This window comes from Primulina huaijiensis, chromosome 12 (genome assembly GCF_012295235.1).
Source record: "Primulina huaijiensis isolate GDHJ02 chromosome 12, ASM1229523v2, whole genome shotgun sequence".
Taxonomy (NCBI): Eukaryota; Viridiplantae; Streptophyta; class Magnoliopsida; order Lamiales; family Gesneriaceae; genus Primulina; species Primulina huaijiensis.
The window spans coordinates 19,195,394-19,267,482 of record NC_133317.1 but is presented as its reverse complement, the minus strand read 5'-3'; the positions used below and the strand labels follow the sequence as shown (position 1 = coordinate 19,267,482).

Sequence of the window (72,089 nt, the reverse complement as noted above, 5' to 3'; positions counted from 1 at the left end):
GAGGATGTTTATGATGATATTGGAGGACTTGATGGTTGAATTTGCTGGACTGGTGGTGCACCAACCCGAGAACCTATGCATTTCTAGTTTTTCCTCATAGTTATGATTTTACAGTACATTAAAGATTTTATGCTTTTATGTTTATGAGTGGTTTTTGTGAGGATTTAAGATGTTTATAAAATTTTTGAAAATGCTAGTTTTAAGTTTCGGGTTTGACTATTTACAATTTTATATCTTGCACTGCGTTTTGGATTTTCAAATAATTAGTTGGTGAGTTTATTTTAAATGGTGCAAAGTATATTTATTTATGTATAAGTAATTTCGGCCGAAGCCTTAGGGTTTTGAAAAAAAATTCTAGTATATTTTAATGAAAAATGAGTAGTAGACTTTTCGGTTGGTATCAGAGTAACGTTCTTGTAAGGGGTTGTGCCACCGCTAGTTCCAGCAAGCCTAGTCGTCAAGCCTCAAGTCAGTAAGTTTAAATGTTTCAAATGATCTTATTGATGGGACTTGCATGTTTACATGGTTTATATGCTTAAGTTTCATGTTTAAAAGCTTTTTGAAGTTAATTGATATTTATGCTTAAGTTGCTCGATAAAAGATTTTTATATGCTGCATGGTTAGAAGCTTAGATTTAAATGCATGTTAGTTACGTTTAGAATTTGGAAAAAGTTTAGATATAATGCCTCATAGACGTGCACTTAGTACCGATAGACAAGCCGAAACACACGAGGATCGTCAAGAAAATGAACCCCCACCTCCCAATGGGGATGCTGCTACATGTGTTTTGGAGGGTATGACACGTTTCTTTGAGCAGCAGGCTCTGAGGCCACTACACGATATGTATGATCAGTTCCGAAGTCTAGGTCAGATGGAGTTTTCAGGTATCACCGACCCATTTGCTGCTGAAGGTTGGATTAGATCCCTTGAGGTGCCTTTCTGTTATCTGAATATAAGGGATGCTGATCGAGTTAGGTGTGCTACTTATATGCTGCGAGATGATGCTTCTCTTTTGTGGGAAGGAGCTGAACATGGTGTCAATCTAGTCACCCTCACTTGGGTGCAATTCAAGAATATCTTCTATGATAAGTATTTTACTGTTGACGTCCGAGGACGCATGAAGAGGGAATTTATGAGTCTCCGTCAGGGAGACATGTCTGTGGCCGAGCTCGTTAGGAAGTTTGATAGGGATGTCACTTTGTGCCCCTCATTGCTAGAGACGCAGCTGAGAAACTGAGGCACTTCTTGGATGGCCTTCGACGATACGATCGGCGGATTATGCAGCTGCCACTGCTTGTGCTTTCCAAGCTGAGCAAGCCCTGAAGGATATTGATTTTGAGATGCAGCGCAAGAGACAGCAGCACCAACAGAACTCTCAGCCAGTCAAGAAGCAATTTATGGGACCTCTTAAAGCTCAAGGGAAGCAAAAGCCCCAAGGACAGTGGAAGAAATTGGGGCAACAGAAGCCACCACAGTCTGGAGCCCCAAAACTGAAGAGAGTTCACTATGCAAAGAATGCAATCGCCCACACTTTGGCAAGAGCATGTGGGGAAAATACAAGTTGTAAGGTCTAGAAATTCAAGCGACGTAACGACTGTATGCAAATCTAAGGTATTATTAAAAATTCTTAATTAAATGTTTTTAATGCATTAAATGCATGTTCATGACATGATTAGGTATTTTACTGCATGATTTACTAGAATTGCATAACTTATGGCTTTTGGTAGTATTCGATACTCGAACGAGGAACAAAGACCATGAACAGTTTAAGGAAAAATTTTTTATTGAATAATTATTTTTAATTATTTAATGTATGATGTATTTAATAGGTGATTTTTGAAAATAATGATTTTATGATATTTTTACATGTTTAGCCATATTTTAAACCGGTAGCCGATTTTTAGCAAAGTGGAGGACTTTTTGAGGACTCGAGTAATATTTTTGAAAATGTACCAAAACGAAATATTTTGCGTGCATTTTATTGGGACTAATGGGCTTGTTTTAGTAGAATTTTTAGCCAATACATCTACCTTTTAATATTTTAAAGCCTAGGCCCATTACCCCATCATTATTCCATTATATTTTTCCCCAAACCCTAGCCTCCCCCACTCACTCTCGGCCGCACCCTCACACACACACACCAGCAGAATTTTGCTTTGTTTTCAAGGAGAATTCAGTAGGTTTATCATCTCATCCCTCCGGTGTTCGTCTCTCGCTTCGTTGGCTTTATTTTTTCGAGCGTTTAGACGCGGAGGCACGTCCTATACCTCTGTTTTCTCATCTTTCACATCTTATTACATATTTTGATCGATCTTGCATACCATGTTATAGATATACTGATATGAAATGATTTCACATGTTTTTTACCTCAAAATATTGGATTTTCTTCACTTTCTTCTCATGTTTTTGACATGATGAAAGGGGCTGCCAGGTTTTGATGGTTAGGGGATGATACATAGAAGGTTTAGAGAGGGTTTAGGGTGGAAATATCAGAGTTGGATCGAGGCATGTAAGGGTGCGTTTGGATCTTCATGTCTTGGGCTAGGTTTTGGCTTAATCATTTAAAATAAAGGAGGGGAAATGCGGTGAAAAGGCTGTTCCAAGCCTTGGATTAGACCTTGGTGGGTATGAGACGTGGCCCAGGGTGGATCGAGCACAGATGGTCGTGGTCAAGGGGCCGATCAAGGGAGCTAGGATGGTAAGGGGTCGGCTTTGGCTTGTCTCGGGTGAACCATGCACGTTCACGTGCATGGGGCTGTGGACCATCATTAAGTATATCCAAGAGGGTCCATTCACGTCCTAGGGTGGTTTGGTTCGGGTCTAGTCTGGGCTGGTTCGCCATAGGGTCGAGTTTTTTAGCTTTTGAACGTGTAGTTAGGGTTTTGGGTTTTTGTTGCAGAAATTCCAACAGCTTTCAAGGGGTTTTCGAGGGTCTTGTATGGTCTGGACATGGTTGTTTTAGGCCTAGTTATGTGTCATTAAGTCATGGTTTAAGTTTGAGAAAGTTTGGTTGCGTTTCGGTTTGATTCGGGTTAAAACCGAGACTCCAATCCAAGTTTTAAAACGAATGGTAGAATTTAATGCACGGGCTCGAGTTACGTCTAAGGAATGATCATAAGTATGTTGTGTTTTAATAATTTTGGATGGATTCGGGTCTACGTTTTAAGGTCCAGGGGTAAAATGGTCAAATTAGGGTTTCATGGGCAAAATGGTCATTTTGCTCCTGAATTGAGTTAGCAGTCCTGGCGGTGTCCTGACAATTGAGAATTCATGTTTAAAATATTTATCCTATTCGAATATGGAATGTTTATGAAAAAAATGCGGAAAATATGTTGCGTGCTTGGTTTCAAGAAAATGTATGTCTATGCATGAATTTTTATAAGGGATGAATATGATGACATGTTTGAAGGATGTGACTTGGTTGTGACTAATACAAACACGAACACGGAACATGTAAGGCCAATGATCAGTTGATGGCTGTGAGTGTCGCTGATGTCCCCGCCGCCTGGTACCATAGTTATATGTAGATAGATCCATCGACCTACAGCTGATACGAAAGTCACAACTAATGATCTGAATTCAATAAATGATAATGTATACATTTACGATGGCATGATACGAATATGTTTATGCTTATGTTCATACTTTTGAATATCATGAAAGTTTTTTTAATTACAGTACCTTTCGATTTTGCATGATATGTATACGAAATTTGTTATAGCGATTCAGGAGTGTTGAGTCTTTAGACTCACTAGGTGTGATTGATGCAGGTAGGGGTGAGCATTTGGTCGGTTCGGTTACCGACCAAACCGAATTAGCCATAACCAAATCGACCGAATTAATTTTAATAACCGATGAAAATCGAACCGAATTAAAATCGGTTAAGATTAGTTTTTTAAAAAAAATTTGTGATATAAATTTAATTATATATATAATTTTTCTTGAACACTACAATCTACACAAATGGATAATAGAGAAGTGAAAACGAGAAATTCGGTTAGAGTAGTGAGAACGAGACCATAGATTAGAATTATGGTTGGTTTTAAAATTAAAAATTAAAATATATATAAAAATTGATAAATAATAAAAATTTATTAAATAATAGTATTTATTATATAGGTTAATTCGGTTAACCGATTTCAAAATTTTGAAAACCGTAACCGAACCGAATTAACCGATATAACCGAATTTTTTTAATTTGAAAATCGAATTTCCAAAATAACCGAACCTAATTTCCGAATTAGCTCGGTTCGGTCGGTTAATTCGGTTTAACCGAAATCTTGCTCACCCCTAGATGCAGGTGATCATGTTGATGATGAGACTCGAGGTGTAGAAGATTGAGTGGACTGAGCTGGGGTTGCACGGCAAACCCGAGTACCTTGTATTTTTCCGCACATTATATGATTTTATGAAAGTTATGGTTAAACAATATTGCAAAATGTTCATGATTCTTATGCTTTGAGGATTGTTAGATTTTTAGTAATATGTTGATGTTTTATTTTAAACAGTAAACGTTTCCATTAGTCACATTTTCAAGATTTGAACTGCAGTAAATTTTATACAGGAGCTGGTTTTATTTTAGTGTATGTTTCGAATCGTAAGTATTTACGTGTATGTATTTTCAGTCAACAATAGTAATTGTTTAAAAAAATCAGTAGTTTAGTAGTAGATGTTTCAGTTGGTATCAGAGCAAGGTTTCTTGTAGAGGGTTGTGCGACCGCCAGCTTCAGAAGCTCAGTCGTCAAGCCTCAAGTCTGTAAGTTTACATGCTTTAAATATTTTTAATGTTATCACATGTATGTTTACATGATTTACGCATTTCAGTACATGTTGATATGATTATACGTTTTGAAGTTCAAAGATTTAAAAGCTAGAATGAATTGCATATTGGTTACGTTTAGAATTTGGACTGTGTTCAGATATTATGGCTCCCAGATGAGCTCCTAGCACGCACATGCAGGATGGTAATCCTGGATATGGCAGAGGCTTTCCACCACGACCACCAAGAGACCCTGCTACCCGAGTTTTGGAGCGTATAGCTCGGCTGATGGAACACGTGCAGCAGGCTCCTAAGCCTCAGCAGGACATATATAAGCATTTCAGGAGGCTAAATTTGAAAGAGCTCAATGGCACCACCGACCCATTTGTGTGCGAGGGTTAGATTACGTCCCTTGAGTTGAACTTTGATATCTTGACATGGGGGATGCTGCCAGGGTTATATGTGCCACCTACATGCTGCGGGATGATTCATCTTTGTGGTGGGAAGGAGCATCACACAGGGTTAATCTAGCTACTCTCACCTGGGATCAATTTAAAGTCCTCTTTTATGGCAAGTACTTCACCCCAGACGTCAGAGGGCGATTGACCAAAGAGTTCATGAGTCTCCGACAGAGGGACACGTCTATTGCAGAATTCATTCGGAAGTTTGACAGAGGATGTCACTTTGTACTCATTATTGCTAGGGACGCTGCAGAGAAACTAAGGTACTTCATGGACGGCCTCAGACATACCATTCGCTGAGATGTTATGCTGATAAGGCCGACGAATTATGATGTTGCCACTGCTTGTTCCTTTCAGGCGGAGCAGACTTTGAGAGACATAGATGTGGAGAAGCAGAGGAAGAGGCACCAGGCTCATCAGATTTCGCAGCCCTACAAGAAGCAGTTCACAGGCCTCCTAGAAATTAGGGGCAACAGAAGCCCCAAGGTCAGTTTAAGAAGCCGGGGTATCAGAAGCCCCCTCAGAACCCAGTGCCCCAAAGTAGGAGGAGAGACAGTCATGCAAGCAATGCAACCGTTTCTATTACGGTAAATGCATGTGGGGACGTTTAAGTGCTTCATCTACAAGGAAGAGGGTCACAAGGCTGCTGATTGTCCGAAGAACAAGGCACCCACTACTGGCAGGGCTTATGTTATGCATGCCGAAGAAGAAAAAGCAGAGCCAGATACGACATTGATCAGTGGTAACCTATTTTCTTAACATTTTTATATTTCTTGAATTGCATGAAATTTTGAGTTGGTTGGTAGAATTACTTTAGGAATCAAGAACTTAGAAGAAAAATTAGGTTGCATGCTTTAATTAAATGGATTTAAGGGACGGTATTGAATTTTAGAAAATTTGGACATAAAAAGCCAACTTTATTTTGTTTAAGGGTCGAATTAAATTAATTTAAGAGTCTTGAGGGTGGAGTTGCGATTTACCAAAATTTTTAAGGACTAAATTTAACTTGACTGAAATTCCTAGGGTAAAATCTGCAAATTTCGAAAATTGAGGGCCCGAGTTGAGGAAATTCGAAATCATTAAGGGGCTTTATGCAATATTTCAAAATTTTGGGGTGAGAATTGGATTAATTCGAGAAATTCAAGGACCGAAATGAAAATTTTCAAATTATGTGGGTCAAATTGTGTAATTGAGACTTTTAAGGATTTATTGGAATAATTTTCGAGAATTATGGGTCATTATTGTTAGAATTTCTTGAATTTATTAGGCTTGAACGATTTTGATGGTATTTTTGTCATATGAAGGATATTTATTTCAGGTGTAGCTACCTATGCACTGCTAGATTCAGGAGCTACACATTCATTTTTATCTGAGACGTTTTAAAGCGACTGAGAATTTTACTAGAGGACATGGATTTGGGCTTTAGAGTATCGATTTTTTCTGGTGATCAGATGTTTACTTCAAAGATAGTGAAGAGTTTGGAACTTTGTTTACAGAAGAATGTTGTGTAGGCAGATCGGACTGTACTACCGATGCCTGAGTTTGACATCATTCTTGGCATGGATTGGCTAGCTTCGAATGGAGCTTCGAGAGACGTCCGCCAGAGGTCATTGTCTGTTCGACCATCTAGCGGGAAGTCTTTTGTCTTTGAGGCAGCAAGGAACAAGAAGATGCCGCACATTATCTCCTGTATATGTGCGATGAAACTTTTGAAGAGAGGCTGCCAAGTATTTCGAGCAAGAATTGTGTCAGTATCAGAGGAAGTCGGTCAGAGACTAGAGGATGTCAAGGTTGTCAGAGACTTTCCTAGTGTCTTCCAGAGGACGTTTCTGGCATTCCACCAGACCGAGAAAGATATTTACTTCATGTGTAGCTACCTATGTACTGCTAGATTCAAGAGCTATACATTCATTTATATCAGAGACGTTTGTAAAGCGACTGGGAATTATACCAGAGGACATGGAATTGGGCTTTAGAGTATTGATTTGTGAGACCCGGGGCCAAAGACGGCGGGGGGTGATCACCGGTGCAATGAGATTGCACGGACAATGAGCGGCTCCTAACAGGCTTCTAGGCGAAGGGGACATGAATGAACAAATCTTACACCGGAAGGAGAGGGATTCCAAAAACTGTTTAGGTACGGGACTGTGCAGTTGAGGAGGCTATTAAAAGATTTGATAGGTACTACTCATATTAAGAAGGTGTATCTTATTTTCGGTAGCTCATCATATAAGAACTCTAAGGTTAAGCGTTTTTGACTTGGGGCAATTATGGGTAGATTGACCCCTGGGAAGTTTCTAGGGTGCGTGTGAGTGAGGACATAAGCACGCTGAAAAGACTCTTTTTGGTACAGTTGGGACAGTTGTCAAATCTTGGGCGTTAAAATTGGTATCAAAGCCGACCTCTCCTAGTACGAAGTGGTTCGGGGACGAACCAAGCGTAAGCTGGTGGGCATGTAAGGCTCAGGCTGAAGAGGACAGGATGTGATCGCCGGTGTCATGAGGTTGCATGGACAATTAGCGGCTCCTAACAGGTTTCTTTGCGAAGGGAGCATGAATAAACCGATTTTACACCGGAAGAAGAGGGATTCCAAAAACTATTCAGGTATGGAACTGTTCATTTGAGGAGGGTTTAAAAGATTTGATAGGTACTATTCATATCAAGAAGGTGTATCATCTTTTCGGTAGCTCATTATGTAAGAACTCCAATGTTAAGCATTGTAATGACCTGAATCCTTATTTTGAATGAAGTATTAATCAAGAGATAATTAAAGAGTTGTTAATTAAGTATTATTAACGAATTGATAATTCGAGAATAATCTGTTGGATCCACCGAATTTTAAATTGATAACCCGATCTACTTCAGATTTCTTTATCTCGAGAAATCCAACTAGACGAACGAGATTCTGACACGTGGCAGGTAAGATTGATTCGGATTTTCTGAAATAGTCTGGATGCAACCTATAAATGGAAGCTGAATTCTTTTGTTTCTTACACCGCATCTTTCAGATAGAGTTCTAGCCTTATACCTTATGTTTTCTAGCTAGCTTCTAGGGTACTTTGGTGTTGGAAAGTTCCGGAGCTAGTGTCGACTCGAGGGGGAATCGGTGAACTGAGATCGAGACATCATCAGCAGGCTGACGACGGACGAAGGTATAATCCTAAAGCCTTTAGGAAGAACTTTGTACCATGTTTGATAATTCAGGATCTGATTTGATAGTGATTTCATATTGTTGATATTGTCTAGGTTCAAAGATTTCTGTCAGATTGTTTTAGTGAGGTACGTGATGTACTGACTGAGATATCCAAGCGTAGTATACACACTTATATGATGCATATTTATCTGTTGCATGATACATGTTTACAGCTTTGGCATATTATGCATGACATATCATGTTGAGCCTGATATATTTTGAGATATACCTCATTTGTTGGGGTCACTCAGCCCTATTCTGTATTGTGGACGATGGGGCATCGACAGCTACAGTGTCCGACGGGACCCGCGGGCTCTGATGACATTGTAGGTCCACGTCTTGTTGATGAGTGTAAGAGCCAAAACATGTCTAGGGCAGATCAGAGACTACACACTCAGGCGCCTCTAGACTGAGCATGAGATTCTTGACTTGATCCTTGATATCCGAGCATATTGCATTTCGCATGCATCATATCAGTTTGTATACTCGTATATTCTCGTATTGGGCGATTGTCGCGCACGTCCTTTTTTCATCTTGGGCACCCCATTCCACGGGACATGTCTTAGGTTGGACGGTTTGGACGACCAGGGCAGTGGCTAGAGCAGTTGCGTTTTCGGTGGTGATCCAGTTGAGGTTTTATGTGGTTTATCGTTTTCTCGTTCAAAATTATGTTTTCAATATGGTTGTATTAAAGTTTAGGACTGCTATTAGTTGTTCTGTTTTCGTTTGGGTTGTAAGATGATTAAGTTATTTGATTTCTGCTGTTTAATTGTTGTTATTAAGTTTTAATGTTGCATGTTTATTAGTCTTTTTAGTAGGGGCTCGGGTAAGGGCGCTATATTCGGTGGTATTAGAGCATGCAAAGATTTTGAGACATTAGTAATTCTGTTTTGAATAGTTTGAGGTTGATTTTGGTTTCCTCTTAGATGTCAGGAGATGGAAGCAGTCACGGAAGTGTGGGACATGGCCGTTATGGAGACGATGTGGCTGGCCGAGAACATCGTCATAGATATCGTGATGGAAGGCGTCACCGAGATCATGATGAAAGGAGACGTAGGAACCATGTCAACAATATGGATTTCATGAAGATTGGATCTCCACCGTTGACCGAAGATGAAAGAGTTGAAACAACAGTTACAAGATCTTCTTGACAAGGGGTACATTAAACCCAGTGTGTCTCCTTGGGGAGCACCAGTGTTGTTCGTTAAAAAGAAAGATGGGTCTATGCGACTTTGCTTAGATTATCGACAATTGAACCGAGTAACAATCAAGAATAAATATCTGTTAACACAGATCGATGATTTGTTTGATCAACTACAAGGGACTTCAGTGTACTCGAAGATTGATTTACGGTCTGGGTATCATGAACTTCGAGTTCATCAACGTGATATCCCTAAGACTGCATTTCGAACAAGGTACGGGTATTACGAGTTTCTAGTGATGCTAGTGATGCCGTTTGGTTTGACGAATGCTCCAGCAGTATTTATGGATTTGATGAACCGAGTATTCCAAGAGTATCTTGACAAGTTTGTCATTGTCTTTATTGATGACATACTAGTATACTCCCGTAGCCTTAAAGATCATGCACAACATTTAAAGATTGTGTTACTAACCTTAAGTAATCAGCAACTTTGTGCTAAGTTGAATAAGTGCGAGTTTTGGGTCGACAGAATTGTTTTCTTGGGACATGTTATATCCAAAGATGGGATATCAGAGGATCCTAGCAAGATCGAAGCAGTGTTGAGTTGGGCACGACCAGAATCAGCTCAAGAGATAAGAAGTTTTCTAGGTTTGGCAGGTTATTACCGGAGATTCATCCCAGGATTTTCTCAGATTGCCAAACCATTGACACATCTGACTGTAAGAATGTGCAGTTCAAATGGACACATGATTGTGAAAATAGTTTCAATGAATTGCGTCACCGTTTGACCACTGCACCAGTTTTAGCTCTGCCATCTGGATCAGAAGGTTACATTGTGTACACTGATGCATCACTTCAAGGACTTGGGTGTATTTTAACCCAGAAAGGTCATGTGATTGCATATGCATCCAGACAGTTGAAGAAGCATGAAGAGAATTATCTCGTTCATGATCTGGAATTAACAGCGATTCTGTTTGCTTTGAAGATCTGGCAATATTATCTTTACGGAGATAGATTTGAGATTTTTACAGATCACAAGAGTTTGAAGTATATCTTCACTCAAGCAGAGTTGAATATGCGCCAAAGAAGATGGATGGATTTGTTAAAGGATTATGATTATGAAATCAAGTATCATCCAGGATCAGCGAATCTTATAGCTGATGCTCTTATTCGCAAGGTGAGATTATTTGCACTTCAGAAAAGTTTCATATCAAGTGTAATCCAAGATTGTTGTTCTCTGGGATTTCACTTCCGTCATAAGAAAGGAATGGAACTGTAACGATCATGGGCCATTAGGCCGAACCAACATGAGCCTCGGCCCATACCCATGCACCACTACTGGTCATGGGTCGTTAGGATTGTCCAGCATGAGCCTCGACCCATGCCCATGCACCTCCATTCATAGAATATCCCACTCCTGGAAAGTGGTTCCTTTCGCCTTCCCCAACACTTGAACCCAGGACCTCCAGGTATAAGTACGTAGATTCTTAAAGTGTTGGTACCAGTTGCGCTAGTAGCTCAACTGGTACAAACACTTTAAGAATCTAGGTACTTATACCTGGATGTCCTGGGTTCAAGTGTTGGGGAAGAAGAAAGGAACCACTTTCCAGGAGTGGGATATTCTATGAATGGCGGTGCATGGGAGCCCATGCTGGACCATCCTAACGACCCATGACAAGTAGTGGTGCATGGGTATGGGTCGAGGCCCATGTTGGTTCGTCCTAATGGCCCATGATCGTTAGAGGAACACATTCGAGTAACGAGCATTTTAGCTGAACTGACGTTGTATGCCAAAATCAGATAAGCTCAATTTTCTGACCCGAAAGTGGAAAAGTTAGCGAGGTTAGCTAATGGAGACAACACATCTGGCGTTGCGTTCCAAACAGATGGAACCTTGTGTCTGTCGGGAAGAATCATAATTTCAGAAGATTCTAAATTTAGATACGAGATTTTATCTCAAGCCCATAGGAGTAAGTTGAGTATCCACCTGGAAGCATGAAAATGTTTAAGGATTTGAAGACCAGGTTTTGGTGGAAAAGTATGAAGAAAAGTTTTGACCAGTTTGTAGCCAAGTATTTGGTTTGTCAGCAAGTGAAAGCTGAACATCGACGACTAGGAGGATTACTTCAGAATCTTCCTATCTCTGAGTGGAAGTGGGAACATCTGACGATGGAGTTTGTCACCCACTTGCCGTTGTCTTCTAAGAATTGTGATGCCATTTGGGTTGTTGTGGACCGACTGACGAAGTCAGCACATTTCATTCCGTATAGTCGGGAATATAGTTTCGATCGCATGGAAAGACTATACATCCAAGAGATTCTGAAATATCATGGTGTGCCAACAAGTATAGTCAGTGATAGAGATCCACGCTTTACCTCAAGGTTTTGGGGAAGTTTTCAAAAAGCATTGGGAGCGACATTGAGTCTGAGTACTGCCTAGCATCCAAAGACCAATGGTCAGTCTAAGAGGATTATTCAGACACTCAAGGACATGTTGCGTGCTTGTGTTTCGGATTTTGGACCAGCATGGCATGATCATCTGCCGCTAGTGGAGTTTGCATATAACAATAGCTACCACAACAGCATTGGTATGGCTCCGTTCGTAGCATTATATGGTAGACGTCGTCGTACTACATTGTTTTGGGAAGAAGTAGGAGAACGACAAGTGCAAGGACCTGAATTAGTGCAACAAGCAATTGACGTAGTGGAATTGATCAAGAAGAGAATTAAAACTGCACAAGATCGTCAATCGAGTTACGCAAATACCAAGCGTAGACCTCTACAGTTTCAGTCAGGAGAAAAGTTTTCCTTAAAGTTTCACCATTCCGCAGGGTGATGAGATTTGGACTCAAGGGAAAATTAGCCCCAAGATTCATCGGGTCTTATCTTTGAATGTGTTAAAAATTTGGCATATCGATTGGCTTTGCCACCGTATCTGTCCAGCATTCATAATGTCTTTCATGTATCGTTGCTACGGCGGTATGTAGCAGATGAATCGCATGTTCTTGGTCCGACAGATGTTCAACTTGAAGAAGACTTGACTTATGTCGAACAGCTGCTTTAAATTCTGGTAGGAAAGAGAAAAATCTCAGAAACAAGACCATTACACTTGTTCTAATGCAATGGCAACGCCGAGGTACTGCAGAGGCGACTTGGGAGTTAGAGAGTCGTATGCGCTCAGACTATCCACATTTGTTTTGAGATGTATCTTTGTAATCATGAGTTGTATTTTATTCAGTTGTATTGTACTTCAGTTCAGATTTCGAGGATGAAATCTTTGTAAGAAGGGGAGGATGTAATAACCTGAATCCTTATTTTGAATGAAGTATTAATTAAGAGATAATTAAAGAGTTGTTAATTAAGTATTTTTAACGAATTAATAATTCGAGATTAATCTATTGGATCAACCGAATTTTAAATGGAAAACTCGATCTACTTAAAATTTCTTTATCTCGAGAAATCCAACTAGACGAATGAGATTCTGACACGTGGCAGATAAGATTGATTCGGATTTTCTGGAATAGTCCGGATGCAACCTATAAATGGAAGCTGAATTCTTTTTTTTCCTAAACTGCATCCTTCAGATAGAGTTCTAGTCTTATACCTTAGGTTTTCTAGCTAGTTTCTAAGGTACTTTGGTGTTGGGAAGTTTCGGAGATAGTGTCGACTTGAGAGGGGGTCCGTGAACTGAGATCGAGACATCATCAGCAGGCTGACGACGGACACAAGTATAATCCTAAAGCCTTTAGGAAGAACTTTGTACCATGTTTGGTAATTCAGGATCTGATTTGATAGTGATTTCATATTGTTGGTATTGTCTAGGTTCAAAGCTTTCTGTCAGATTGTTTTAGTGAGGTACGTGATGTACTGACTGAGATATCTAAGCATAATATACACACTTATATGCTGCATAGTTATCTGTTGCATGGTACATGTTTTACTGCTTTGGCATATTATGCATGACAAATCATGTTGAGCCTGATATCTTTTGAGATATACCTCGTTTTTTGGGGCATCTCAGTCCTATTCTGTATTGTGGACGATGGGGCATCGAGAGCTATAGTATCCGACGGGACTCGTGGGCTCTAATGACCTGGACATTGTAGGTCAACGTTTTGATGATGAGTGTGGGCGCCAAAACATGCCTAGGGCAGATTAGATACTACACACTCAGACGCCTCTAGATTGAGCATGAGATTCTTAACTTGATCCTTGATATCCAAGCATATTGCATTTCGCATGAATTATATCAGTTTGTATACTCGTACATTCTCGTATTGGACGATTGTCGCTCACGTTCTTGTTTTCATCTTGTGCACCCCATTCCACGGGGCAGGTCTTAGGTTGGACGGTTCGGACTACCAGGGCAATGGCTAGAGCTGTTTATTTTGTTTTCGCTGTTTAATTGTTGTTATTAAGTTTTAATGTTGCATGCTTATTAGTCTGTTTAGTAGTGGCTTGGGTAAGGGCGCTACAAGCGTGCTTGACTTGGGGCAATTATGAGATGGATGACCCCCTGGGAAGTTTCCTATGGTGCGTATGAGTAAGGACATAAACACGATAGAAAGACTCGTCTTGATACAGTGGGGATAGTCATCGAATCTGGGGCGTTACACGATTCTTTCTAGTGATCAGATGTTTACTTCAAAGATAGTGAAGAGTTAGAAGCTTTGTTTACAGAAGAATGTTGTGCAGGTAGATCTGATTGTACTATCGATGTCGATGCCTGAGTTTGACATCATTCTTGGCATGGATTGGCTAGCTTGGAATGGAGCTTCGATAGATTTCCGGCAGAGATCAGTGTTTGTTCGACCACCCAGCGGGAAGTCTTTTGTTTTTGAGGCAGTAAGGAACAAGCATATGACGCACATTATCTCATGTATCTGTGCAAGGAAAATTTTGAAGAGAAGCTGCCAACCATTTCTGGCAAGCATTGTGTCATTATCAGAGGAAGTCGATCAAAGACTAGATGATGTCGAGGTTGTCAGAGACTTTTCTAGCGTCTTTCCTGAGAACGTTTCTGGCATTCCACCAGACTGCGAAGGATATTTATTTCAGGTATAGCTACCTATGCACTGCTAGATTCAGGAGCTATACATTCATTTATATCTGAGACGTTTGTAAAGCGATTGAGAATTATACCAGAGGACATGGATTTGGGGGCCTCTAGAGTATCGATTTGTGAGGCCCGAGGCCGAAGAGGGCGGGGGTGATCTAAGTTCATTTGTGATGAAATCTTTTCCTACCTTAAGGTCAGGCTTAAGCTTATTCTCATCAGTTCCTTCACTCTCTTTTCTTTCAATGGCATTTGCAAAACCTCGATCCACTCAATTCGTCAAGTCTCCGCTACTTTACCCGACATAGGCCACTTGAAAAAAAAAGTAAATTACTCGATTCTTCTTCAAATATTTTATTAGCTTAATTTACACAGTCTTATTGGAATATTGACTTGAGCTGTTAACACAACTAGAATTTTTCATTATTTGTCATAATTTTATAATAGTTCATTCACCCATCTCTAAGTTGTTATCTTCAATCCTAACAAGTGATATCAAAGCGGTTTATTATGATATCTGAATATCTGATATATTAGATGACCTATTTTAACAAAATCCCCATGTTTTCAAAAGAAGAATATGATGACTTAAAATTCGAATGAAGGCACATCTATAAACTCAAGATAATGACATATGATATTTCATCACAAATGGACTGATGAAGATCACAAAAGCAAACAAAATTTTCACTGTAATAGAAGGTGCTCCTCAATTGTAGGAAAATCTATAATAGAATGGACTGCCAATGACAAAAAGAAAGCGAATCTAGACAGTGATGAAAAAGATATCTTTTATAAAACAGTAGATAAAAATATGTTTAGTAAAATTAAAATATATTCAATTGCTAAAGAAATACGAGAAAAACTAACCAAAGTTTGTGAAGATAATGACTAAATTAAGGAGAACAAGCTGATGGTGGCCATTCAAACTTCGATAGCATCAAGATGAAGGTCGGATAAACTATGAACGAGTTTGATGAGAGGTTCAACAACATAGTGATCGAGCTGGAAGCTCTTTGGAAAGACTATAACTGATACGATTCTTCAGACACAAAAATCAAATGCGCTCTAAAACGGAGTCACGCCCTCGATTTGAGAAAATAAAGAATGTTGGGTTGTCCCGATATTTTTGAAACAGGAAACAGTTTGTGATATTCACCCTTAAGCTACGAAAACTTAGTAACAAATAATCACGATGTAAAACGATCAAAATTCAAACGAACCTTCAAAAAACTTGTAATTGACAATCCACGTGAAAACAACCGATAAATGTCACAAAGAATAAATCTTTGATAAGTTTTGTAAAGCCCTAAAATATATTATCCGATAATTTGACATAATTAGAATAATTATTGAGTTGTAAATTAAAAAAATTATTTATGCCAAATAAATTTAAAAATTGTGTTAAAAATATGTATTTTAGATTATCGGAGTAATACAATATAACACTACACAAAATGTTATTTCATTAATGATGCTTAGGTAAATTTTTCTAACTAGTTCAATATAATAGGATGTATTTTGGGACAGAATGATTTGAATCCATGGATTTCGATTATATGAAATATTTCAAATAACTTCATTATTGAGTAAACTTGAAATTAGTCTTAATTAAAATAAATATTATATACACATGAAAGATGTGCATTTAAATTTTATGATATTTCTTATCTGAAACTACCAAAATATATTTGAAATTCATATATCAACCACAAAGCGAATTGTTTTAAATACAAAAGTCCTACTTTTTTTCTTAGCTGAATATAAGGCTCGAGAATCATCTCAAATTTGGATTTTTAGTATCAGATGTGGTAACATCGACCTATGCAAATACATTTATATTTTAATTTTTAATTTTAATCTACATTTAAAAGTGTCTTTAAACTTTTTACATTAATAAATTTTCAAAATTTGGTTGAAAAATTAATAAATATAGAAATTATAGTTTATGCAAGTGTTTACCAACATGCCTATACATTATTCAATTTAATCGATAATTTTTATATTCGATGAAAATTAAAAATAAATTTTTAATTAAGTTATGGAATATTTTATAAAACTATTTGGGTAAAAAATATAAAACAGAGCATTTGTCAAAAAAGAATCCAGAGGAAAGAGAAAATGTCTTCTCCAATGGACACCGATGCGCAACTCAGTAACGGCAACTCCGGCGGCGACGCCGCTGTCTGCGTCACTGCTCCGTCGAAGATGGGGAAACTGGCCGAGTCTCTGAAACTGGAACATCATTTCCTCCGTGTACCTTTCGAGCACTACAAGAAGACAATCCGTGCCAACCACCGCGCCGTCGAGAAAGAGGTCTCAGCCGTCATTTCCGCCGTCTCGGTGGCCGCAGACTCAGATATCTCGCGAGACGACGCTGTTCTCCAACTCAATTCTATTGTCTCCCGATTGCACGGCCTTAAAAGAAAGGTACTTTTTCGTTTCACATTGTATTTTACTTTCTTTCCGCACAGAGGTTATTTTCTAGTTCACATTTTATTTCTTTCCGTTTTCTGTTGCGGAGGTATCCTAGAAAATATGCGAGTAATTTAAAAACTCGTCTTCTGTCTAAGAACGTTTGCATTGTTAGTGTTTTTAAGTGAAAAGAATTTCAAAGTTTGAGGTTCTTACATTTATTTTTTGTTTGGATGTCAAGTTAAATTATCAGGAAAATTCTAGCTGTTCAAAAAAATCTAATTTTGGATAAAATCTGACTACACGTTCAACGGTAGTTTAATCTCTCTAACACTTGAGTTCAGATGTCAATCTAACTTCTAGGTTATAGCTTGAATTAGTAGTGGCCTTGGCATTCGATTTATGAGACATACACATACATTTAGTGTTTAGTCATGAAGGTATTTACCGTTTGCTCTCGGTTATCTTGTGTTGGAGTTGAATTTTCAGAGCTTCTGAAATCTGACGTTTGATGTATCAGTTGGAAGAGGAAAGTCGAACTGAGCACTTGCAAGCTCAGAGATGCAGAACTAGACTGGATCATTTAGAATCTGTAGAGGTGGACAATTTGTCAGAATGGAACAACATCCGCTTGAAGCGGATACTTGTCGACTACATGTGGCGAATGTCATACTTTGACACAGCTGTAAAGCTAGCAGAGAGCGGCAATATTCGGGTGACCGTTATGATGAACCTCATATTGCATGTTGCTGTAATCCAAATTATAGCTGGCATATAGATAACCTTTGGTATCTATGAGCAGGATCTTGTTGATATAGATCTGTTTCATGAAGCAAAAAAAGTCATTGATGCTCTTCAAAAGAAGGACGTGGCTCCTGCTCTGGCCTGGTGTGCTGATAACAAGTCCAGACTGAAGAAGTCAAAGGCAAATCACCTTTTCTTCCCACCTTTGCTTCTCTGCTTGATTCTAATACTACCACAGACTTGCACCATTCTTTCCACCTGCTACAATTGCTTCTACCACCTGCCAAAACTATAGCATTATGAATGATGTTAGAGTTTCCTAGATTATTTCTTTTAACCAGATTCTTGCTTATTTCTTCTGCAGAGCAAATTTGAGTTTCAACTGAGACTGCAAGAATTCATTGAGTTTGTTAGAGCTGAACACAATATGCCAGCTATATCATATGCTCGGAAGTATCTGGCTCCTTGGGGTGCTACCCATATGAAAGAATTGCAGCGAGTCATGGCAACACTTGCTTTTAGAAGTAATACTGAATGTGCTACGTACAAGGTGAAACCTATTTACCTGTCCTGTTAAAATTCATATTGCTCTATATATGGTCTGGGATGCCTTGGTAGTATTCTGAAATCCAGTTTCTATACAATTTATTTTTCCATCAATCATTGTCATAAATCCTTGTGCTCTATTGTGGATTCGGTTTTCTGGTTTAAGTTGAGATTTTTCAGTTGTCATGGTCAAATAAGTCAGCCAATAGGAGTTGATCGAGTTTCTGGGGTCACTATTGATTGGTGCTTTATTTACTGTTGAAAATCCGATAGTCCTTATTTAAGGAGGTGTATTGTGGATTGCTCATCCACTGTTCTTGTAAACTCTAATATTGCTATTATAATAAATTCATAGTTTCCTATCAAAGAAAAAAAAAGATATGACTGCTTAATTTTGTCATAAAATAAACATCCTCGTATCCTAAGTGGGTTAGATACATCCAAGTTTTCCTAACCCACGTCTCTATGGAACATCTTTAACTTTGTACCTATCAGCCTTCGAGTAAAACATCATTTTTTTGTCATTTGTGGTCATTGTAACTTTGATATAGTCATCAACTTTTAACTATGATGTGTAATTTCTGGATGATTTTTTTGACATTTAATGTTATCTTAACGACCTTGTGCTCTTAAAGAGGTGGCTAATAAACCGCATAAGAGTTGGAGATAGTGTCCATGAGTCTGCTCTCCACGAGTCCGTGTGTCCAAATCACACCTAGAATGCTTCCCCACCCATAGAGAAAATAAACCTAAGCTCCTCAATAATATCTTAGCTGCAACTTTTTCTCTGAAGAGGTAGCTGAGAAACTACCTCTACTGCAGCCATGGAGGAGTTATTTTCCAAAGTTCAGTTCTGGGTGTATTCTGGCATCTCCCCAGATGGCTCTCCTCCTCCTCCCAGCATACACTCGCACACACTGAAAGAGAATCACCATAATGCACTAAGAAAAGAAATTGAAATAACTTAATTTGATAAACTTGAGAAAATACAATTAGCCTTTTTCCTGTAAAGAGAGGAAAAAGTAACGTGTTGGGAACTGTGAAAGAAATTCTAAACATTTTACTCTACGTGAATAATTTAATTTTCTCCCCATTATATAACTGACCATTAAATTCCTCTGTGTTTGTATTGTTTGCTGTGAGTTTTTTCCATTTCATTGCAGCAGATACTGTACTAATAACAAAAATAACACATTAAACTTCATGATTGCTTTCTTCCAGGTTTTATTTGAAGCAAAGCAATGGGACTACCTGGTTGAACAATTTAAGCAAGAGTTTTGCAGATTATATGGCATGACAGTAGAGCCATTGTTGAATATATATCTGCAAGCGGGATTATCTGCGCTGAAAACACCGTATCCATGTTTTATGCTTAGCCATGGACTTTCAGATTTTTTTAAGATGGATATATTACTAAAATCTCAGCATGATAGTTTTTTTTACTTGAGTTTTGTTACAGCCTCTTTCTGTTCTTTGTTTTATCTTTGACGTGGGTAGATTTTGCTATGAAGATGATTGTACAAAAGAGGATCCTCTGTCACAGGAGGGCTTCCGCAAATTAGCAGAGTCTCTGCCATATTCAAAACAGCATCACTCAAAACTTGTTTGCTACATAAGTAAAGAACTGATGGATACTGAAAATCCCCCTCTTGTCCTGCCAAATGGCTATGTTTACAGCACAAAGGTTTGTGGTTGGTATCAAGTCTTCTTAAAGCGCTGAAATTTTTTTATTGTACCTTCTAATATTTAGTTTTGATGCACAGGCTCTTGAAGATATGGCGAAGCAAAATAATGGTAGAATCACATGTCCAAGGACAGGTTTGGTTTGCAACTATACGGATGTGGTGAAAGCATATGTATCATAGGTTCGGATTTGAAGTTGATGAATTTGCTTGTCGATTCTAATATGTATCTAATCTGGCTGTGACCTGGGAACAGAGATATGCATTGTACATATACAAAAATCGATGGTTGGGATTAGTACATGCCCTGTGTTAAGTTTGCTAAACCAAATCAAGCATTTACATTTGTAAACAGTGGATATTCTTGAGAAATTAAAGATGAAGTTGAATCCTACGTCGCCATCCTGGATGGCTTAGATTGAAGTACCAGAATTGCATGCACACCAAATTTTAGTTCACTTCATGGTGTCTGGATAAGAGTGGTCATTTTGCAATTGCATGGCTCGACTATTTGGATGCATTTGTCATTAGTTACTTAAGCTTTGAGTCTCGATCATTTGGCACTGATTCAATGCAGTGTCTGCTTCTATCAGCGTCAGTAAGAGGAGGGATTCGTGAAATCTCATATTATATCTATTGAAAGTTTCATTACATTGTAAACGTATGTACCTTTTGTATAAGGTGTGGAGTAGATCACAACTCAGTCAAACGATTCAGTATGAATTATATTTTAAATCATTAGTAATAATGATGGTAAATTACATCACTACCAACTTTAAAAATAAAAAAAAATACGAAAAACCTCGTAAAATTAATACCATGTAAAACGTTGTGTTTTGAAAAATAACGCAGAAAACCCCTTGAAAACGCAATTTAGAAAGAAAGTAAATGAAAGTGCAGCTTCCGAGTAAACGAGATACATAGAGAGGGTTTCATGGGAACTTCCGCATAGCATAAGATGGTCCACAAAAATAATGCAAAAAACAAGTGAAGTTACAGCAGAGACAATGACCTACACTTTTTAACCCATAACAGAGTAGTTACAATTTTACAATACCACTGAAGAATGCAAATAACCAAAATGCAGACGAAACATACGCCTGCATCTAACTCTCCAATTAAATTGATTCTTTGGTGAAGTTAATTGCAAGATCCCAAAAATGTGCGACGCCATGATCTGAAAAGTATTTGCGCCCAGCTGTTTCAGTTCTGCATTCTTGAACGAAAAATCTGTTAAAGCTTGGTTTGGCAACACTTCCCTGCCACACAAGCAGGCATTTGTTAAGGGGCTTGTCCTCGTCATCATTCTCATCATCGTCTTCTTTCTTAACAGAAGCAGTCCAGTCGATTCTCTTAAGCATAAGCTTTCCATATCTCGTGATTGATTTGGTACCACCTTCGACAACGACGACACTTATACCTTCTGAAATTACTGCACATCCGGTAAGCCTGTTTTCTTGGGCATTAACATCAACCTTAAAACGAGCCTGGGGGTGAGAAAGGTCATTGATCTTGTAAACAGAGACAATTGTATCAAGTGAATTCAAATCATCAAAAAGCTTTCTCTCTTTCTTTTCACGACGCTCTTTTGGAGTGAGCTTTCGAGCAACATTCCTGTCAATGTGAGCTTGCTCACGCTCAGCCGCAGCACTTTGTATTTCCATTTCAAGCTTTGTAGGATCTTGGGTTGCTTCCGAACCAAGCACTTTCATGAGGTTGCTCATTTTGACTTTAGGTTTTGGTGGCTCCAGTACACCCAGTCTAATCATTTCCTGCCTATCTTTCTCCCGACCCAATCGGCGCTGTGTGCGAAGTTTCTTCTGCTCCTTCTTGGTTAACTTCAAAGGTTGAGGTGGAGGAGGAGAAGCCTCAGCAGGAGGCTCGATAGGTCGTGGGTGTTGAACATATATAGTTATGTTTTCCATTTTCGTTTTATCTCCATCTATGTTACCCTCAAGCACATCACCATAAGCACCAGATTGTAGAAAAGGCATATCCCTACAGGTCAGAGAAAATCAGTCAGGTGAATACTCTTAGAATTATCACTGCCAAATTTAGTATCTGATGACAGGATAAATAATTTACGGACAACCCCCCCCTTTACCCACCCTCTTCTCCTCCTCTCTGTCTCTCTCTCTCTCTCTGGGTAAGGCGTAAACTGTAAAGAGAGTGACTGCTAAAAATTAAAAATTCCCTCCCCCAAGTAGTGGACCAAATATTTTGTGACAAAGAACTCCATTTTCAGAGGTATTTAAGCATGCCTGACTATACCAGGTATAAATATTAATACAGGCGCAAAAAATTCGAAGTGTAACCCTTTACCTTAAAAGGTATACAAAGAGAAATTTTCAAAAATATACTTCTAGTGATCACTCAAAATATCAAAAGGTCCAGCACAGTCTCTCCTTTGAGGCAGAGATGACTACTTCAGTTGCCCGTCACCACAAATTTATGAAAAAACACCATGAGGTTACACATGGTGGGTTCGGATTAGAAAAACAACTTGAAATGTAACTAGAGAAACAAAATACTTGACGTAGTCAAAATTGACTTACCACCACTCCACTTCAGGAATTAGTTCCTTTGGTTTTTCTCTGGTAATAACTCTCTCTCCCACTTCTATGAGATTCGGATTAATATCTGGCACTGATTTTGCTTTTGCAAGCTGCGCTTGTTTTGTCTTGAGCTCCTTAGCTTTAGCTTCTCCAAATTGAGACTGTCAAAGCCAAATTTTGGAAGAATTTGAGTATGATCCAGTAATTTTTCCTAAAGTTAAAAATTTAAACATTCTCACAGAATGGCACAAATAAATTACCTTTAGTTTGATGACTTCTGCGTCTTTTGACCACTTTCCTTCCTCAACGAACTGGAAAGTCATCCTTTTTGACCTCAGTAACTTATTTTTGTCAATCCCCATCATCGAATCAAAATGAGGATTTATATCTGGATCAATATCAAGTTCAGGTTTCAGAATTTGGAAGGCCTCCTTTTTTTGCTTATTGATGTTTACCTAGGACGTAATATGGAAACTATAAAAATACGATTATACAAATTATATGAATGATAATAATGTCATCCACCTTCATTTTTCCTTTCTTCAACTCATTCAACAATCAACAATAATTCAGATTTTTTTCTTATCCAAACGTAAGAAAATCACAATATTACAGACTAATTATTATAATCATTACGGCAGCAATTCATGATACCTTGAGGGTGCTCAAGCTATTCACTTTTGAAATATTCACCACATTGCCATGCTCATCAATTTCCCTACCCAATGCATCCAAACGAAGAACAGGTGCTCTAGAGGGCTTTGACTGAATTGTAACCTCCGGGGGCATCTGCCCAGGAAACATATTTATGAGGGGAGCAAACTCTGGGTCTTGTCGAAATCCCATTTTGGCAGCTAGCTCCTGTGCACGTTTTACAGCTTCATATTTTTGTGTAGTGAGCCCAAGGAGATGAGGCAAACCACTACCGACTGGAATTACAGGAGGTGGAGCAACAGGCACACTTGATAAGCCTGGCAAGATTCCGACAGGATCTGTTTCTGGGGGAGTTGCAAGAGGAAATGTCGAGGACAATTTACCTTTAGTGGATGGAGAAACTTTAATGATCTTTTTTTCGTCCATATGTGCACTACCCTCTCCTCCTTCACGAGCATCTCTGTTCAACTATACAAGGTGATATAAAGAAAAAAAGTAAATTTGAGAAAGGGCAAAACAAAAGACCAACCTTAAATACATATCCCATTGATGAGGCATCTGTTATAGAAGAAGAAAAAAAACATCTAGGAATTGGCATTTCTGAAGCAAAAAACTAAGCTTACTGATGGTATCTTCTTCATCCTTTCAGCGAGGTCCTTCTGCATTTGTAAAGCTCTCTTAGCTTTTGCTAAAGCATCAAGAGACAATCCTGCACTCTTTCCAGCATCCAAAGCTGTCCCATCTGTACTAGATTTCCCAGGAACCTCATGAGATCTGCTAATATTAACTCCCTTATTTTCATTTGTCATAGAAGATACCTTTGTAGCAGGAGGACGACCTTGAGCCACAACAGCTCCAGGAAAAATGCTGGATGTCGTAAAAGTTGATCCAATCGCACCCTGCAAGTAGAATCACGTCAATATTCCAAATCAATAAAATGGATTACAATATTAACTCAGGTTTTGAAAGCTACTCAACAAGTAAAAATTCAATCTTACAGCACGTGGCGGCACTTACAACTAAAAAATAACAGTAGATTCATACAAATACACTGCCTACATGATCCCAAGACAACGATGAAAAGGAGAATTGAATGAAGGTGGTGACACTACAGACAACCGACAATTAATATCATCCCAGTTTCATAAAGAACTGAGTATATCAGAGCACAAAAAAATAAAAATCCAACTGGAAAAATCTGAACATAAAATATAGTGTTCTGAGAAGCATCGGTCAGAAATATCTGAACTCATGGGTGATGTCAAAGAGGAGCTGGCAGGGTTGTTGCACGACTCAATCTTAAATTTTCTTATAAATTTTAAATTTTAAGTAATTAATTGTATTAAAAATTCAAAAGAAAAGATTTAGCCCCCTAGTTATATTTTGAGTTCTCCCCTCACCTACTCGCCTCTATGCAAGATTCCTAGCCCACTACCATCTGAACTACATCACAATTGCGCATTACATAAAGGTCTTCTACTTGACAAAAGTAGGTGAAGATTGTTCATACCAACAACCAAAGATAAACGCAGCACTACAAGCATATCACATCATCGGCCCTTAGATCTTGCAGATGCTTTAAGTGCCTCATGCAGTTAAAAAAATCAAAAACAAAAATTGTAAGCGCTGAAGAACAACAATTTCCGAAATTTAATGGGAGACAATTGTGTCCAAAACTAGATGATTACTTCTGCCACTTGCAAAATTTCATACCAAGTATTCAACAATAGGTCGTCTTCTCAATTTCCTTAGTCAAGGTAAATATTGCACACTATGTACCCAGTCTTCAATAAAACCGGATTCAGCTTTATCAACAGTTCACATTCCAATTAAAATACTAAAAACAATAATTACAGAAAAATGGGAGGAATAGTTAGTTACTCACGTTAGCAATCAGACCGGTTTCAGCATCATGCAGTTCCAAGGAATTTCCTCGTTTGGCCTGCACATAATCCTCCTTGACCCTAATATCCTCAAACCTAGGCCTCTTCCTTCCATTTTCTTCCGCAGCCTTAGTTCTCTTGTCACTCTCTTTCCTCTTCTTTCTCTCCACCGAGTCTTCTCTCCCACGCTCATACGATTTATCGCGGCGGGAATCTCGATCAACGGTTCCCTCTCGACGGTCGTGAACATCCCGGTTCTTAGAACGGTGGTGGTTGTGGTGTTCTTTGTGTCGTCTGCGACTCGAATTATCCTCCTCCATGGCCTAGCCAAGGGTTTCGATTAGATTTTCATTTTAGCCTTTATTTCGGGGAAATTCGTCCATAAAAATAAATACTTAAATTAATCAAATTAAAAATTTCGCCCCAAATTCAAGTCGGATATAAAACTTCACCCCGAATTATATCTCAAGATTTCGCCTCGAACTCCACTCAAATATGTAAAACTCGACACAAATTTGAAAAACTCGACTTATGCTCGACCCAAATGTGAAAAAATCAACATAAACTTGACCCAAAATGTGAAAAAACCCGACTCATATATAATATATATAATTATTTACGTAAATACTCAATCAAACGTGGCATAGTATAATGTTAAGGTGTTGTGTTGTACAATAACACATTATTCGAATATAGATTGAGTCAAAATGTAATATTATTTTTTTATTTTATTTTATCAAAACGTGAAGATCATTTATTCTTTTAAGTCAGTCTCTTTGACCAAATTAAAAAGTCGTACTTCCTCCTGTTAAAATAAATTAGTAAGGTCTCGTATATATTTTAATGACTCATTTATTTTAGTTTTTAATTAATTAATTAATTTAATTTAAATTTTACAATTTCATAATATAATATAATACAGATGTTTTAATGCTATTTTTTAGCTAAGCCCTTCGACCAGTCGACCTTTATAGAACACGTGTTCTTGTACTATATTTTACTATTAATTATCGGTTTGAGACTTGGTTAATAGAATTGGTTTGAGATATAAATCGAAACTAAAATTATTAGTAAAATCGGAAATTTGAGAGCAAAATTAATTTTGAGTTATGTTAAATCCCAATTTCTAGAAAAAAAAAAATACCCAAGTTGAAAGTTGAAATGGTAAAGAAGTATAACTAAAATAAAAGTATCATCTTAAGTTAAAATATAGTCTTATTACTTTTACATCGTATATATCTATAGTTTAAATAATTATAATCAACATCTATTTGTTTAAATATAATATTTCAAAAAATAATATAGACAGAAAATGTACACGAATCAGACAACTGACAAAAATGAACTCTCATTCGTAGCACCGCAAAAGTGCACAAGAATACCAAATAAGAGCGAAGAGTTGTTTACATAGTACATCACGTACCGAGTTGCGCTTTGAAATTCATCCAACTGTGAAACTCATCCAGAATTGGTGATAGATAATTCATCTGATCCAAAAGAATTCGGAATCAAATGATTAATTTATTTATTCATTCAGCTTTTTGTTTCTCAAATGGAACAAAAAAAAACTGATGAAGCTCTTGCTGATCCTAACTGGATAAATGTTACGCAAGAAGAGCTAAATCAGTTTACCCATAACAATGTCTGGAATTTAGTTTCAAGAACAGTTTCTAAAACCATTATAGGTACAAAGTGGGTATACAGGAACAAGCTGAACGAAGATGGTTCAGTTGTGCGCAATAAAGTGAGGCTTGTAGAACAATGATATAGGCAAGAAGAAGGAATTGATTACGATGAGACATATGCATCAGCTGCAAGACTGGAAGCAATTAGAATGTTCCTTGCTTATGCCTCATTCAAAGACTTCAAAGTCTACCAAATTGATGTCAAGAGTGCATTCATGAGTGGTCATACACGAAGCTTTCTCTCTTACGCAGATTCTCAAGACAACTCAGAAATGGAAAGTCAAGTTACCGCATACATTCTTAATATTGACTTTAGCTCAGTCCTCTCTGCCAAGGACGAAGCTGTCAAGAATGTCTTTCTCAAGCTAGAAGCAGCTGGATTGAAGAAATTTCTGGGGTTATCAACTCAAGAAATTTATCCCAAGGAGATTCGGGATCTTTATGCCAATAGCTTCATCTCTGCTGACGGTAAAATCACAACAACCGTCAACAGTAAGTTGTTGATTATTGAAGAAGACTCTTTCAGCAATCTCTTCCAACTACCTTCTGATGGCTTAGCTCACTTTTCTGAAGTAAAGACTTCCGATGTTGAGGAGATGCAGACGCTTCTATCTGCTGATTGAAAGAAAATCAAAGTTTCCGATCCAAAGAAAGAACTGAATCCAGAGATTCAGTTATTGGCTGATATTGTGGCCAAGGGTGTACTCGCCAAGACATGTTCGTTTGCTACCCTCACCCTTGAAAAGTTTCAAGTTATGGCTGCTATCATGGCTGGACGGAGACTAAAGTGGTCGGCTATCATTTTCAATATCCTCGAGAGCATGCTTCAGTCCTCCAAATAGTCCAAAGGTTTTGTTGTGCGACTCAGCTACCTTCTGAAGAACAAAGATTTGGTGGATAACTCTTCTGAGAAGTCATCCAAATACAAAGTCTTCACTGTCAAGAATGTTCAGCCACCAAAGACAAAACTGGACATCTCCTCTAAGCTGTTTTTGAAAATAAAAAAAGAGATTGGGATGCAGGCAGCTCCCAAAACTTTAAAGAAGACAAAAGATTTGGCTAAGTCAACGAAAACAATCAAAAGAAAATTCATTGTAGGTGAAATTGAAACTGAATCGGAGAAAACCCATTCTTCGAAAATTTTGAAAAAGCCAGAAAACCAAACCAGCAGCTGCTTTGGAAACCATCTCAGCTGAAAGACTGAGGCAAACTAGAGCTGAACAGCCTATCAATGCAATATCAATTAGGGCAGTTCCAGTTGCATCATCAACTGAAAGTCAGTTATCGCCTCCAACTGCTCCATCAAAGAAGATTATCACCGAATCTGGTGATAAAACAAAAACAAGTTGGAGTGAAAACACAACTGATCACTATCATCGGCCCAACTACACTTCTTTTTGCCAGACCCAAGAGAGTGATGATACGTGAAAAGGTGGATTAAACAATTTCAGGACTGAGTGTTTCTCATGTCCTCAGTGACCCGAAAGTTAAGAACAATATGATTGAAGATCCCAGACCGACCGACCCAATTCAAACTCACATTTACTTAATATGGGAAGAGGTAAATGAGTTTTCTGAATTGAAGTTGAAAACATACAATGAATGGGTCAGATTAAGGACCGAAGTGTTTGTCAAGCGATTACAAAAGACATCAATTTTGAATAAATTCATCGCCTTGGAAACTATAGTCCTAAAGGTAGCCAAAGCTGCCGCGATTGCTCAAGCACTGAAGAAGAGGACCTATTTCTTTGATCTGATGTGTGCCAAAATGCTAGCACAACTCACCGCTCAGCTACGCAAGAACTATGATACTACCAGTCCAACTGCCTTCAATGACAAAGAAGATTATGACCAGTTGGACATCGATCTCGTATCATTGCAGATGAAGATCAAAGATTGGGAAATTGGTCAATAGTTGACTATTCCAACAAATTCCTAAAGTTCATCCTCAGAAGAGCAGGCTGAATCATCAACTCATCAGCCAGATCCATCCTAGGAAGCAGTTGCTGAACAAACTGAGCAAGTAATTGTTCCTTCTTCAAAGGATGCTCAACCGTCATCTTCTGCTCTTCAATCTCCTTTGGTAGGTCTTCAACTCTATACCGATGCTGAGTTGTCACTGGCAAATGTCGATGAAGTGAGACAATCAGTTGCCGCTGATATCCAGCTGAATGTTTTAACTGAAGAATCAGTTGAAGACTCGAGAAAAACTGAAAAACCAGCCTCAGAGGCTATTTTACAAGAAATTGAAGAACCAGTTCAGTCGCCTGCCACGACTGAACAAGTAGTTCAAGCTGAAACTGAAATGGCTTAGTTGTACTCAGAACCAACTGAAGAAGTGCCAACTGAAAAGCCAACTGAAGTATTAGCTAATAAACCAACTGAAGAGCCCGCCAGCTCAATTGCTGTTCAGATTTCCACTCTTCCTCAAGAACCTTAACAGGAAGTAGTTGAAGAAATTATTCCAGAAATGGGTACATTTTTGACTGAATCAAAAAATATGGTAATCTTTAATGGAGAAGATAATGAGCAAGAACCAGAATCATTTGAAGATCGGTCTCCTCAGATACCAATGGCTATTGATACCATGATAGAAGACATTCAGTCCAACCTTCTCCATTTGATTTCATCTATTTCTGATATCAAGTGAACCCAATTACTACACACATTGAAGATTGATTCTATGAAGGAGAATACAATGAAAAACCTACACTAAGTTACAAAGGATATCACTTCCTTATTTCTCTAACTAGATCAATTAAAGAAAGACCGAGTGACGGTTCAAGCATATTTCCAGACTCAAGACATGTTCAAAAATCGCAATGAATTTTTGGAAACAGTAGTGACAAAGAGAATGGATCTGATGCAAGAACAAATAATGAATGCAATATCTAATGTCACCTCGGATGTACGTGCGTTATCCAGCAAGTTTGATGGGTTTGACAAAAAAAGGGGAAGAAGAAGAACAACAACAGAAGCTATCTAAGAAGAGACCTAGTCAACCGACTGATCAAAGACCAGCTGATAAAAGAGCAAAGAAATGAAGAAGTCCATATCAGTTAGAAGACGGTCTTTATATTCAGTTGAGAGTTTTTGGGAAATTTTCAGTCAGTCAGTAGAAGATTCTTTTATTCAGAAATTCTTTTATTTCTCCGTTCTTTGTACGAATCTGTACATTGAAAAAGTTATCAATAAAAGATTATTTTATCTATAAGAGTTCAGGTTGATCAGTTCATAAATTCTATGTTTTGTCAGACACCTAAAATGTGGAAATTGTTGGAAACTTAATTTCGGAGTTTGACAAATTGAGCATGAAAAGATTGAACAATTGATCAAGAAGACTGAAAGCAACTGAACTAAAGATTCGTAAATTGATAGTTGCTGAACTCAAGATTAATGCGTGTATAATCAAAGGCAATTGAATTAAGCAAAGCTAACTGAACTGTGTAATCAACTGGATGATCAGTTGAGACTGATCAGTTACACAACAATCAGTTAATCTTATCGGCTATGTCAACTGATAAATCAGCTTGACACATTATCAGTTAAGGAACGTAGCTATCAACCGAAAATTGTACAATAGCAGACTGCAACGTGTAATGGGAACGTCGCATTTCAGAAAAGCTACAATGTACGATTGTCAGAAGAATGTTGATGTGGCTATACGACGGATATAAAGATTCAAAATGCATTCATTGTTACCGTTGGAAGCAAACCCTATAAATAGCCGAGAAGATCAACTGAAGCAGGGTAATCAAGTTACGAAGTTGCCCAAGTTATCAAGCAATACAGTCAAGAACTCTGCGTATATTCTTTCAAGTTTAAAAGCTCTCAAAAGCTCACGCTTAGTATACACATTCATAGCTTTCAGGTTATACTTTGAGCTTAAAGCACAAACAATCATTGTTGTATTATTCGATCTTGTAGAGATCAGTTGTGCTAAGAAGTTACACATCAGTTGAGTACTAATAAGCCTTTTTGTTATCGAAATCAATCAGCCGAGGAGCTTTCAGCATCATACAGAGTGATTTTTCCAATAAAGCAGGATTCTGCCTTATAAAAGCATTAAGAAGGCGACGGTGCTTCTCAGCAAACTTTGCAAATGTGACAGATCCATCTAGTCTTCTGCAAGGATCCACACATTTGGCAGATGATGGAACTGAGCTCCCAGGAGACTCTTTCACTTCTCTTGCTGTCACACTGAAATTATCTTGGTGCACAATTGTATTTTTCGACTGTATTTTCTCCCATAGAACAAAAAAACCCTCAATAAACGGCAAGAGTCTCTGACTTCCAGGGGGGATGCAGGTGAAACTTGCATCTGCTCGCCAATGTTAATACTGGAAACTGGAGAATGGGAATTCTGACTTAGCTCTGACTCCACAGCACTGATGCACTCACTTAGCTCTTCCCATAATGATTCCAGTGCGACATTTAACTTTGACATGGTGGTATGCTCTTCCTGCACCTCATCATCCACTCTGTCCTCGTTCAAGTCACTGCCAACTTAAGTAACTGCACTGAGTATCTTAAGCACACGAAGGACTGAAGCCCCAGCCATAGATCCAGAGCTCAATCCCAGCATGTGTGTATCTCTAAGTGTTATAAGTTCATTAACAGATAATCTGCTCAACCTATGGGCTGACTCAGAAAGCTCCGAAACAAAAAATTTGCGATGAGCAACATCAACAAAGGCCAACTTCTTTAGCACCTCGCCAGCCATTGAGTAAACTTTGTCTGAAAGCCTAATGATAAATGTTACAGATTAACATGGTGGCATTACTTTTCTATCAGTCATTCTAAGATGAACAAAATTAGGTCAGAATGCCAGAATGATTTGTAGACATATAGGTCAGAATCTCGAGTACCCGTCGCATTACAATTGGAGGAACACCTTGGAAAAAAAAGGTTATTTTTGTAAGACGAAAATCCAAATCACAAAATATTGGACATCGTCAACAATAAAGATTTACTCATACCATCACGCAATTGAGATCGACCATTAATATCAGACTGACATCCATAAATCATGTGTGCATTTTTTGCAGTCACTCCACCAGCTATACCTACAGACTTAGGATTGATCATATCGAGCAGAAGACAAACCAGAATAGCTCTTGTCTCACTGTGGGTGCATAAGTTTAACAAAAGTCTCTGCAACAGACCTTTCCCAAGAGGCTAAAGGTGACACACAACAATATGTCAGTATCACACATGATCAAAACAACAAAGAGAATACTAAAAAAGCAGCAAATGTCTGTATTCTGGAATCAACGAAATAAGGTATTTTTTAAGTTCAGAGATTCTAAACTACATGTGCCAGTCGTAATAGGCGGATTAATGCTTTCAAGCCTTTAGAGTTCAAAAGTGGTTCTCCATCAAGCTCTTTCAAATTTAAGTTACCTACTGGAGAAGATCCCCCACCAATAGTGACTCCGACACTCCTGTCCATCACTGTCCGCCAATCAAAGCCCAATCCCAATCTATTTCCTCGACTATTGAGCCCCTGGCTATTTCCAAACAAACTGCGAGCATGATAACGATTTAAAGCTCGGTCTCTGAGCATTTGTGCTTCAGCAAGTAATGGAGATGGCAATGCAGATAAAACAGCCTCTGAAGATGTCAAAAGAACCTGATGGATGGAAGAAAAATTAGCAAATTAGGTCAAAGCCAATAGGTCTATGATTTGAAACAACAAACCTCTTCACGTAGATCAGCAGAAAAGGTGGCAATAATTGATGCATTTTCCATATCAACGGGCTGACTATCCGATTGTTGTGCAATTCTTTGGACTCTTTGTTGGGCAAGCACTTCAGCTTGAATATCAAGTGGAAGAGCAGCCAAAAACTCAGGATCTATATCTTCAACAGTAGGAGGTATATAAGTAGGAGTTGGAGCCTGAGCAGGCTGAGCTCGTTGTGAAGCAAGAACCTCTGCACGGAGATCTTTTGGAAGCGCATCCAAAAATGTTGGATCTATACCATTTGAATTTGAAGCCTCGTTATTCAACCTACTTTCATCTGCTTGACCTGAATCCCGAACAATCAAACCACTTTGTTGTAATGATGGCTCCTCTAGATTGATCTCGGACCGTGGTAATTTTTGAATACCCATTTCAACATCATCAATTTCTAGACTTGATGAAGCATGATGATTGCCAAAAACTTGCAAACATGATCCAGAAATCGATGGAGTATGAGAAATGGACTGATTATCTGGAACAAAATACGTATCAGAACCCTCATCTTGAGATGGAATGCCATCCCTTGAAGTCATATCAAAGAGCACTCCATTTTGAGCAATCAAACCTGATGATGTCTCCAATGACTCGCTGCCAAACGCATTTCCTCCCCCCATTTCAATTACATCACTAACAATCAAACTTGGAACATTTTCCTTTGCTTGTTGGCACCCACCAGCTTGTTCAGCGAGGACCTCTGTGATGCCCATCTCAAGCAATCGAGGTTCAACTACTTGATTAACTTGACCATCATTATTGTGACTCCGATCATCATTCTGCAGAGCATCAACAATATCCTCCTGTTGATTGTCAGCAATGATGGAATCTCCCCCCTGTTTATCTCGAACTGCTAGTTTTGTGAAACTTTATCACCATTATCAGCAATAACGTCATTGCTCAATAGAGAAATGAATTTCTCTTCCAGTGCCTGCGCAATTGCAGTGGCTTGTCCACCAGCTTGGGGTTGGCCATCATCAGTCCACCGGCCGTCACTTGGCCCCCTTCAACCCGACACATGGAAGGACTCTAAGCCAGTAGAAAAATCAGCTAGTGGGGGAGGTACAGACCCACCAAGTCGGTCACCAAATATGTTAGGAGAATTTTCATGAGGAAGAATGGAAACATCAAACATATAGAAATGGGCCACATCAAGGTTTTCAGTGCCTTCTGAATCCTGGGAGGTATTTCCACTAGATGCCCATACTGACACTGAATCCCCAGAATGTGATGGCCTCAAAAGGAGAGGATGTTGAAAACCATTCCCTTCTGTAACTGACCTTTCATAGGAAGTTCTATTAGCTTGACGCCGCCGCTCAAAACCAAAAGATCGACGCATTCCAAATAAGTCATCAAAAGTCACACCTTCAAAGGTTTCAGCTACATCGATTAACCCTCCTCCAGTTCCTGTTTGTCCAAGTACTTGCAAATGATCTAAGCCATCAAGGGCTTCCCTCGACCTCACCTCAATCACACGATTTTCATGGAAATCATCTTCTTCATCAACCATATCATCAATATATTCATCTCTGATGCCAGTATCATCACGATCCTCCACATCTGTATCAGCCAGGGTCATCAGACCAGTGCCGTCTTCTGCTATATCTTCATCATCATCATCATCTTCTCCGTCGTCATCATCATCATCCTTACCATCATCACCCATGACATCCTCTTCATCATTCATATCGTGATCTACTCTATTCTCCACAAGGAAAGTCATTTCAATCTGTGTTGTATTGGGTGAGGCACGAGTTTCTTCCATTTCCTCATGCATGTAATCCAACTCAAGTTCCATAGGTGGACTAGCATTTGGAATCTCTTCAGTTCCCATCTCTTGCTCCATGGACAAATTCAAATTTGTAGTTTGATTACCATCATTGTGCGGGATAATTTGGGGATATGCTTCTAAACCAGTATTACTAATGGCCCTATGTTGCTCATTCCCATCCTCGGTGGTTTGCAATTCTTGAGAAGCTGGAATTCCATCATGTTGAGCATCAGACCTTCCACTTGGGCCGATAATTTTTTTCTTATTTAGAACATCAGATTTAAGAACTTGTTCGCTTGCATTAGCAGCCCTTGTCAAGCTTTCCAAAGACTTGAGTATGAGATTCACAACTTTCGACGCATCAGGGTGGTCCAAATCAATAGCTTGAAAAATATCTGATAAGCAATGCACAATACCATCATCTATCATACTTTTCGCAATGTCAGGTGAACACCCAGATCCAGTTAAGTTTCTTGAAGAAGAATTCTTTGATAAAATGGAATACACCAAATCAACAAAAGCAAGGATTTTCTTGTCAGGTAACAGACTGCTACAAAAAGGATTATTCTCAACTTGTGAAAATGATGATAGTGATTTGAAAAGTTCGTTGAACACCCTTCTCCTTCCTTCACTAGAGCGGCCAGCCAAAACAACAAAAAACCATGAAGCTTTTTCAGAAAGTTTGTCTCTCCATTCATCTGAGCCAAAAGATTTATCTATTGAAATGGGAAGAAGACAATGCAGAATATGATGAATTACGCCCCCTTGTCCAAGATAGCCTATATGACCAGACATGCGCAGTTGAGAAATTTCCAAATCTCGTTTCAATATAACTCCTTCAGCATGAACATACATCAGTAAAATGTCGCTCAATAATTTGAGCACCAAAGTCATCTTAGCTATGGATGCCAATTGGTCTGCCAAACCGTCTGATCAAAATTTTAGCGTCTCATCAACCTTTAATCTACCCTTCTTTTTGGTGGTAGTTTCGTCTACCTCCATAGTGTTCAGATGACCTGCGCAACCATCCTCCTCCTTCATAGGTTATGCCAACACAAATTCAAGGAGAAAATCAATCACTTGAGTAAGATTTGCTGAAACTAGAGTACTTACTAAACCCATCATGAGCCTTATTTTCAACAATACGACATTCATTAGTAGATGCTCCAGCTTCAACACCAGATGCTTTTGGCTTTTCTTTCTCTTTATCTTTTGATAACATGATAATGGAACTCCCTCCCAATGACTCCAACTGACAAACGGAAAGTGCCGCTCTCATGAAGACCTCTGGATTTCTAGATATAACCGGTGCCATCGATGTCAAAAATGTTCTCACAGATATGCCCCCAACATGCCGATTTCCACCAATATTTTGGCTTATCTCCAATTCAATGGCTGTTTGCAATGCCTGAGGATCTTCAAGAAGATGTCTGATGATAGCAGAAGCTAAGGTAACATATCTGGGAAAAAAACTACCTCTTGGAATGCCAAAAAGGGCAATCATGCCACCACTTTTGAGAAATTGCAAAGCCAGAACATATGATTTTGTTGGCCGAGCACATAACTGAAGAGCAGCCTGCATTACCATTGGTGGTACATGTCTCTTTATCAGGTCACAAGCAATTACTAGTGCCTTAGAACTCTCCTCCATCATCAAATAACCAGTTGGATTTCCAAGCATATCTTCAAACTCAGATCCATCCAAAGCAGAGTCATTCTTATCTTTAACAATTGGAATTGATTTATTTTTTGTCTCAGAAGATTTATTTTCTGTTGAGTCAGATGATGGACCATTTTGTGCTCCATCAATACCATCACCACATAATTTAGGCCTGGTCTGCGACAGATTATCCAAGATGAGAAGTAACGCACTAATACATTTAGGAACAAGAAGCCCATTTGAAGCCTCATTCTTGCCCATAAAATTCATCAAGATATCAATTACAATTAAGACAATCCCATTCTGCACAGCGATTTCCCGAGCACTTTCATCTTCTGAAATAATCAATGCTAAAGTATGTGAGATCATACCCAGTGGACTGCTATCCTTGGAGAACTCAAGTGGGTATAGCTTTAGTTGTTGAACAAGATAAGAAATAGCTTTCATACGGTCTTCCCCGGTGTTTCGGTTGCAAACAGTAACAAGAAAATCTGTCAGCCGGAAAGCCAATGTATCACTTCCTTGGAACAATTTCATAGTTGTTCAAGGATGTCATCAGCTGGAGGTGCTTTTGCTTGTCCCTCTTCTATTAGAACATGCACAGATTTATCAGCACTATCAATCTTAGGTATTTCTGATGAACTACCAAGAGATAAAGCTAGTGCACGAGCCAACTCATCATCATACTGCACAGGATCTTCCGCATGATTAAACAACCATTCCATTGCCATCTCAACACTATTTGTTTCCACCCTTCTCAGTGCTTCCTCTGCTCGCGCTCTTGAGAAGCCCATCTCAATTATGGTCACAATGATTGCTTCATCAGGAGGAGGAATAAAACATTGGCTCACAGCTCCAGAAAACCCACAACGACTCCGTTTTACATCACTAACACCATTGCACACGTGAATCATAAGTGAAATGATTGAAGTGATGAAACATGGACCAAATTTAGGAAACAATGGATGACACCAAATGGGACGTATCACATCTAAAACTTGGGACTACAACATGCAAATGACTGCTTCTGGGTCCTTTGGAACAGGAAACAACCCCAATGACAAACCAACATCAACAGGTTGCACAAGTATCTGAGAAGCAGAAGTTGAAGATAACAGCAAACCAGAATTAAAAAAATACTCAAGTTCATGACAATGACTCCGTAACGTATCAAGCAGACAAGAGCTTTGAGATGGTTTCCCCCCTCACCAATCTTAACAATATCAGGACCGGAAGCCGAAACAACATAAGAAAGAGTCCAAAGCAACTGACTTGTTGCTTCAAAAGTTGTAAGAAGCTCCTTGAATGTCCCATGGACATAGAAATTATTAATCATAGCATTGTAACAAGTGTGCCGCCGACTATCAAATGTAAGAGCCGCAATGTCAGCCACAACTTTCCCCAGATAGCGACACTTGACTGAAAGTGATATATCATGTCCATTAGAGTTGGAGTAACCCGAGAAACCCAAGGCCTCGAGAAATTTTTTTGCCAAAGCAGTTCCAACACTATTAGCAGCAGAGACCAGGGATGCAGTTTTAGTCCTCCGACGATTTGGGAAAGTAAAACCTTTCACTAGAGCTGTGAATAATGAGCGCATTGTTGAAGCAAGCTTATTGAGGTTTTCAAAAATTAGTATTTCAGGATTTTTTTGCTTCATTTCACAATAAGAAATCTCTGCATTACTTGGTCCAGCTTCATAATCCATTTGGAAAGCTTCCAAACACCTGCCAATCCTGCTACCTCGAAGACGAGCCAAACTATGCCAACTGCGACGATCGGAACCTTCACTTGAACGGACCGTTGGTATAAACTCACGCTCAACTCTCCAATGTGAGTTAGGTGCATTTCTGACAACAGTAGGATTAATGTACCTGATAGATGGAATATTAGCATCATCATCACTCTCCCTTCCAACGACAGTAGACAGTTCCCTATCTGCACTTGTAGGGTCTGGTTCAACATTCCGCTTCTCCTCTACTTTCAACTCACAACACAAAGATACTTGCCAAAGAATTTCACGATAAGCCTTGCCAAGATCCTTAAACACATCAGCATCAGCAAAACCCAATTCAGAGATAATGGTAGTAGTACCTTTTAGCAAAGAATTGCAAAGGTACATGATGCCTTCCAAACTGGAGAGACACCTCAAGATCTTTACTCTTTCAGAAAATTCAATCTGAGCAAGTTGGGATCCCCCCATTGAAGTTAAAAGCTCATTTTTTAACTTCAAATGGTCTCTCATAAATAGACACAGTGCACGAGCAAGTGAGGTAGAACGCTGAGGAGAAAAGTTTTTAAACGCAACCGTGATGCTTTGGCCAAGAGAAGCTGAAAGGGGTATGAGAGGTAAAGTAAACAATTGCAAGACACACTCGATCCCTTTCTTTTCAACAAAAATTCGGCATGTATCAGAATTCTGAAGAACTGATTCGAGAAAATGAGAAGCATTAGAAATACAATCAGGCAAAAATGATTCCATATTCATCGATGAAGCATCCAGAATTAATTCCGATGATCCACTTTCGGGTTTATGTGAATCTCTAACATCTACAAAGGGCAAATATCTATTCTCAGATTCAATGTCCATGGGAACAGGTTCAGAACAGCTTAAAGAATGTGTAGACTGAGAAGCTGCTTCAAGCCCAGATCCAATTTTTGCAATATTGTTCAGTATTTCAATCAGCATATCAACTCATTCGCCACGCAATGAGGAAGCATGGCGCATTAGTTCATCCAAACCACTAGATAACGAGCCAAGAGTATCAGCAGCAAGGGCTCGTAGGTATGTTTTGGATGTAAAAACTTTTACAAAGCACCTCAAAGCATTACATTCTTTCTCAGCCTGAAGACCATTTTTGTTCAAACAAAGAGCATCAAGACATTGTGGTATACAAGTAATCGCCTCAACAGAACAAAGAACACAATCCATAATAGCATCTATAAAAGCGGAAGGAAGACCTGCTCCATCTAAGACAGAGATACAAGTAGGATCTTTGTGAATTAAATCACTCATGAGAGTAGCTGCCAATGAAAATACACCACCACCAAAGTCTTTTGCTCTTTTAAATATTATGCATATACAACGTGGCAACAGGCTCTCTTCGGAGCCATACACGTGAGTTTTTGTCCCAGGTGCATAAGTACCAAGAGATATAGCACGCAATAAGGCTTTCATCAACAACCGACGGTGATATGAAACCAAAGCTTCAGAAAAAAGAGGTAGCGAACTATCAAGATCAGCAAAAGTATATGTCATAATTTGTGAACCACCACGGCCAGCACAGTCAAGGTCAACAGAAATGTTATGTTGCTTTGAACCATTTTCAATATAAGATACTTCTACCATCAGGCGAGTCTTTGTGTCATCCAAACCTCCCAAATCTCGAAAAAGAGCAGCAGCAGGGTTGTTGTAATCCATAAATGCTTCTAGAACATGCACAGCTGTGCTAACCAAATGCAAGTGCTGAGGATTCACATCTTTTTCAGTACAGGTAAAAGAGTCAGCATAAATCCCGCTTCACGCATGGCTGAGCAACCTGATGAAGATGATACTAACATCATAATAAGAGATAACAGACACTCCGCAAAAACAATAGAACACTTTGATGGATTGTTCACAACAGAATCAACAGCTTTCAGCATAAGGCTAGATAGAATACCACGGTGCCCTCCCTCCCCAATGTGACAACAGACAATATTGTCGGCTGACGAGACCTATCTTGACAAAGGGCAACCATAGAAAGAATGCATAAAATCCGAATTTTTCCAGGTATTGCATCTTCATAGCTCAACAAGGTAACCAATTTGTTGATGAACTCTGGCTCAGTGTTCAAGTAAGAAATCAGGTCATCAGTATCACTGCAGGCTTGAACAAGAACTATAAAATCATAGAGGCGGATGCATGTGAAATGATGGCGTTTAACTACTGAGATAAAGGCCCTAGCAAAACGCAATCTTGTCAGAAGAGAAAACCTCAAATCATGCGGAACTTTATACTGTACGACTAACTTATTAAGAAGTTCAAGGTCGGACTCCTTCATAGTGTCAACTTCATATATGTGTATGACTTGTAAACCTCTGGTCGTTTGCTTAGAAGAAGTGGATTCATTAGCAGTTTTGCTCACAGCATAAAACTGAAAATGCAGAGAGCAACCCAACTCAAAAGCAATTGGGTCCAATCCATTTTGTAAAGCACATGAAATCAATCCAAAATCATCTTCCCTCCCCCCTCCCCCCCCAATCCTTGGGCAAAAGCAAATAATCTTGAGCATATAGAAGCATCTATTAAATTGTATTTTACATTAGATTTCTTCAAAAAAACAGCCAAAGTTTGTAGAGAAGCCTCCACAACATCCGAATCAGTGGAAGAAAGCAAAGACGATAAGTGATGCTGCACAGCCATTAAAAAAATTTGATCAAGATGACATAATTGAAACACATAAAGCAAGCAATGAAGTGCGAGTCTATGGCAAAAATGACAATACATATAAACTAGGGCAACAACAGCGAAATTAAAATATGTAAGAACTTTATCTAGAGGCAGAATTATATTTATAGTGTTTGGTTTTCTTGAATGCAAGAAGCTTAAAAGATTGCGATCTCAGATATTAAAGAACACTGGCAATAGATATGTATCCCCACCATCTAAAATCAATCCCCCCCTCCTTCTTTGATCTATCGAACAACTACCTCCCTCCTCTCTCACTCATCCTACCTTGCAAATCAACCACCTTCCAACTTTCCCACCATCAAAGGCAAAATCAACAAAAACTGACCACCTAGACGACTATTAGTTTTTTCCCTCATTAATTACCAACAATATGCACTTAGTATGATTTTTTAACATCGTAAAAGCGATTGAGTGGATACAAAACATCATGGGCATATTAGATTTTAAAAAATGAACTGATTAGACTTTGGTTTCTGGTTGAGAAATCCCTAGTCTGGAGTAAGCGTTACCCATTACAAAAGTTAATAGCAACTTCTATCAAGTGCAATGACAAACATATGGGCTAACACCGAGGAGTTTTTAGCTTTATCCTATTTAGATAACCGCATAAATCATTAAATTAAGCTTCTCAGAAATAACTATCCATGTGGCCGAATGAGGGTAAAGAAAGTAACCTCATAAGAGCTGTAAAAATGTTTATTGGTGCAATTTTCTAATATTATCCTTATGACACGAAGAATGTGTAGAACAGCTTCCCTTGGGAAACGTAGATCAGATTTTAAAGAGTTGTCCCCAAGCTGCAAATCCTTCCTTGGCTTGATGTATTTCTCAAAATAGGTATCGAAATGATTAAACAAGTCAACCCAGTGATGAAAATCTCCCTGGAATTACAAGTATCATTATTATCAAAGCAGGAGGAATGAATTTGCATAGTTTGCCGGATTTAAATATGCACCTTGTCAAACACCCAAAAGAAACTTTTCAGAGAATCTTCTATATTCTCTGGCGGTGTAGCGGTAACATTGTTGATAAAGGTTTTAATCTTACAAGGCTGCATAAAAAAAAACAGGCAAGAATATCAATTATCCCAAAAATAGTAAAAAATATAAAAACAAATCGAGAAAGGGACAAAGAAAAACACAAAAGAAAGTAGAAGATCACTAACCAAATAATTTTTGAAAAAAAATCATATGGATTAGAGAAGAATTTAGAGCTCAAAGATAAGCAGCTAAAAAAAACAGAAATATAGGTGTTATTTTCTCTAACGACGATTCTCTGGCGCACTGTGTAAACTATTCATAACAGATTAACCCTTGTGAGTAGCAATCCATTATTACATTATTATCACAGGAAACAGGTATGTTGATGTAATCAAAAGAAAGTTTTGCGACACGCAAAAGATTGACCTTTTAGATGAATTTACATTAAAACAAGACATTCCCCGCTAACTAGAACTTCTCAAGCAATGCATTACCATGTTATCGAAACAAGTTCAGCAAGAAAAATCAACCATTAAGGAAACTTCGCCCGGAAGAAATTCAATCAAGCAGACACATCAAAGATGAGCAAGAAAATAATTCCACCGAGCACTTCAAGTGCCCTCCTTCGCTTCAACTTCATCTCTTGCTATCAATCAAACGTGCCCATTACCCACTTCAAGGGTTAATCGACCACAAACTAATGAATCAATCGATTCAATAACAAATCAGGACACAGAACACGAAAGAACACGGGAATTGATGCTTTTGAAGAGGGTGGAAAAATATTATGGGATTGAAAAAATTAGAGAAAATCCGAATCAAATACAGAAAACTACTCTGTGTGTGAATCAATTACAGGGTTTTCGGAACAAGGGTTTTTGTATGCGATTTTGATCGCATAGGATTTTCGTGAGGTGGTGGAAAGAAAAGGGAATTTTTCCCATAAAAATAAATAAAATAATAATAATGGAAATGCATTTGACATCAATTGCTAATTTTATTGTAATTATTTATTGAGGGATTTTTTTAAAAAAAAAATATGAGCAAAAACTTGTGTGAGACAGTCTCACGGATCGTATTTTATAAGACGGATCTCTTATTTGGGTTATCAATGAAAAAGTATTACTTTTTATGCTAAGAGTATTACTTTTTATTGTGAATATCGATAGGATTGACCATCTTACAGATAAAGATTCGTGAGACCGTCTCACAAGAGACATACTCAAAAATATGATAATCAAATTTGGTCTTAAATATCAAATCAAGGGTTAATTTCCAAATATATTCTTACTTTCCTATTTCTTTTTCTTCCAAATTTTCAATTTTAACACTCATTACAATCCGATTTAACCCTAACACAGCTAACTAAATGAAATGTCTGTCCTTTTTATTGCTTTAAAAGTGCTAAAAATTTTTTTTTTCCGTCCATCCCATGAAAATATTCTTTTATAAAATATTTTACGCTTTAAAATGAAACATCAACCAACTAGGATTTTTAGAAATCAATGAAATAGTCATAAAAATGAAATTGTCAATTTGTTTTACCAAACCTAAAAACAATAGTTTGAAAGGTAAAGCACATACTAAACCTCTCAAATATAAATAAATTGTCTTAAAAATCTTTAACCATAAATCATGAGTCAAAAGTCATAATGCGGAATAAAAGAAACGCTGGTCTTCGGGTTGTGTGCGCCTTCAGTCCAGTCAGATCATCCGTCAAGACCTCCCTCAAACTCACCTGCATCCATCACACCTAGTGAGTCTAAAGACTCAACACACCATAATCTTGATAACAAATAATAAGTATAAAACCACATGCAAGAGTGAAAATACTTGTAAGTAAAAATACATTTCACGATATGCAAAAATAACCATGATCTTTTTCCTTATCATGACAAAAATCTTTTTAACATGATCATAAACATTTTTCCTTTTCCATTTCCTTTTCCTTTGTTGAATTCAGATCGATAATTGTGACTTTCCTGATCATGATTGTGAAGGTCGATGGATCCATCTACATATAACCACAGTACTGGGCGGCGGGGGACACCAGCAACACTCTCACTGGTCAACTGGGCCCTGGCCTATCATGATTCGAATAGAAATACGATCGTCGGGGCTCCCTCTGGGGCCTTTTCCCCTCACGATATTCCCATTCTTCCGTTACCACATAACCGTTACCACATATTCGCAATGATGGAAACACGATCGTCGGGCTCCCACTGGGACCATAACCCTCACGACGTCGCCAACATTAACGAATTAGTCACAATCACTTCACATCCTTCAACATTTTTCATTCACATCACTTTAGAAAAATCCTGAATAATATTTACATTTTCCATTTTGAAACCAAGCATGCAACATGTATTTTAAATGTCTTCCTTAAATCATAAAAATCAAATAGACATTTAAAAATCATCATTTAATCATGAACATTTCATAATCAATTAAAAATAATCATAATATCATAAAAATAGCATTTAGGGCACTGCCATGACCTTTACTAATTTCTCGGTGCAAAAAGACCGTTTTACCCCTGGACTCGACTTTTTAAGTTTTCGACTTTTTTCTTGATTTCATGACTCTAACATGCCCCAAATAATTATTTAAGCCTACAAGAATTTTCTCATATTTTTATTTAGCTTAATTCGATGACTTTTAAATTTATCTTTAAATATAACGTTTTAATGCGTTTTAATCCCGAATTAAACCAAACTTTCATATAAAATTCCCAAATTAAAAACTTAGACTTATAATAATTATTTAAGCTTAAACCTAATTTTTCATAATTTTATAAAGCCTAAAACTAGGCTTTTCAATTAACTCGTTAATTGACGTTTCGTGCGGCGATTAAATTCCGAATAAATCCAAAACTCAATATTTTGATCCCAAATTTTAAATATAACATTTTTAGTATTTATTCTACCCTTCCAAGTCATGAGCCACACCCGTGGACCCTTAGATTCAATTTTTGCTCTTAAATTCGAAGTATTGACACCCTAGTGAACCCATCGAGCCATCTCTCAATTTACTCGAGCCACGCCCGAGCTACCTCGAGCCAAAACCTAGCCAACCCATCTAGGGACCCTATTGTGCAAGCCCAAGCCCATAAACCAGCCTTGGCCGGACCCAAAACCTTCTAAAACGTGACCCAACATTCTGCATACATGTGTGTGTGTCACCTTGCACTTCTAGGACTCCTAACTCAACTAGGACCCTTCCAGCTAGTTAACCATCGAGCCCACCTCACCCTAGACATCCATGGACCATGCCCAGACTCGACCCAACCAGCCCCGAGCCCCTGAACCCACGCAGCAGCCAGGCGCACAACACCAGTNACTCACCCCCATGAATCGATTATTTCTTCCACCGAACACACATGCTACCATAATAAACAATTGGTTTCCAGCTTTGTGTTCTATTAAATTTGCAACGTTTTGGTGGGTTTTAGGAATCTTGAAATCATGCAAAAACATCCCTCAAACATATCCTAATCATGGCAGCCCCTTTAGATCATATTAAACATGATTTTGGATGCAATTACAAGCTTTAAAATTAACATATGCCACAAAAACAAATTTGTATTATGATGCACTTGTTTTTCATGCAAAAACACAATTAAATAAATACTATGGTGTGAAAGATGAGAAAAAGAAGAATTATGGCGTGCCTTCGCGTGTTATACGCTCGAATAATCGTTGACGTCGAAGAACGGATCGAAACCTTAGCTTTTGTTCTCTTGAAACCCTTCGAAAATCCTCTTCCAATATGTGTGTATGTGTGTCGTGAGTATATGGGGTGGGGGAAAGAGTTTTTGTTTTGCAAAAGAGGGTGGCGTGAGTTTTTGTGTGTATGGAATAGGGTTTGTGTGATTTATTTAATGTAAACTCTAATTAAATCATTAATTAATCTCTAGGCCTATCAAGCCAATTAATTTAAGCACATTATAAGTAATAATTAGAACTTAATAAAATCATAAAAATGGTCTTGGTAAAATAAGTTCGTGAATTAAATGGCCGGGTTGCTTAAAAGCTCGTATTTTAGTTGAAAATCCAACACCGATAAAAATTACGTCCCGGAGTATAAAATCACCTCAAAACCCTATTATATTCAAAAGTTCTAAAAAGCATCACCCATATTTTAAATAATCAAAAATAATCATTTAATAAAAATATTTTACATTTTAGCCATCGGTCCCCGTTCCTCGATCGTCACTTGAATATTCCTAAAAATACCAATTTAATGCATGATGACAATAAAATCTCAAATAGAATATAAACAATTATGTCATATAATTAATTAGCAACTAAAATGAATTAATTACTCATTTTTCATAATTTCCTAGATTTGCATGTCGTTGGAGCACGTCGTCTTAAATTTGGACCTTACAATTCCTCCCCCCTTAAATGAAATTTCGTCCTCGAAATTAGAACTTACCGAATAGATCTGGATAGCGGCTCTTCAAGTCTCTCTCGGTTTCCCAAGTAGCTTCCTCTTCCGAATGATTCAGCCACTTGACCTTGACCATTGGAATGACTCTGTTCCGCAATCGCCTTTCTTGCCTTGCTAAGATCTGGACTGGTCTTTCTTCATACGTCATATTTGAAGTTAGTTGGAGAGGCTCATAATTAAGTACATGCGACGGATTCGACATGTATTTCCGCAGCATTGAAATATGGAACACATTGTGAACTCCTGAAAGCGCTGGTGGCAAAGCCACTCTATACGCTAGTGTCCCAATCCTTTCCAAAATCTCAAACGGACCTATAAATCTTGGACTAAGCTTGCCTTTCTTGCCAAAGCGCATAACACCCTTCATAGGTGCTATTTTCACAAATACATGGTCGCCCACTGCAAACTCCAAGTCCCTTCGTCGTTCGACTGCATAACTCTTTTGTCGGCTTTGCGCCGTCTTCATTCTATCGCGGATTTTGACTATAAGCTCGGTAGTCTCTTCAATCACATCTGGACCGATCTCTCTTCTTTCAGCCACTTCGTCCCAATGTATAGGAGATCTACATTTTCTTCCATAAAGTGCCTCAAAAGGAGCCATCCCGATTGATGATTGATAGCTATTATTGTAGGTGAACTCCACTAGAGGTAATTTTGGTTCCCAACTGCCTTGGAAATCAATAACACATGCTCGAAGTAGATCTTCCAAAATCTGTATAACTCTTTCTGACTGTCCATCGGTCTGAGGATGAAATGCTGTACTGAATAATAACTTGGTCCCCATCGCTGCATGTAGACTTTTCCAGAAAGATGACGTGAATCTCGGATCTCTATCAGAAACAATGGATACAGGAATCCCATGCAAACGAACTATCTCTCGAATATACAACTCGGCGTACTGAATCATGGTGAAGGTCGTCTTGATAGGTAGAAAGTGCGCTGATTTAGTAAGACGATCAACTATCACCCATATAGCATTAAATCCCTTAATTGTCTTTGGCAAACCCACGACGAAGTCCATGGTGACATTTTCCCATTTCCACTCGGGAATAGGGAGTGGCTTCAATTTCCCTGCTGGTCTTTGATGCTCGGCTTTAACTTGTTGGCAAGTCAAACACTCGGATACAAACTTCAGAATGTCCCTCTTCATGCCTGGCCACCAATATAACGACTGCAGATCTCTATACATTTTTGTGCTGCCCGGGTGAATGGAATATGGTGAGTCATGGGCTTCCTTCATAATAAGATTTCTCAAGGAGTCGTCACTAGGAACCCATACACTGTCTCGATAACGGACCAAGACGTCCAATACTGAATATAAATTCTGGCCCTTGGCTTCGTCTCTAGCTCTCCACTTTTGCAACTGCTCATCAGTAGACTGCCCGTCGCGAATTCTGTCTCTCAAAGTAGGCTGTACTGTTAATGTGGCAAGATTAGGGGCCTCGCCCCTAGCATACACTGTAAGCTCAAACCGCTGTATCTCGGACTGCAACGGTCTTTGGAGTGATAAATGTGTGATAACTGCTGCTTTTCTACTCAATGCGTCTGCCACTACATTAGCTTTCCCCGGATGGTAGCTAATGTCACAATCATAGTCCTTTACCAATTAGAGCCATCTGCGCTGTCTCATATTCAACTCCTTTTGGGTGAAGAAGTATTTCAAACTCTTATGATCGGTGAATATCTTACATTTCTCCCCATAAAGGTAGTGTCTCCAAATTTTTAGTGCAAAGACTACTGCTGCAAGCTCAAGATCGTGCGTAGGGTAGTTTTTCTCGTGAATCTTCAACTGTCTCGACGCATAGGCTATAACTCGGTCATTTTGCATCAGAACTGCGCCCACACCAAGTTTAGAAGCGTCGGTATAAAGAACATACTCCCCTTGCCCCGATGTCATAGATAGCACTGGTGCTGAAATCAAGGCTTGCTTTAACTTCTCAAAACTGTCTTGACACTCGGGTCCCCAAATGAATTTCGCATTCTTCTTAGTCAAAGATGTCAATGGTACTCCAATGGATGAGAATCCCTTGATGAATTTGCGATAATAGCCTGCAAGTCCCAAGAAACTGCGAATCTCGGTGACACTCTTCGGTACTGGCCATTCTTTCACTGCCTCGACTTTGCTTGGATCAACTTCAACGCCATTACTAGAAATGATGTGGCCTAAGAATGCCACTCTATCGAGCCAAAACTCGCACTTGCTGAATTTTGCATATAGCTTCCTGTCTTGTAGTACTTGCAATGCTGTCCTCAAATGACGACTATGCTCCTCTTTGGTCTTCGAATAAATCAATATGTCATCGATGAAGACTATAATAAACTGATCCAGATACGGCTGAAATACGAGATTCATGAGATCCATGAAGATCGCTGGTGCATTAGTCAGACCGAATGGCATGACCATAAACTCATAGTGCCCATATCTAGTACGGAATGTTGTCTTGTGCACATCAGACTCTTTCACTTTTAATTGATGATATCCAGATCGCAAATCAATCTTTGAAAATACCGCGGCTCCTTGCAACTGATCAAATAAATCTTCAATTCTTGGCAGTGGATATTTGTTTTTGATAGTGACCTTGTTAAGTTCCCGATAATCGATGCAAAGACGTATACTACCATCTTTCTTCTTCACAAATAATACCGGTGCGCCCCATGGGGAATAACTAGGGCGACTGAAACCCTTGTCTCGCAATTCTTGGATTTGATCTTTCAATTCTTTCATTTCAGCGGGTGCTAGTCGATAAGGTGCTTTAGATATAGGAATGGTGCCCGGCATAATATCAATAGAGAATTCCACTTCACGATCAGGTGGAATACCAGAAACGTCCTCGGGAAAGGCGCTAGGAAAATCTCTCACAATGTCAACATCTTCTAATTTCTGACTGATAGATTCCTGTGCAGTAGTGACACAGGCTAAATAAGCTTGGCATCCACGTTTAATAAGCTTCCTCGCACATAGACAAGAGATAATGTGCGGCATTTGCTTGTTTCTCGCCGCCTCGAAGACAAAAGATTTACCACTAAGTGGCCTAATAGATACCGATCGCTAACGAAAATCAATCGAAGCTCCATTCGCTGATAACCAATCCATCCCAAGTATAATATCAAATTCGGGCATAGGAAGGACAATAAGATCTGCCCGGACAACATCCTTGAATAAACGAAGCTCCAGATTCTTGACAATCTTGGACGTGAGCATTTGATCACTGGAAGGAATAGAAACTTTGAAACCCAAACCCATATCTTGAGGAGTAATATTCAGTCTTTCGGTGAAGGTTTCGGATATGAAAGAATGTGTAGCTCCTGAATCTAGCAATGCATAGGTAGCTACTCCTTGAATAATAATCCTCCCTGCGGTGAAAGTTGTCTTTTAAATCTTTTCGTGTTGAAGCTTAAAGATTTATTATCATTAATTTCCCAAAGGTATAAGAAGATTACGCGTTGAACTCAAGAATTTATGGAAAAATTGCATTTTAGCCCTTCAATTTTTGAACTTTGCATTTTAGTCCCCAAATTTTTTTTTTTGAATCATTGCAATGTAGTCCTTATATTATTGCAAAAATTCTGATTTAGTCCTTTATGTTTCGAGAATTGCCTTTTGATCCTTAAGATTTCAGAAATTACACTTAGGTTCCTTAATATTCAAAAATTGTAAGTTAGACCTCAAAGTCTCGAATTTGCATAGTTAACCCCTAAATTCGAAATCCCCCTTAATTATGATTTTCTTTAATTTTGGCCCTAAACTTTTTATTTGGAATTGATTCATCCTTCACATAAAATAAGGCATAATATTCAAATCATTTTCCATGGTTTCTAAAATCATAACTTAAGTCTAACTAAGGTAGATCATGCAATCTAATTTTTTTCTAGGTTAAATCTTGTTCCAAAATAAATTTAATAACCAATTTAACATTTCATGCAATAGTAAACAATATAAAAATGTTAAATGACTAGGTTACCCGTGATGAGTGTAGTGTCTTCCTCTTCCTCAGCTTCCTCGGCATTCATAACATAAGCTCGTGCCGTGGTAGCCGCTTTCCTCTTTGGGCAATCTATAGCTTTGTGACCAGTCTCCTTGAAGTAGAAACATTTAAATGATCCCAACTCGCACTTGCCAAGATGTAGACGGTTGCACTCTTTGCATGGTTGCCTTTCAGCAGGCTTTGGTGCACCAGGATTTTGTGGCTTTGGTGGCGGTGGCTTCTTGACTGGACCTTGGGGCTTTGGAGGCCCTTGCGGTCTAGGAGGACCCGTGTATGGCTTCTTGTTAGACTGATTATTACTTTGGTGTAGTTGCCTCTTGCGCTGTAGCTCAAAGTCAATGTCCTTTAAGGATTGCTCAGCCTGATATGCATAGGTAACTGCTGTAGCATAATCCACAGGACGCATCATCATCACCTTATCTCGAATGGTAGGTCGAAGTCCATCCATGAAATGTCTCAGCTTTTCTTCTGCATCCCTGGCAATAAAGGGTACAAAGTGACAACCCCTATCAAACTTCTTTACAAAATCAGCAACAGATATGTCTCCCTGACGGAGCGTCATAAATTCCCTCTTTATTCGTCCTCTGGCATCAGCAGTAAAGTATTTCTCATAAAATTTTGTCTTGAATTGAGCCCAAGTGAGTGTAGCAAGGTCTACACCATGTTCGGCTCCCTCCCACCATAAGGAAGCGTCATCCCTGAATAGATAAGTAGTACACCTCACACGATCCGCATATTTCATATCCAGGTAACGAAAATGTACCTCAAGTGAACGGATCCGGCTCTCAGCAGCAAAAGGGTCGGTGGTGCCAGAAAATTCCTTCGGCCCTAGCCTCCGGAACTGATCATAAATGTCGTGTTGTGGCCTAGGTGGCTGCTGTAGGTATTGCTGCTGCATCTGTTGCAGCTGCTGCTGTAACTGTTGCTGCTGTAATTGCTACTGCTGTAACTGTTGCTCGAAGAGACGAGCCATCCCCTCTAATGCACGAGTAGCAGGATCCCCTGGTGGTGGTGGTGGTGGTGGTACGTTTCCTTGTTAATTCACGCTGTTCTCTGCTTGGTTTCCATTAACGGGGGCACGTCTAGGAGGCATTTTATCTGAACGTTTTCCAAATTCTTAACGTAACCAACATGCATTTAAATCTAAGTTTTCTAATCATGTGACATAGCCTATCCCATTTAACAATTTAAGCATGCAAATATAAATAATCAAGAAGCTAATAAACATGTAACGTAAACATAATATTCATATCGTCATGCAGGTATTAACATATTAAATCACATAAAGCATGTAAAACTTACAACTTGAGGCTCGACGACTGATCTTTTCGGCACTGATGGTGGCACAACCCTTTACAGGACCTTTGCTCTGATACCAACTGAAACGTCTGTCCTTTTTATTGCTTTAAAAGTGCTAAAAAGCATCACCCATATTTTAAATAATCAAAAATAATCATTTAATAAAAATATTTTACATTTTAGCCATCGGTCCCCGTTCCTCGATCGTCACTTGAATATTCCTAAAAATACCAATTTAATGCATGATGACAATAAAATCTCAAATAGAATATAAACAATTATGTCATATAATTAATTAGCAACTAAAATGAATTAATTACTCATTTTTCATAATTTCCTAGATTCGCATGCCGTTGGAGCACGTCGTCTTAAATTTGGACCTTACACTAAACATCACATATAATCAGTGAGTTTGACCACAAAGAATGAGATTTCCACATATTTATCTTTCCCCGGGAAATTTGTTGTTCGTTGTGTAATATAATATCATATATGAGACGTTAATTTTAATTTATATCTCAAGTTCGAAAATCACTTATTATAAATACTAGTACTCGGTTGCACGCGTTGCATATTTATAACGAAAAACAAGAAAGAATAAAATAAATTATAAAATAAAAAATACAAAAATGACGTTTTTGTAAATAAATATCCACCAAATGGCAAAAAATAATAAAATGTGGCATTTCGTAATTAAATAGATATCAAACGACAAAAAAAATAGTCATGACATTTCTTTAATTAAATAGTCATCAAAAGACAAAAAAAATATTGAAATGTTTGAAATTACCAATTTGTCTAATAGTTTTAGTCGTGATTGAAAGTGTAGCACTGAATTTGATTAGTTTTCTGAATGAAATTAGATTTGTGTAGAATTTTTTTCTTCCCTATCTTTTTGACTCATAATGAATATTGATTTGGCAAAAAAAAAAAGAAAATAAACTTGCAATAACTTCTCATATTCAAATTTAACTTTCTCCTCATTCCTCATCCTTTCAAATCTTTGTTTGAGCTCCCCAATTTTTTAAGATTTCAAAAAATATCATCCGTCTTCATAATTATGGTACGTAGTATTGTTTTATCAATCGAACCTATTTTTAAAGGCATATGGCCTAATGACATGCAGTTACGCAAAGTTTTCAGCCTATATACCATGTTCAAATGATCAAATTTTTTTATTGGCCTATCATGCTTCCGTATAATAAATTGAACTGTTCACCTCTTTGACCGGAGCATCGTCGGGTCATATCCATCATATTTTACAAACTACTCCTCACAGCCTAACCATGCAGTCGCAATAGATGGTTCCTGACGTAGATTCTTTTGACAACACCTAGAACAACCATGTTTCATTTCCTACCTCAAGGTGTATACTAAAGTAGTTCAATTTAAAAATAATACATGAGAGGGACGATAAACCTTGATCTTTTTACTCAAACATACAAATTATTATTATATAATAACCTCCTGTATAAGAAGAAGAACTTTCTTAGCTACCTATAGTAGCCGGAGTTAAAACACACATAAACTAGTAAGATAAAATATTACGATTTATTCGAAAGCAGACTGCAACTTGTAATGGGAACGCCGCATTTCAGCAATGATACAGTGTACTACTGTCAGAAGAATGTCGACGTGGCAAACAATAAATATAAAGATTCAAGTCGCATTCATTGTTACCGTTGGAAGCAAAGCTTATAAATAGCCGAGAAGAGCAGCGGAGAAAACACAGATACATAACTGTTCAATCAACCAAGCTGTTATTCTGCTGAAATCTCTTCACAAGCTTTCTGTTCATATTCAAAAGATTTCAACGCTCACACTTAGCATATACATTCATAGCATTCAAGGCTATAATTCGAGCTTACAAGCACAAACACTTACTGTTGTATTATTCGATCTTTTAGAGATCAGTTGTGCTAAGTAGTTTCAGTTCAGTCGAGTACTGTAAACTGTATCGAAACTAAGAGTTTAAATTTGGCATTGTTAAGTCCAAAACTGAAGTGGGTCTGTACAAGTCTTTGTGTTGATCAAAGCATTTTAGTGAATATCCTATCTTCTAGATAGAAGGGGTGACATAAGAGTGATTGAAATATCTGAACATTCATAAATCTTTTGTCTCTTAATTTCAGTTTTATTCTATCTGTCAGTCAGTTTATTTCGGCACTTTCATTAGTTAACTGATCGACTTTGACAAACAAGATTCTCGTGCTCAGTTTATCACTAAACTGACTCATTATTCGAAAAGGATGTAAAATTATCAAGTGTTTATTCAACCCCCTTCTAAACACTTTTTCACCTCCCAACCGATCTTATCAGAGTTGTTACCTCAAATTCACTAGATTGTATAATCAATTTCCATTTTCATAATCTCGATTCTCAACAAATCACCACTAGGCACCCATAAACTGCCTCTATATTTGACAATGCCGTTCTCCACCGAATACAAAGTACCGCTCTTCGATTCGTCCCTCGTATTCTACTTCTGCAACTGCTCATCGGTAGACTACTCAGTACGAATGCAGTCTCTCAAAGTGGACTACACTGTCAAGGTAGATAATCTCGGGGCATGGCCACTTTCATAAATCTCAAGGTCAAACCTCTGAATCTCTGTCTGGAGATGTTTATATACTGCTAGATGGCCTACTATTGTTGTCTTTTTGCTCAATGAATCGACCACCACGTTAGCTTTTCCCGGGTGAATGCTAATGTCACATTCATAGTCCTTAACCAACTTCAATTATCGCCTCTGCCTCATGTTCAGTTCTTTCCGAGTAAAGAAATACTTGAGGTTCTTGTTATCGGTGAAAATATTGCATTTCTCACCATACAAGTAATGTCTCGAAATCTTAGGTGCAAAATCAACTGCAATTAATTCAAGGTCGTGCGTCGGATAGTTCTTCTCATTATTTTTCAACTGTCTGGATGCATAGGCGATCACCCTATCATTCATCAGTGTATAGCACATAATCCCCTTACCCGGAGGGCATCGCTAGAACTGGTGCTGCAGTAAGTGCTTGCTTCAACTTCTCGAAACTGCTCTGACATTCGGCACTTCATACAAACTTGACATTTTTCTTTGTCAGACTGTTAAGAACACTGCAATAGACTAAAATCTCTTGATAAACTTGCGATAATAACCAGCCAGGCCTAAGAAACTGCGAATCTCGAATACATTACTAGGTACTGACCACTCCTTCATAGCTTCGACCTTAGATGATTCGACCTCTACTCCATCTCTTGAAATAATGTGGCCTAAGAACGCCACCTTCTCTAACAAGAACTCACACTTGCTTAACTTTACAAATAGCTTTTGATCACGAAGCACCTGCAGTGCTGTCCTCAGATGATGATTGTGCTCCTTTCGAATTCTCGAATAGATCAGAATGTCGTCAATGAACAAGGTAATAAACTGATCCAAATACGGCTGAAATATGTGATTCATGAGATCCATGAAGATCGCTGGGGCGTTTGTTAACCCAAATGGCATCACAAGAAATTTGTATTGCCCATAACGAGTTCTGAAGGCCGTCTTATGAACACCTGCGTCTTTGACTTTCAACTGATAATAATCGGAACGAAGGTTTATCTTCGAGAACACCGAAGCTCCCTGCAACTGATCAAATAGGTCTTCAATCCTCGGCAACGGATACTTGATTTTCATAGTCACTCTATTCAACTCTCGGTAATCAATACAGAGTCTCAGACTGCCACCCTTGTCTAACAACTCCTAAATCTGATCTTTCAGCTCTTTCATTCTCATTAGGTGCAAGACGATGAGGTGCCTTAGAAATTGTCACGGTACTCGGCATCAGCTCGGTAGAAAACTTCACCTCTCTTGCTGGTGGAACGCCAGTCACGTCGTCACGGAAAACATCAGGAAATTCCCTGACGACCTCCACCTCCTCAATAGTCTGACTGGCTGTGTCAGGAATCGAGATAACACTAGCCAGAAAAGCTTGAAATCCCTTACTAAAATATAAATTCCTCGCGTGCAAGCAAGAGATAATGCGTGGCACACGACTTCTCAGAGTTTCCTCAAATAAGAAAGACTCCCCGTCGACTGGATTAATAAATACGGTCCTCCAATGGAAGTCGGTCAAAGCTCCATTCACTGCCAACCAATCCATACCCAAGATAATGTCGAACTCGGGCATAGCAAGTACAATAAGATCTGCTCGAATAGAATAACCCTGCATCTCAAGCTCCACACCTCGAACCACGCTAGACGACAACATCTCCTCACCCAAAGGTACCATAACTCTAAATCCCAAATGCAACTGCTCAGGTGTGACCCTCAGACGGCTCACAAAATATTCAGAAAATAAAGGAATGAGTAGATCCAGAATATAACAGCGCATTCGTGGCTACACCCTCGAGACGGATCCTTCCTGTGATGAGAGTAGTGTCTAGCTCAGCCTCCTCTGCATGCATAACATACACCCTGCCAAATGCAGGCGCATGAAGCGTAGGGCAATTGAGAGCGATATACCCTTGCTCTCCACATTTGAAGCACTTCCCAGAGAGTCACAGACACTTACCATAATGGTGGCAGTTGCATTCCTTACACAATGGCTTCACATCACTCTTCAGAGCACCTGGTTTCTGATTCTGCTTCGGCGCTCCTTGAGGCCTCTGCTGACCTTGATTCTTGCTAGGACCTGTGAATGGCTTTTTATTCTGCTGACTAGGTTGCTGAGCACGGTTCCTCTTGCACTGCACCTCCCACTCAATGTCCTTCAGTGACTGCTTAGCTCGAAAAGTTTTAGCAACAACAGCATTACAGTCGATCGGATTTGCCAGCAACACATCCCGACGGATCGTCGGCCTCAAACCATTCAAAAAATGACGTAGCTTCTCTACAACATCAGTTGCAATCAGGGGCAACAGATGAATCCTGTTGGAGGAGACTCATGAACTCCCTCTTCAACCTCAAATGGACATCGACGGTGAAATACTTCTAAAATAATACCCTCTTGAAGGCCTCCCACGTCAAAGTCGCCAGATTCACTCCTCGCTCCGCTCCCTCCCACCATAACAAAGCATCATCCTTCAGAAAATAGATAGTGCAACGAACTCAGTCAGCGTCTGCCATATCCATATATCTAAATATCACCTCCAAATACCTGATCCATCCCTCAGCCACGAATAGATAATTGGTGCCAAAAAATTCATTGGGGTCCATCCTCCTGAACCGCTCATATACTACCTCTAGTCGAACCCTCGCAGCATTCCCAACATGCCGTTCCAGTAATCGAGTCATACCAGCTAGCACACGAGCACTAGCATCCTGATTAGGAGGAAGTGGTGGAATCTCCTCTTCCCAACCTATCCTCACTATCTCTGCGAAGAACTCGTCTAGGAGGCATATCTGTACAATTCGTCCAACCCAACACGTAACCAACATGCAGTTTTAAAATAAATTGCGTTTAACATTTTTCTCTGATATTCATATAAGCAGATATATCTAAACAATTAAAAACTTTAAAGCAATAAAACTCACAGACTTGAGGCGTAACTTCTCGAGCTCTTCGGAAACAGCAGCAGGTATAACCCTTTTCAAGAACCATCGCTCTGATACCAACTGAAATTACCCTAACTTCTAAATTCATTTAATTTACACTATATTTTTTTATTCATAAACCATGTATAATTAATTCATCATAAATAAACTAGCATAAATAGTAAAATAAATGAATTCCATAACGTCCAGGGATGATTGGGCTGAACCAGCTATTCCAGCCTCCAATCATCCCTTGCTCTTGGCCTGCACGTGTTTTGCGTGCAGGGCTGAGCCAGCTATTCCAGCTTCCCTTTTGTCTTTGTCCCTTCCATAACCTACTCCTAAACATTTAGATCGACTCTTAAATCTCTTGGTTTGCATCCCTCCTTCAACAATTCTCAAAACATCAAGAATCTTTTATGAAAACATGATATGCATATGTATGAAACTTAAAACCATCATCCTTATGAATTTTCACACAAAATCAAATACATGCAATATTATGGATTGGATTGTGCATAAAGAAAAGATTAAAACATGCATTGATCGTTTGTGCTTACGAACAACAAGCGACGGCGTGATGAGAGACGAAAGGGACTTGCAAAATCATTCCTCTCCTAGGTATGCACCTTCGGCCACCTAGGGTTAGGAGTGTGTGTTGCGTGTGCTGAAAGTGTGAGGAGGCGTGAGAGGTGAGGGATGTAGGATAGGGTTTTATTTATTTTGTTGGATGGGCTTTTAGGTATAGTTTAGGGATTCTAATTCTTTTTAAAAAACTCCTTTCTAATCTAGACCTATTAAGGAGCTAATTAATTCAATAATTAAATCACTAGAAGTTCAAGTGATAGTTAAAAATATTTTGTACCACTCATTTCTGGTATCGTAAGTCCGAAACTTCTCATTTTCTAGCAATAGTTCGTTACCGATTAAGTTTGTACCTTACTATTTATAAATTAGCCATTTTCCTATTTTGGATCACTAAATCTCGAGTTTCTAATTCTTCAACTTCTAAAAATAGATATTTTATCAAAATCGTCCCGGGTTCCTTGCCTTGGCCATACATCGCATATTCGACTGCAGGAAGTTCACATTCATAACATTTGGTTGACTATTCATTAAATCATACCAATACTTAAACATACCTTTAGACCATTTATTTAAATAAATTCTAATTAATTTCATGCATGCATGTGGTTAGTATGTATTGGTTTTCGGGCGTTACACATATGACACAAATACATGTTGTATGTTACTCGGTCGCAATGTACCTCAATTCTTAGTCCCCAGTTTACTGTAGCTCTATCTGATATTAGGATTTCAATACAAAAAATCAATCTACATAATCAAAATATTCATTTCAATCAATGAATTCATTTAAATGCAACTCTAATAGCGAATTTGAATGTATCGATTCGTTCTACGCTATTTAGTTTAACATTTACATTAGTTGTAGAGCCCAAAATCAGTACACGTAAAACACATGCATTTATTTAAATTACTAAATTATTTATTTAATTTTAAAAGAATTTTTAGTGATGCATGATTTATGAAATTGCATTACTTTTAATTATAATATGTTTATTTGATGCACGTTAAATGTTTCTTGAGTTTATGTTTCATGCGAATATTCGATGCGGGATCGAGAAAGGAGACCAGTGACGATTTAGGCGATTTATGAAAATTGTGGTATTTTATTCAAGTCAAGAAAATGGTGTTTTTAAATGATTTATGAAGTGTTTAGCATTTTTAAAACCTAATTTAATTTATTAGGTGATTTTAAGATTTTAAAATTTTGTAGGTTTTTCACTTGTGCATTTTATTTTAAATTAAGGGATTTTGGTAAATAAGTATTAGGTTAGTATTTTAATTAGCATGTTAGTTGGTCATTACCTATTTAATTAACCCCTAATTAAAACTCACACACACGTTACACACACTCCATCGGCCACTACACCTTGCACACACTTTAATTTGTGTTTCATTCTTTTCATTTCATTATTTTGAGAAGAAAGTTATGGTTCTTAGAGAAACAGCAGCCACCCCCTTCCTCTTCGATTTTTCCAGCAACTTTACATTCATTTCGTAGCAAGAAAACGTGCCACAAATCGTCACGGATCGGCTCTCGCATCTTTTCGCTTCGGTATCGTCGTATCGTGAGTTTTAAATATTAAAAGCATGTATTGTAACGCCCCGAAAATTTAATAGTACACGTAAAATCAAACATGATGTATTTAAATTATTTTTAATTATGCATGCACCATATTTTAATTTTTATAAATATATTTATGCAATTACATATTATTTTATTCATGTATATATATTTAATTGTATTATTTGAGTTCCAGTTTTTCAGGAAAATACACGAGATCGGACCAGGGATATGATATTAGAGATATTTATTTTTGAGCTAAATTCACTACCCAAAATTATTTTAAATTATGGAGTATTTTATTTTATGACAATTAGTATTTTATTTTCCCTTAATTGTTGTGCAACTTTTGTAAATTTAGAAATATTTTATGTATCAGTTTTCAAGCCTCGAGTAGTCTAAAATTTTATTTGGATTACACCATATATTGATTAATTAGTTTAAACATAATCAATATATTTAAATTATCCCTAGAATACCCTAAATCCACCCCATTAGCCTCAAACATCAAGACTTTGGCCAAGTCTTCGTCGGAAGAAACTTCACATCCCCATCAATTCTCCTCCATTTCCCCTCATCAATTCCCTTCTCTCCTCAAGTGTTCTTGAGCTCCATTTCCATCGGTTCTACAATTTGAGAATAGAAAGAAGCTCCAAATTTCTTCCTCGTGTCTGGATCGTCGAGATTTGTAAGATTCTCTACGTTTCATGACCAAAGGCATGTATATTACGTTTCATTTCTCATCAATCAAGTAATAGTATTGATTTTCAAGTGTTCATGTTTGTGAGAAACATTTTCATGCAAGTATGTTCAAGATTTATTTTCATGTCAAGATTATACAATTGTTTCTCACGTTTTCATGTTGTAGGCGACGTTGGTTGGTTCCGGGCTAAGATGGCTGCTTATGATCATGTTCATATATGTTTTAGACCCATATTGGTATGTTGGTTGAGGATTTATAGCACTTGGGTGGTAAGACTTGATAGCATGAGTTCATTGTGCAGTGGGTTTCTGGGTGTATATTTTACTTTCATTGTTTCGAAAACTGGTATCTATCCGTCCATTTTCTGCAAATGCTTTCAACACAAAAATTGTAGTTTATTGTGTTATCTTTGATTCGATATAAAATTCGTAATTTTTGAATAAGAAATGAGGGAGATATGATTTTTCTTGCAAAACCGCACAATCTGTCCGAAGAATATTTTTGACAGCAAGCTCTTGAATCTGATCTTTTGTATTTTTAAATTTTGGTATCTATCCGTCCATTTTCTGAAAATGCTTTCAACACAAAAACTGTAGTTTATTGTATTATCTTCTATTCGATATAAAATTTGTAATTTTTCGATAAGAAACAAAAGAGTTATGACTTTTCTCGTAAAACCGCTCAAGCTGTCTTAATTGTGCGAGAATATCTTTGTTCACTTTATTGGTGTGTGTTCAGGTTTGAGATCATTTCCTGAGTGGTTTTGAGCAGTGTCATTGTCTTAATAAGTGTCTTAGGGTCGAGTCTAAGTTTTTGTTCGAGGTTGATTTAAGTCGGTTTGTGTTTAGATATTTTATTGTTTACGTAAGCTGTAAAGTGTCATTTCTTGGGATTGGCTAGAGTCGTAAGATTTCTTATTTTATTTTGGGTTGTTCGAAAGTGTTTGGGTCATGGTTTGGGTTTTTGGACAGTAAGTAACATGTTGTTTAAGGTTGATTCGAGTATCAAGTCAATTGGTAGATCCTAAGTCGTCGAATGAATTTTGGGAGTTACACATATACGATTTGGGACTAGTTTTGAGTTGTATGTCAAGTTCAATTGCAGTGAACCCGAGAACAATCCAACGAAGTCTACAAAGTTTATAAGTATGATATCAGGTATGACGTGTATTAAAAGTATATTTTTGAGATATTTAACTGTTTTGTGGCAACTCATTTTACGGGTTTGGAATCCGGGTATCATGACCGGTGAACACTCCAAAATACAGGTTAGGAACCCAGAGTACACGTATCTGGCGAACTATCCAATAAATTCAGTTATATGTGTTATGATTGGACATCCAAACCTAGAACTTGGATGGTATGATTTGATCAAATGATTCATGTGTGCCACAATTCGAAAAGCAGATCTCAATATTATGAATAGTATATTCCAGCCTCACACAGTGTCATTCCAGTTATGTTCTCGTCATATTATGACATATTTATGTTGAGACTACAGTTTGTTCTCAGGAAATTATTTTCATGTTTAGAAGCCAAGTCATACATATTTATTTATTCAGTTTCAAGTTACCATGTATCAGATATGTTAAAATCACATGATTTTTATTATGTATTATTTGTTATCCACGTATATGCATGTTGAGTCTTTAGATTCACTATACTTGATTGATGCAGATATTGTTGATGAGGAGGCTAGGGGCGGTGATCAGTGAGTGGTTTCGGACTGTGACAGTTGAAAACCCGAGGGCCGCCAGTGTTGTATTTATTTATGTATTTTATAAACTTGAATTTGCAGTACTCTGATATTATTAAACTGGGTTGTGTATTGTAAAAATACTTATTTATGTTGCATGATTGTATTTTATTTTTAGTAACGACTCGAGTTTGTATTAATAAGAAATTTTTTATTTCTTCCGCAAATTTTTTAAAAAAAAAGTTTGGGTCGTTACATATATATTCTTTTATTTCTGCATCGATCTTATCATAGTATGTGTTTTGATGTTTATTGTGTACAAAAATTCATGTGTGATATGCAAAGTTTGAGCAAAAATGGTAGGCTCTATTTTGAAACGATTTTTAGATCTTGAAAACCGAGTTTGCAGTCATTTTGATTACTGTGAATTTTCAGTTGATTTTCTGGAAAAACTTTTAACATATAAAACGTAGTACTTTTTGATACCTTCGATTTGACAATAAATTCATAATTTTTGGACAAGAAACGAGTGAGTTATATTTTTCTCGTGTGACTGCTCAAATTGTGTTGTTATGAAAACGTGTTCTTTACGTGTTCTTGAGTATTGTTTCTTGCAAGCTTCATTGGGAACCGTCGGGTGATCGCTGCTGCATTTAGGTATATTGGATATGATGTTTGGATGATTTTTGGTGATTCTTTTTGTGTCGTTAGGCACTTGGTTGCATTAGAAGTCGCAGTAAGTATTTTGGTGTAAAAAAATTCGTGTTTATGGGTTGTGTTGCGTTGTATGTTGTGCGTTGTTGTTTTGGGGCGTTTGTGTGAGTTTGAATAATTGCCATAGCGTCCTAGGATGGGTCTCGTTGCATCGGTTCAAGTCGATATGGTGTGGCTTAGAGTTTGCATCAAGATTGTTCATTTGGGGTCGAGTTTGCGCTGAGTTAGCGTCGCAGCGCCCGGCTTTCGCAAGCCTAGTGCCGCTGCGTTGCTCTTGTGGCGCGCTGCTAGCGCCGCGGTTCTAGTGCCTAGCGCCTGCCGCAGCGCATCAATGCACATCGCCTAGGCGCTTCTCCATGATTTGTAAACCACTATTTTAGGTCCATGTCTTCCATGTTTGGGGAAATGTTCACACTTCATATAGAGATTGTTTTGGGGTTCGATGTCATGGTTTAGTATGATGATTAAACGAGGTCAAGTCCCGAGTTATTTAGAACTTCATAAGTCAATTGTTTATTTCGGTGGTGAGCACGATTATTACGTCTAAGTTATGGAAATTTAGTGCATGAAAACGTATTAGTATGCGCCGCAGTAGCCCAAGCGAGATCCAACGAATCCCTCAACGCCATGTAAGTATGTTCGACGTGTAAAAGAAAATGTTTATGTTTTTGACGTATGCGAAATGTCTTATGACCAAATATGAACAGGTTTGGAAGCCGCTAAACGTGGCCGGAGACCTCTCTACCCTGTAAAATATGATCGGGTTTAGATCAGAATTGGAAAGTGGTAAAGCATGACACGGGACCAATCCACCCGGTAAAGCGAATCTCATGTATGTGGTAGTGGACATCCCTGCCAGCCCAGTACTGTGGTTTAGTCTGATCAGGCGCCTTTATGTATGGGTTACTTGCTTTGAAACATATCTCTACGCAAAACGATGATGATTATGTATGTTCACGTATATATGATCCAATTACGTTTATGAAAATTTTTCACGTATGTATGATCCAAGTACGTTTATGAAAATTTTTACGAAAAGTTTTACGATATGATGGCACGTCTAAGTTTATGTAAGTACGTTCAAGTTTAAGTATGTACGATCTACTTTAAAATGCATGTGGTTTTATTACGTAATATTTGTTATTCTCAGTTTATACATGTTGAGTCTTTAGACTCACTAGACTTGATCGATATAAGTGAGGAAGAGTTTTAGGAGGCGAGAGGTGGGGACCAGTGAGTCGGCTCGGACTGCACAGAGGCGAAACCCGAGGACCGCCTATGTTTTCAAGAATTTTCAAGCATGTTAATTTAGTTATTCTGATTTTATGAACTATTTCACGATGTTTAAACGAGTACCTTTTTGGCAAACTTTTTTTGTAATCGTTTTTTTTATTTCAAATATTTTAGACGAGCAGTGTAACGTACCGAAAATCGGAAAGTCCACGTGAACCACATGCATGCAAATTATTAAATTTCTTTGGTATTTTATTAAATTCTTTTAAAACATAAAATCTATGTTTATTTTATAAATTGTGTTTAATTATTTTTATGCATTTTTATTGCATGATAGGATTTAATTCATGAAATTTTAAAAGTTCATGCACTATGATTTTTAAGTTTCCGCGCACGAACGAGGAGCGGAGACCGGGATTACACGATTAATTTTTTTTAATTAATATAAGATGTTTTAAAGGTATTTTTCAAGAATTGGGATTTATTGGGTATTTTTACATGCATTATTTTAATTTTTAACGGTACGCAAAATTTATCGAATCGGGAGACTTTTTGAGGGTTCGACTAATATTTTGAAAAACTTTCCAACACGAAATATTTTTCGGGAGTGTTTGGATTTAATGGGCCTGCTTTTAATCTTATTGGACTTAAAACTCTTTTTATTTTAATTGAGACCCATTAATGTACAATTTAATTAAGCTAAACTACACTTAAACTAAACCTAAACCTACCCTACACCAATTATTCTATATCAACCGACACCCCTCTCTCTCCTTCAGCATTTCATGTGGGTTTTAAGCATCTCCATGGATGCAACTCTCGGCCACTTCAATTCTTGCAACGGATAATTCTCCCGGCGCTCATTCTTCAATCTCCTCGCTTCTATAACATCTAAGGCACACATTGTACCTTTGTTTTTGCATCACATATGCTGTATACATGCTGTTAAATGTTGCATCGTGTGTGAAAATCTCGGTCCAGCCTTGTACATGAAGAATCTTTGGTTTTTACATATGTTCTTGCATCTTTTGATCAACTACTCACGTCTTTCCCATTTTTGTGCAAGGGGCTGCCAAGTTAGTGATGTTAGAGGGTTGTGCAGGCTGTGTTTAATGATGTATAGTTGCTGGAGATTCGGGTTGCCAAGCTCGAGGGAAATTCGTTCGGTCAAGCGCATGTGAGGGTGTGTGAGGTCAAGATCGAGAGATTTGGCTTGTCGACGGTGCAAGGGCTGAACCAAGCCTTGGACCAGGCCCTGCTGGGTCTGAGACACGGTTTAGAGAGGCTTGACCGCTGCTGGAACCGTCCTCAAGGCCGTTTGATCGAGTGCAAGTGCGAGGGGCTAGGACTCGGATGATGGGTTGTGTTGTTTCTAGGCTTTCAGCAGGTTGCAGCCTGCATGTAGCTGGGGCCGTGAGTCTAGTGGGTCCAGCAAGGTCCTAGGGTGGTCTAGGTAAGGTGGATTCGAGGCTTGAACCGTCGGTGGTGAGCTAGGACGTGACCTTGGAGGTTAGTGCACAAGGGTGATTTAAGTGGGTAGGACCTAGAGATTCATTCAAATGCTGGACCATCAGCCGTGGATACAAGGGTCTGAAATTAAGATTTTAGGACCATTATAGTGTTTTTAAGATATGACAAAAAGTTGAGAAAAATTCGGTTAAGTTTCGAGTCGATTCAGGTTAAAACCGGGATCCCGGATCAAGTTTTAAAACGAATCGGTTAAGTTTTGAATTTGGCTCGAGTTTATGTCTAGGAATGATTTTAAAAATGTTTTGGGACATTTTGAGGAGTTTGGTTTGCTTCGGATCAAAACAATGAGTTTTGGATTTATTCGGGATTTAATCGCCGCACGAAACGTTAATTAAAGAATTAATTGAAACGTCTAGATTTAAACTTAATAAAATTATGGAAAATTATATTTAAGCTCAAATAATTATTAGAAGTCTAATTTTTTAATTTGAGAATTTTATGCTAATGTTTGGTTTAATTCGAGATTAAAACGTATTAATATGTTGTAGTTAAAGATTAATTTAAAAGTCATCGATTTAAGCCAAATAAAAATATGAGAAAATTCATGTAGGCTTAAATAATTATTTGGGACATGTTAGAGTCAATGGAATTAAGAAAATATAAAAAACGTGAAATTTTACGTCTAGGGGCAAAATGGAAATTTTTGGGTTTCCGGTGGCAAAATGGTTATTTTGCGCTTGGGGTGAGATGTTTGTCCTGGTAGCGCCATGAGCACAAATTTATGATATTTTAAATGTTTATGCATCATGATCACGATTTTAAGATTTTATGAAGATATACGTCGCATGCTTGGATTTAAGAAAAATTGCATTATTCATGATTTTTATAAGTGATGAAAATGATAATGTTTTGAATGATGGGAATTAGTTGTGGCTATCGAAATATATGTAAATATTTAAGATATATATGTAAATGCTGATGAAGACGCCTAGTCACAGTGGATGGGTGATCCTGTCACTGATGTTCGACTGCCGCCGGGTACCGCAGTTCTATGTATGATGGATCCATCGTAAATGATGTACGATAGTCACTTCTAATGAACTGAATTCACTAAAGGAAATGATAAACGATGAATGGTGAACAATGAATGATGAATGACACGTCATGATTTTACACGACACGTTTATGTTACGTTTTAAAGTTAATTAAAGGTATGTTGAGTATAGTATTTTTCACTGCTGTGTGCTATGTATAAGTATTTGCTATTAACGGTGCAGGTGTGTTGAGTTTTTAGACTCACTAGGCATGTGTGATGCATGTGAGCTTAATGATGAGGGGACTGGAGGTGCCGAACTCTGAGTAGGCAGACTTGGTGCGATGACACGACCCGAGGACCGCATCTTTTAGTGCTATGTATTATCTTTCTAATGAAATTTGTTTTATTTTATTTGAAATAATACTCAGATAATTATGCTAGAAACTATAACATGTGTCACTTCTCTATTGTTGTTCAGCATACTTTTCGAACATAAATCAATTACTAATACAATCTTTCATTATCACAACATTTTTTCTCACTTTCATTGTCAATTATATATTTCATATACTTAATAATATGACAAATCTCATAAATTATCGAGAATCAAAATATGATTTTCGATAATACCATGCGAGATCCTTACAATGAATTAAGGCTCTCTGTGTGTTTTTCTTAAGGTAAACATCGACACTTTTTAATATCATGCATAGAATTTGATATCAGTTTGGCAATTTCCTTTCGGGTAAGATCCCCAAAATGCCCAATTTTTAGGATGATAGGATTTGTGGTCGAATTATAGAGATTTTATTCGGAAGTTGGCTTCACCAGAAGCATGAGAACAAATACTAGAGACGAAGTTTGTGGTGAGGGCAAGGCAAAATATGTGTTATCGACTTGATTGGAAATGAAAACATCAAAATATGCATAAAAATCATGGTTTATATGATATTTCATTTACATGGGATCTGGTGAACAATAGGGCAGAACCATTCACACTACGAAGGAGAAGCAACCTAGAATCTACATATGTCCCACACACGATTTTCGACAACTCGAATAATTCAGGTGGTATTTGCATTCTAACCTCGCGAATAACATTCTTTGCAGTTTCGATGTCACTACTCAACGGTTTGTCCAAACTCATGGTCATTTCAACATCACTGGAGACGAGCTTTGCCACAGGAAGGCTAGAAGGATATTCTTTTATGGGCATGATCTTTCTCCACTTCTTACTAGAGAGCTTCTCTATAATAGAATCTCTCACATCTTGTGTGGCTGACCCGAAATTCGAAGTCAAGGTTTCCTCTTTTATATATAACCGTCGTCCTGCTCTTAATTTAGAAAGAGAGGTAACCTTCAGTTTTCCGCCTGTCCCAGTTTTGTCATGAGCCCAATCTCTGCCAATTATAACATTGTAACCAATGTCTGATGCTATTGAAAACGTTGCTTCTGGCTTCAGAAGCTTGGATATTGTCAAATGGACATCGCCGATAAGGACTCGGGCTGGAGGTTGGCGCAGGGTTAGACCAATGTGCCGACCCGTGCTATAAAGAAGACGCCATTTGCCAGGAAGCAATTCCAGCCATTGCTGAATGTGAACGCAAATTTATCAGTTCTATTGGTAGTTAAAACAGTTGGCGGCCTACCAGATTCAACGAAGGGAGGTTGAAATACAGAATTCAACACATGGAGGCGAGAAAAAGAAGTTACAGTAGTAAAAAAAAGCCAAGTGATGAAGAAATTTGTTACCCTGGGCTTTGAATGTGGGTTCAACATTTCCATTAGCTCAATAAAATGTGCAATTCTTCTTCGCTGAAATGGAACAAAAAACCAAAAACAGTTCACTTGGTCAGAGGAACTTCGCACAATAATATTAAAAGCTAAGCATCAAACCTTTCTAATTCAGTCTCCCACACGTTGATTATAAATACGATTATACTGATTATAAATATGATTATAGATTCTTGAGGGAAACGTTGAAAATTCGTTGAGAAAAGTTCAGGTTTAGGATTATATAGCGTAAATTTTGGTTTTATTTTCTTTGACATACAATCAGTCTGAGAGACATGCGAATTTTAGATCATATACGTGAAGATTGAAATATTGGGATTGCTAAGGGCTGACTGCATAAGTTAGAGAGAACGTATTCAACAAACCTGCTGCTTGCCATAAATATATTCCTCAGCGATTCGAACTGCAGTTGAACCAAGGCTCCATCTGATCATTTCCATTGTTGGGTCCACTCGCCATAGTGGTCCACACAGAAAAGGGTGCCTCAAAGCATCCAAGCAACTGCAGATGTACCAACATAATTGAATTAATAAAAAAAAGATCTTGATTCGTCCAAATGCATCTTATCGAGCTTTCAAAAATACTGCTGGTGAAATGAAGAAAACTTGAGGTGCATAGGCTACGCAACAACTATATACAAATCTTTTGCTCACTTGATGTTACGCGCAGCTAATATTTATTGATATGGGAGGAACACAGCACTAAACAATAACTACCCATGTAATGGTACCTAATTCCCTGTGATGGTTTCGTTGCAAGAAGCAAGAACAGCAAGTTCCAACCCGCTCCCCAATTTCTATCAAGTATCTGCAAATTACAGCATCAGTACAAGTTGGTATTAAGGGGGAACTAGGAACTAGGAGTCAGCTATATGTGTAATGGGAAGTTTTCCAACCTGGAATCCGATTTTTCCAGATGAAGAATTTCTATTGATAATACTAATCAAAAACTCACGCAAGCAGGATGGGTTGTTTCCCTGAAAAACGCAAACAAAAGAGAACAATGACGTTTCTGTTGAAGCAAATAATCCCAATCCACTTAATTTATAATACCTTGGAGAGAAATGTTTTGAACTGTGAGAAAATCATGGGATCCATAAGGTCTCTCAGAACCATTTTGGCCATAATGAATCCAACACATCTACCAAATACGTTTGGAAAAAAAAGGTCAAAACAAGGGTTCTAGATCGTAACAAGGACAAACGAATTTCAGATAGCATTTCCAACCTCATGTCAAAAGCAATCATCATTTTTCGTCTATCCATATTGCTATCGAGTTTGCTGTCATCTGGACTGGACTCGTGGAAATCGGAAGCATTTCCCAGTAGTCCAACCTAAGATTATATAAAGAAACAGATGATGATGGTTCCTTATTGTAAACCAGAAAATGATAGATCCAATTAACCAAGTCAAGTATAGGATAGCACATCAAATGCTATAAGTAGCAACAACCTCAATTGCTTTGTTTCCGTTAGAAGATAATGAATAGTTCATACTCACTTTAATATGTCTATCAACGGGGCTAATATGTAAATTTTCAAGTCTCAGCTCCGTATGGGCAAGTCCATGGCTGTGCAAGTAATTCACCTGGCACATGGTAAGGAAAAAAGAAACATGGTTAACCGCCAATGTGCTTTAGCTACAAAAGAAACCATTTACACCCATTTTGGAGATAGGATGAGCATGATTCCTACCCCAATCAACAGATCACGCATTAAGAGTCGAATTACGCGAAGCTGTCGGGAAACTGCTGGTCCTCCCACTGTATCATCTCCAACCTTCCTGACGGACTCCTCATCCAGAGCAAGAGTAGCTTCCAAAGTTGGAAGCCAATCAGACCGTTGAAGCCAATGTCTCAAAGAAGAACTTCCATGATACTGCATGACAAATTCAGAAAATTACATTGGACATCTGATAGCCTGATCAATCGAGGAAGAAAGGAGAATTAATCATTTGACCATGCACCATCATAGTTTACAGTACAAAGAAAACTCGCAGATATTTTATGAACTGTCACAATAAAAAAATGAGGAAACTGAGTATAACAGTGGTCATACAATCAATACCGTCTCTTTTTCATGAGTTAAACCAATCATGTGTACACCGTATTGATGATTTGTATTTTCCTTATGCCTGGAAAATTGACGAAAAATAAGAAAAACTGGCACTAGAGGAAGCAACCTACTCCATGAACTAGAGTGAATGAATCACTATCCTCGGTTGTGGATGAGCAAACATAACCATGTACTTGCATTGAGTAAGAATGATATAATCTGCGGCTGCCTAGTCTTCTCAACACCTAGAACAATTTTTTTTTTAAAAAAAGAAAACAAGTTTAGAATAAGGTCAGCAACTTTTCAATAATATTACTAAAAATATCATTCTTGCTAACCTCCATTGCACGTCTTCCTCTTCGCTTAGCCAGTGTACCAATCAATCTCCTAAGCACAACTCTCGTGTTAAACAATGGACTGCATTTCTAGAAAGAAACTGATATTAAAATCTCATAAATATTCTTTCAAAACAAGTTTGACAAAGTCTGGAAGAAGAAACAAACCTACGAGGGTCCTTCACAGTGGCTTCATATACCACCTCATCACCCTGCATCACAACTTATCCCAAACGTAATAAAATGAGGACCCAGTCATTGATAAGAGAATATTTTGTAATAACAAGAGATTTTGGTAAAATATGCACTATTTTGAAAGATATGATTTTACAAAAAAGTGTAGAACCTTAGGCTTCTACTTCGCTACCATTCAGAAAACGATTGTTGAGTTTGAAATTCCCAAAGTTCAATGATGAAAATTTAATTATGCTTTTCCATTCAAAAGTATCCAATTATCTCTGAAAGTCGGATATAAGTTTCAGGAAACCTACTTGTTCGTTGCTAAGTTAGCCTTCAAACGTGCTAGTGCCGAACAACAGTATAGATATAACAGCACAACAGCATTTGCATGATATCAAATTCGCAAGAAATTGTCACGTACCCTTTCGCCGAGAGCAATGGAAACGCGGTCGTGAATCTTAAAATCCGACATCTTGAACTTAATCACATGACTTAATTCATCATCCTCCTCCGAACAACTCACACCAGCATTATCCTCGGATTCTAATTCTTGAGATACATTGCCTCTAGAAGCAAAAACCTCTACACTCGACCTCCTATCTCTGAGTATAATATAGTGATTCCTCATGGCCACAGGCAAAGATCTTTGCATATTCGACGAATTATTTCTACAACTCGATAAACTCATCAAACACTGAACTTGAGAATAATCAAAAGCTGAACTGGAGCATACTCCAATTGGTACCGCCATCACAATCTAAATCAAACAAAAACAAAAATCAATGTACTAATCAATTCAATTCGAGTCAACGAATTAGTAAAACATCAATTACCGTAAAATTCGTAAATACAAAGCCTTAGCAACGGATCACATCCTAATTACCAAAAAAAAAAAATTAAAAAACACTCATTCGCAAAAACAATCCTGAAAATTTCCAATACTTTAACCGACAATTATGTAGACAGAGAATTTAGAACACTTGAATGCCAGGAAATGGAAGCATGAGATATACACAGGAGGAGTGCTACAAATAGACAACGCGCGCGTGAGGGTTGCGTGCACGAAAGCTGTGGAAGCGTTGCAACACGAGCCAATCGCAAGTCTGCGTCCGCCCGCGGTTATATATATATATATTAACGAGCGTGCATATTTGACATTTTATGGATTTTTATGGATAGAGTTGGGAAAAAATCACCTCTCTATTCAAAATTTGACTCCACGTTATTGCTTCTAGCGATCACATTTGGGGGTGCATAAATTTAACCTTTCCATTGTTCAATTTTTTCCAAAAGGTAGAGTGCTAATTATCAAGTGTAGTATGAGAATTATAATCAAAATAAATAGGGATGACATTGAAAAATAATAAAAATGTCATGTCAACATTCCATTATCATAATCACGATAACTTTAAAAAAAATTGACAGAACATGTGAGCGACTGACTAATAGTAATGGGTTCGATTCTCTCAACTACATTTTTCTCAACGAGTTGCAAACTACTATATTAGTCCAAGGTTTAACAAGTATGCACTGGATCATTAAAAAAATGTTGTTATAGCTCATATGAAATTTGGTTAGTCTAAATTTCTCATGATTTTAGGTTTGGATTGAATAATTTTGATAAAAGAGATTTTTAGGAATTTTTCATAATTTTGTTAATATAGCTTCGTGAAAATAACTTGCCCGCTTCACACCTCATCGTAATTTTGAAATTCGTCATTCTGATTCTAAATCAATAGTTACGATTCTGATAAAAATGTGGATCGAAATTGATTAAATGTCCCCAAATTAGTCGTTAAACGTTCAAGCATTTGCCCAATCTGGTCCTTCAAACTATAATATCTTCATAAATTCTCAAAATAACCTTGTTTCACAAAATTGCATAAAGGATAATGAAAATTGTATCTGATGTGACTTTGTTTAAATGGATGAGTCGGGTAAGGAGCTCCAACAGGTCAAATCAATAATTTATAGTTTTTAGGGAATTTGAGTGAAGGTAATGGCTTCAATAGCACCTGCAAACAATGAAAGAAACTCGTGAATGGGCGCCGGAGGGGTATCCGGCGTGGCCACTCCGATGCTTAAGTCAGCAGGTTGAAGATGAACACAA

The 72,089-nt window shown here is 38.1% G+C and overlaps 4 protein-coding genes and 2 pseudogenes across 10 annotated transcripts; 1 reads left to right on the top strand and 5 right to left on the bottom strand.

The window, feature by feature from the left end:
• The first annotated feature begins 16,710 nt into the window (after nt 1–16,710).
• On the top strand, nt 16,711–20,348 carry LOC140989250 (protein MAEA homolog). The gene is made up of 7 exons (XM_073458416.1): nt 16,711–17,039; nt 17,545–17,739; nt 17,827–17,949; nt 18,133–18,318; nt 19,536–19,669; nt 19,812–19,998; nt 20,078–20,348. Exons 1-7 carry the CDS (start codon nt 16,731–16,733, stop codon nt 20,177–20,179), a joined length of 1,236 nt encoding a protein of 411 aa, XP_073314517.1. The 5' UTR covers nt 16,711–16,730; the 3' UTR covers nt 20,180–20,348.
• A 536-nt stretch (nt 20,349–20,884) lies between these two features.
• LOC140989949 (protein RDM16-like) lies at nt 20,885–25,435 on the bottom strand. Of its 4 annotated transcripts, none has more exons than XM_073459506.1 (7): nt 24,686–24,933; nt 24,024–24,104; nt 23,829–23,947; nt 23,206–23,673; nt 22,812–23,006; nt 22,552–22,712; nt 20,885–21,994 (listed from the first exon to the last, which is right to left on the bottom strand). In XM_073459506.1, exons 1-7 carry the CDS (start codon nt 24,747–24,749, stop codon nt 21,115–21,117), a joined length of 1,968 nt encoding a protein of 655 aa, XP_073315607.1. In that variant the 5' UTR covers nt 24,750–24,933; the 3' UTR covers nt 20,885–21,114. The 4 variants fall into 4 exon arrangements, with proteins under 4 accessions (XP_073315607.1, XP_073315609.1, XP_073315606.1 ...); XM_073459508.1 differs by having other exon boundaries at nt 23,829–23,952; nt 24,686–24,738; XM_073459507.1 differs by having other exon boundaries at nt 20,886–21,994; nt 24,716–24,933.
• Nucleotides 25,436–30,738: 5,303 nt separating this feature from the next.
• LOC140989467 (E3 ubiquitin-protein ligase UPL1-like) lies at nt 30,739–31,535 on the bottom strand (annotated as a pseudogene).
• Nucleotides 31,536–31,587: 52 nt separating this feature from the next.
• LOC140989466 (E3 ubiquitin-protein ligase UPL1-like) lies at nt 31,588–42,331 on the bottom strand (annotated as a pseudogene).
• A 12,472-nt stretch (nt 42,332–54,803) lies between these two features.
• On the bottom strand, nt 54,804–55,373 carry LOC140989465 (uncharacterized). Its single transcript, XM_073458660.1, has one exon. The coding sequence runs from the start codon at nt 55,371–55,373 to the stop codon at nt 54,804–54,806; it is 570 nt and encodes a 189-aa protein (XP_073314761.1).
• Nucleotides 55,374–66,530: 11,157 nt separating this feature from the next.
• On the bottom strand, nt 66,531–71,170 carry LOC140990215 (probable plastid-lipid-associated protein 14, chloroplastic). 4 transcript variants are annotated; one of them, XM_073459800.1, is made up of 14 exons: nt 70,960–71,170; nt 70,401–70,736; nt 69,968–70,011; nt 69,803–69,881; nt 69,596–69,709; nt 69,105–69,287; nt 68,911–68,997; nt 68,638–68,744; nt 68,464–68,551; nt 68,307–68,387; nt 68,142–68,218; nt 67,777–67,912; nt 67,370–67,432; nt 66,531–67,208 (listed from the first exon to the last, which is right to left on the bottom strand). In XM_073459800.1, exons 1-14 carry the CDS (start codon nt 70,981–70,983, stop codon nt 66,552–66,554), a joined length of 2,076 nt encoding a protein of 691 aa, XP_073315901.1. In that variant the 5' UTR covers nt 70,984–71,170; the 3' UTR covers nt 66,531–66,551. The 4 variants fall into 4 exon arrangements, with proteins under 4 accessions (XP_073315901.1, XP_073315903.1, XP_073315904.1 ...); XM_073459802.1 differs by lacking the exon at nt 70,960–71,170 and having other exon boundaries at nt 69,968–70,022; nt 70,401–70,551; XM_073459803.1 differs by lacking the exon at nt 70,960–71,170 and having other exon boundaries at nt 69,803–69,889; nt 70,401–70,515.
• Nucleotides 71,171–72,089: the final 919 nt, after the last annotated feature.

What these genes read in the sequence shown, in the direction of transcription:
- LOC140989250 (XM_073458416.1), top strand. Translation starts at nt 16,731, where the DNA reads ATGTCTTCTCCAATGGACACCGATGCGCAACTCAGTAACGGCAACTCC. An exon ending in CAGAGAGCGGCAATATTCGG is followed by an intron (nt 17,740 to 17,826) that starts GTGACCGTTATG and finishes ATCTATGAGCAG; the next exon opens with GATCTTGTTGATATAGATCT. An exon ending in GCTATGTTTACAGCACAAAG is followed by an intron (nt 19,999 to 20,077) that starts GTTTGTGGTTGG and finishes TTTGATGCACAG; the next exon opens with GCTCTTGAAGATATGGCGAA.
- LOC140990215 (XM_073459800.1), bottom strand. Translation starts at nt 70,983, where the DNA reads ATGCTTCCATTTCCTGGCATTCAA. An exon ending in CCGTTGATAGACATATTAAA is followed by an intron (nt 68,745 to 68,910) that starts GTGAGTATGAAC and finishes ATATAATCTTAG; the next exon opens with GTTGGACTACTGGGAAATGC. An exon ending in AAACCATCACAGGGAATTAG is followed by an intron (nt 67,913 to 68,141) that starts GTACCATTACAT and finishes GTACATCTGCAG; the next exon opens with TTGCTTGGATGCTTTGAGGC.
- LOC140989949 (XM_073459505.1), bottom strand. Translation starts at nt 25,408, where the DNA reads ATGGAGGAGGATAATTCGAGTCGCAGACGACACAAAGAACACCACAAC. An exon ending in ATAGCTTGAGCACCCTCAAG is followed by an intron (nt 23,007 to 23,205) that starts GTATCATGAATT and finishes ATTACGTCCTAG; the next exon opens with GTAAACATCAATAAGCAAAA. An exon ending in CAGAAGTCATCAAACTAAAG is followed by an intron (nt 22,713 to 22,811) that starts GTAATTTATTTG and finishes TGGCTTTGACAG; the next exon opens with TCTCAATTTGGAGAAGCTAA.
- LOC140989465 (XM_073458660.1), bottom strand. Translation starts at nt 55,373, where the DNA reads ATGGTACCTTTGGGTGAGGAGATGTTGTCGTCTAGCGTGGTTCGAGGT.